Genomic DNA, 72,089 nt, shown 5'->3' on the forward strand with positions numbered 1-72,089 from the left:
TGACTCTGTACCAGTAACCCCTGTATATAGCCTCCACATTGACTCTGTACCGGTACCCCCTGTATATAGCCTCCACATTGACTCTGTACCGGTACCCCCTGTATATAGTCTCCACATTGACTCTGTACCAGTAACCCCTGTATATAGCCTCCACATTGACTCTGTACCGGTACCCCCTGTATATAGCCTCCACATTGACTCTGTACCGGTACCCCCTGTATATAGTCTCCACATTGACTCTGTACCAGTAACCCCTGTATATAGCCTCCACATTGACTCTGTACCGGTACCCCCTGTATATAGCATCCACATTGACTCAGTACCGGTACCCCCTGTATATAGCCTCCACATTGACTCTGTACCAGTAACCCCTGTATATAGCCTCCACATTGACTCTGTATCGGTACCCCCTGTATATAGTCTCCACATTGACTCTGTACCGGTACCCCCTGTATATAGTCTCCACATTGACTCTGTACCGGTACCCCTGTATATAGCCTCCACATTGACTCTGTACCGGTACCCCCTGTATATAGCCTCCACATTGACTCTGTACCGGTACCCCCTGTATATAGCCTCCACATTGACTCTGTACCGTAATACCCTGTATATAGCCTCCACATTGACTCTGTACTGGTACCCCCTGTATATAGCCTCCACATTGACTCTGTACCGGTACCCCCTGTATATAGTCTCCACATTGACTCTGTACCGGTACCCCCTGTATATAGCCTCCACATTGACTCTGTACCGGTTCCCCCTGTATATAGCCTCCACATTGACTCTGTACCGGTACCCCCTGTATATAGCTCCACATTGACTCTGTACCGGTACCCCCTGTATATAGCCTCCACATTGACTCTGTACCGGTACCCCCTGTATATAGCCTCCACAATGACTCTGTACCGGTACCCCCTGTATATAGTCTCCACATTGACTCTGTACCGGTACCCCCTGTATATAGCCTCCACATTGACTCTGTACCGGTACCCCCTGTATATAGCCTCCACATTGACTCTGTACCGGTACCCCCTGTATATAGCCTCCACATTGACTCTGTACCGGTACCCCCTGTATATAGCCTCCACATTGACTCTGTACCGGTACCCCTGTATATAGCCTCCACATTGACTCTGTACCGGTACCCCCTGTATATATCCTCCACATTGACTCTGTACCGGTACCCCCTGTATATAGCCTCCACATTGACTCTGTACCGGTACCCCCTGTATATAGCCTCCACATTGACTCTGTACCGTAATACCCTGTATATAGCCTCCACATTGACTCTGTACTGGTACCCCCTGTATATAGCCTCCACATTGACTCTGTACCGGTACCCCCTGTATATAGTCTCCACATTGACTCTGTACCGGTACCCCCTGTATATAGCCTCCACATTGACTCTGTACCGGTTCCCCCTGTATATAGCCTCCACATTGACTCTGTACCGGTACCCCCTGTATATAGCTCCACCTTGACTCTGTACCGGTACCCCCTGTATATAGCCTCCACATTGACTCTGTACCGGTACCCCCTGTATATAGCCTCCACAATGACTCTGTACCGGTACCCCCTGTATATAGTCTCCACATTGACTCTGTACCGGTTACCCCCTGTATATAGCCTCCACATTGACTCTGTACCGGTACCCCCTGTATATAGCCTCCACATTGACTCTGTACCGGTACCCCCTGTATATAGCCTCCACATTGACTCTGTACCGGTACCCCCTGTATATAGCCTCCACATTGACTCTGTACCGGTACCCCTGTATATAGCCTCCACATTGACTCTGTACCGGTACCCCCTGTATATATCCTCCACATTGACTCTGTACCGGTACCCCCTGTATATAGCCTCCACATTGACTCTGTACCGGTACCCCCTGTATATATCCTCCACATTGACTCTGTACCGGTACCCCCTGTATATAGCCTCCACATTGACTCTGTACTGGTACCCCCTGTATATAGCCTCCACATTGACTCTGTACCGGTACCCCCTGTATATAGCCTCCACATTGACTCTGTACCGGTACCCCCTGTATGTAGCCTCCACATTGACTCTGTACCGGTACCCCCTGTATATAGCCTCCACAATGACTCTGTACCGGTACCCCCTGTATGTAGCCTCCACATTGACTCTGTACCGGTACCCCCTGTATATAGCCTCCACATTGACTCTGTACCAGTACCCCCTGTATGTAGCCTCCACATTGACTCTGTACCGGTACCCACTGTATATAGCCTCCACATTGACTCTGTACTGGTACCCCCTGTATGTAGCCTCCACATTGACTCTGTACCGGTACCCCCTGTATATAGCCTCCACAATGACTCTGTACCGGTACCCCCTGTATGTAGCCTCCACATTGACTCTGTACCGGTACCCCCTGTATATAGCCTCCACATTGACTCTGTACCAGTACCCCCTGTATGTAGCCTCCACATTGACTCTGTACCGGTACCCACTGTATATAGCCTCCACATTGACTCTGTACCGGTACCCCCTGTATATAGCCTCCACAATGACTCTGTACCGGTACCCCCTGTATGTAGCCTCCACATTGACTCTGTACCGGTATCCCCTGTATATAGCCTCCACATTGACTCTGTACCGGTACCCCCTGTATGTAGCCTCCACATTGACTCTGTACCGGTACCCCTGTATATAGCCTCCACATTGACTCTGTACCAGTACCCCCTGTATATAGTCTCCACATTGACTCTGTACCGGTACCCCCTGTATATAGCCTCCACATTGACTCTGTACCGGTACCCCCTGTATGTAGCCTCCACATTGACTCTGTACCGTAATACCCTGTATATAGCCTCCACATTGACTCTGTACCGTAATACCCTGTATATAGCCTCCACATTGACTCTGTACCGTAATACCCTGTATATAGCCTCCACATTGACTCTGTACCGGTACCCCCTGTATATAGCCTCCACATTGACTCTGTACCGGTACCCCCTGTATGTAGCCTCATTATTGTTATTTTATTGTGTAACGTTTTATTCTATTTTTTACTTTAGTTTATTTAGTAAATATTTTCTTAACTCTATTTCTTGACCTGCATTGTTGGTTAAGGGATTGTAAGTGAGCATTTCACTGTAAGGTCTACTACACCTGTTGTATTCAGCATTTCACGGTAAGGTCTACTACACCTGTTGTATTCAGCATTTCACTGTGAGGTCTACTACACCTGTTGTATTCAGCATTTCGCTGTAAGGTCTACTACACCTGTTGTATTCAGCATTTCACTGTGAGGTCTACTACACCTGTTGTATTCAGCATTTCACTGTAAGGTCTACTACACCTGTTGTATTCAGCATTTCACTGTAAGGTCTACTACACCTGTTGTATTCAGCATTTCACTGTGAGGTCTACTACACCTGTTGTATTCAGCATTTCACTGTAAGGTCTACTACACCTGTTGTATTCAGCATTTCACTGTAAGGTCTACTACACCTGTTGTATTCAACATTTCACTGTGAGGTCTACTACACCTGTTGTATTCAGCATTTCACTGTAAGGTCTACTACACCTGTTGTATTCAGCATTTCACTGTAAGGTCTACTACACCTGTTGTATTCAGCATTTCACTGTAAGGTCTACTACACCTGTTGTATTCAGCATTTCACTGTAAGGTCTACTACACCTGTTGTATTCAACATTTCACTGTGAGGTCTACTACACCTGTTGTATTCAGCATTTCACTGTAAAGTCTACTACACCTGTTGTATTCAACATTTCACTGTGAGGTCTACTACACCTGTTGTATTCAACATTTCACTGTAAGGTCTACTACACCTGTTGTATTCAGCATTTCACTGTAAGGTCTACTACACCTGTTGTATTCAACATTTCACTGTAAAGTCTACTACACCTGTTGTATTCAGCATTTCACTGTAAGGTCTACTACACCTGTTGTATTCAGCATTTCACTGTAAGGTCTACTACACCTGTTGTATTCAGCATTTCACTGTAAGGTCTACTACACCTGTTGTATTCAGCATTTCACTGTAAGGTCTACTACACCTGTTGTATTCAACATTTCACTGTGAGGTCTACTACACCTGTTGTATTCAGCATTTCACTGTAAAGTCTACTACACCTGTTGTATTCAACATTTCACTGTGAGGTCTACTACACCTGTTGTATTCAACATTTCACTGTAAGGTCTACTACACCTGTTGTATTCAGCATTTCACTGTAAGGTCTACTACACCTGTTGTATTCAACATTTCACTGTAAAGTCTACTACACCTGTTGTATTCAGCATTTCACTGTAAGGTCTACTACACCTGTTGTATTCAGCATTTCACTGTAAGGTATACTACACCTGTTGTATTCAGCATTTCACTGTAAGGTCTACTACACCTGTTGTATTCAGCATTTCACTGTGAGGTCTACTACACCTGTTGTATTCAACATTTCACTGTGAGGTCTACTACACCTGTTGTATTCAACATTTCACTGTAAGGTCTACTACACCTGTTGTATTCAGCATTTCACTGTGAGGTCTACTACACCTGTTGTATTCAGCATTTCACTGTGAGGTCTACTACACCTGTTGTATTCAGCATTTCACTGTAAGGTCTACTACACCTGTTGTATTCAGCATTTCACTGTGAGGTCTACTACACCTGTTGTATTCAGCATTTCACTGTAAGGTCTACTACACCTGTTGTATTCAGCATTTCACTGTAAGGTCTACAACACCTGTTGTATTCAGCATTTCACTGTGAGGTCTACTACACCTGTTGTATTCAGCATTTCACTGTGAGGTCCACTACACCTGTTGTATTCAGCATTTCACTGTGAGGTCTACTACACCTGTTGTATTCAGCATTTCACTGTGAGGTCTACTACACCTGTTGTATTCAGCATTTCACTGTAAGGTCTACTACACCTGTTGTATTCAGCATTTCACTGTGAGGTCTACTACACCTGTTGTATTCAGCATTTCACTGTGAGGTCCACTACACCTGTTGTATTCAGCATTTCACTGTAAGGTCTACTACACCTGTTGTATTCGGCATTTCACTGCAAGGTCTACTACACCTGTTGTATTCAGCATTTCACTGTGAGGTCCACTACACCTGTTGTATTCAGCATTTCACTGTAAGGTCTACTACACCTGTTGTATTCAGCATTTCACTGTGAGGTCTACTACACCTGTTGTATTCAGCATTTCACTGTGAGGTCTACTACACCTGTTGTATTCGGCATTTCACTGCAAGGTCTACTACACCTGTTGTATTCAGCATTTCACTGTGAGGTCTACTACACCTGTTGTATTCAGCATTTCACTGTGAGGTCTACTACACCTGTTGTATTCAGCATTTCAGAGATACTATATACAGTAGAGAGGCTATATAGAGTAGAGAGGCTATATATAGTAGCGAGGTTATATACAGTAGAGAGGCTATATATAGTAGCGAGGTTATATACAGTAGGGAGGCTATATACAGTAGCGAGGTTATATACAGTAGAGAGGCTTTATACAGTAGGGAGGCTATATATAGTAGAGAGGCTATATATAGTAGAGAGATTATATACAGTAGAGAGGCTATATACAGTAGAGAGGCTATATACAGTAGAGAGGTTATATACAGTAGAGAGGTTATACACTAGAGAGGTTATATACAGTAGAGAGGTTATATACAGTAGAGAGGTTATACACTAGAGAGGTTATATACAGTAGAGAGGTTATATACAGTAGAGAGGTTATATACAGTAGAGAGGTTATATACAGTAGAGGTTATATACAGTAGAGAGGTTATATACAGTAGCGAGGTGAAGATTGTTCTCTACCAGACTATTTATATTGACCCCCTGATTAGTCACCGTTCACTAAGCCTGAAACCACTGTGTTTTGCTGAATGTCCCAGGGCGCAGCTGCTGTTCAAACACACGTAGACTATGTTAGGTAACGATTGTGTCAACAAGTAGGGCTGGATATTGGTCAATTTCTGTCTTTGAAAGAGCAAAGCCAGTTGAGGAGTGAAAAAAAATAAATCATATTGATCTTTAAAGATAACCGAAACATATATTTAATTGATTTGATAGGATTTATTTTCAACATGCAAAATGAAGACTAAGCTATTCAAATCATGAACCTCACACCTTGACACGTTTCCTATTGATTATGATGAATTTAACATAATTTAAAAACAAAACAAAAAAAAAAGCTTTTTTAAATACAACAAAACAGGAAACAAATAGGCAGTAGGGCATGAAGGTATTTACGCACATATGAACACGTCGAAATGTGACCAACAACATCGCAATGATTTGTTGATATTGCATCATCGAAGTTGCGCATCATCATCCGTGCTACGCTCAATGTCATTTAGCGCATTTTGGACCAATTCTAGACGTGCACCACTTAACCTTTACTAATGGCTACTTGGAATAGTTTCACCAAGACAAACGGTGATATGATATAATATATATATATATATATATAAAAAGAAGCGGTCATCTCTTTTGAAGTGCATAGCCAACTCAATCTAAATGAGTTTGTCTGTAGATAGACAGCATCTTGGGGCGGGACAGTGAACCTCAGTAGTTGACGCAGCTGATCTCGTTCACAGCAGCGTTTCTCTCCTGACTGCTGGTTTCCTGTTTCTGGATATTTAAAAAAACAACAACCACGTTATTTTCAAGAGGAGCTCATATTTTTTAAAGGTAATTCGAGTGATATTGTATTCAGCTAAAGTACAAGTTAATTTTTTTTGAGTGATTAGTTAGCTAGCTTGGTGGTAGGAGTTTCTCCGGTTTCCCCGAGCAGCCGGTGGTTAGGTAACGGGAGCCAGCCGGTGTTTTATCACGTAACGTAGTTACAGCTAGCTAGCTAACTGACTAAAGTGGCGTTTGCAATACCATCTGGTTTAGCTAACGAATGTAGCTAGTTAACTAGTTAGCTACATTTATCCAACCCAAAATAAACCATATTTCGTCGATAGCGCACAAACTGATGAAGGTGAGCTAGCAAGTTAGCATGCTAGCAACAGTATCTCAGGTAGCTTCGTCCCACAACTAACGTTAGCTAATATACACGGTCATTTAAAACGGATAACAATTTAGACTTTTTTTTAGACTGTTAATGTTACGGATGGCTAACGTTATCTGTTACAGATGGCAGGAGTCAAAATTATTGTTAATATAATTTATTTAAATTGAAAAATGAAGGACGAAGGTACCGCTCAGGTAATATTCCATGAACTCGGCAGTGACGGATGGTTGGTGAGGAGGGCAGTTAGCTAAATTACATTTGTTTTCATGCTAACTAGCTAGGATTAGCTCTCTCTGTGTCTCTGTCTGTCTCTCTCTCTTGCTCTGTCTCTCATTCTCTCTGTCTCTGTCTGTCTGTCTGTCTCTCTCTGTCTGTCTGTCTCTGTCTGTCTCTCTCTCTGTCTGTCTCTGTCTGTCTGTGTTTGTCTCTGTCTTTCTCTCTCTGTCTGTCAACAGGCTCGACCTGTTTTTAATTTAAATGACAGATGGTTGTTGACAGTGGTTAATTTGTGAATTGGGAGGTGCCGGGAACACACAGTGAGCGCTAGCCCCGGGTGCTCTGAGGTACCGGATTAAACAGCCAAATCACGTATTATCTATGGTGGTGAAATGGACAGCGCTCTCCAAGGTGCTGATGAATCCCATAGCGTTTTAGAAATCACTGCTTTAGAAGCCTCTGATAGGCTAATTGACATCATTTGATACGCATAGCCTATATGCCAACATACTGTAGAATAGAGGTGGGGTTGACACAAGTCCGAACTTCTTTATAGCACATTTTTAAAGCCTCAGTGTACAGCAAAAACATTTTTTTTTAAAAAGTTTACAGCGGACCACCCGGGCATATGCACACATACTCAACTGTGGTGCTTACAAAGCCCGAATTATCATACGATTTAAGACATCGATGTAGCAGTATAACAAATATCCCCATGTTGGAATATATCATTAAAAACATAAGTCGATGTAGGTTACAGCATAACTAGCGCAGGGAGACGAGAGAGGCTGCCGTCTTACCTACAGACTTGAAATCACTGGCCACTTTAATAAATGGAACACTTTAATCATGTTTACATATGTCACATTACTCATCTCATATGTACAGTTGAAGTCAGACGTTTACATATATTTATGTAGGAGTCATTAAAACTCGTTTTTTTTTTCAACCACTCCACAAATTTCTTGTTCACAAACTATAGTTTTGGCAAGTCGGTTAGGACATCGACTTTTGTGCATTGACACAAGTCATTTTTCCAACAATTGTTTACAGACAGATTATTTCACTTATAATTCACTGTATCACAATTCCAGTGGATCAGAAGTTTACATACACTAAGTTGAGTGGGCCTTTAAACAGCAATGGAAAATTCCAGAAGACGATGTCATGGCTTTAGACGCCTCTGATAGGCTAATTGACATAATTTGAGTCAATTGGAGGTGTATCTGTGGATGTTTTTCAAGGCATACCTTCAAACTCAGTGCCTCTTTGGGAAAATCAAAGAAATCAGCCAAGACATCAGAAAAAAAATTGTAGACCTCCACAAGTCTGGTTCGTCCTTGGGAGCAATCTCCAAACGCCTGAAGGTACCACATTAATCTGTACAAACAATAGTACACAAGTATAAACACCATGGGACCACGCAGCCATCATACCGCTCAGGAAGGAGACGCGTTCTGTCTCCTAGAGATGAATGTACTTTGGTGCGAAAAGTGCAAATCAATCCCAGAACAACAGCAAAGGACCTTGTGAAGATGCTGGAGGAAACGGTAGAAAAGGTTCTATATCCACAGTAAAACGAGTCCTATATCGACATAACCTGAAAGGCCGCTCAGCAAGGAAGAAGCCACTGCTCCAAAACCGCCATAAATAAGCCAGACTACGGTTTGCAACTGCACATGGGGACAAAGATCGTACTTTTGGAGAATGTCCTCTGGTCTGATGAGAGCAAAATAGAACTGTTTGGCCATAATGACCATCGTTATGTTTGGAGGAAAAAGGGGGAGGCTTGCAAGCCGAAGAACACCATCCCAACCGTGAAGCACGGGGGTAGCAGCATCATGTTGTGGGGGTGCTTTGCTGCAGGAGGGACTGGTGCACTTCACAAAATAGATGGCATCATGAGGAAGGGGAAATTATGTGGATATATTGAAGCAACATCTCAAGACATCAGTCAGGAGGTTAAAGCTCGGTTGCAAATAGGTCTTCCAAATGGACAATGACACCAAGCATACTTCCAAAGTTGTGGCAAAATGACCTAAAGACAACTAAGTCAAGGTATTGGAGTGGCCATCACAAAGCCCTGACCTCAATCCTATAGAAAATTTGTGGGCAGAACTGAAAAAGCGTGTGCGAGCATGGAGGCCTACAAACCTGACTCAGTTACACCAGCTCTGTCAGGAGGAATGGGCCAAAATACACCCAAATGATTGTGGGAAGCTTGTGAAATAAATCAAATCATTAATATCTCCCATGTTATAGCACTCGGGTAAGGAGCCTTGGGCCAGTAGCCAGTGATGAGACTGATTTGATTTGGTAATTACAGCTTTTCATAAGCTGTGAGGATAGATAATAGCAACATATAGAGGCATAGAAACTGGGCCACGCTGCTGTGGTAGTCAGCCGACCTGAGGGATAGAGGGAGGTGAACTCTCGGTCCTATTCATTAGTGTTTAACTGTAGCAAAAAACATTTTGCAATGGAAAAAATAAAATGAGAGTTTTTTCTTTTCTCCCCCTTATTGGACAAGTTGAGGTAGTGAGTTGAGTCCCTCTCTGTTTTGGTGCCTAGTGAATATGACCGTGAACTCTGGTCTTGTGGTGGTCGGTCACATGGCCTGTGAGTTGGGCCTGTTCTTAATTTAGCTGTGGCTTGTGATGTACAGGGGGTGTGTTTTGGGGAGGTGGTGCCGACCACAACCTATCACCTTCTTCCATGACCAATTTGGACAGGGGGTGTGTTTTTGGGAGGCGGTGCCGACCACAACCTATCACCTTCTTCCATGACCAATTTGGACAGGGGATGTGTTTTTGGGAGGCGGTGCCGACCACAACCTATCACCTTCTTCCATGACCAATTTGGACAGGGGGTTTGTTTTTGGGAGGCGGTGCCGACCACAACCCATCACTTTCTTCCATGACCAATTTGGACAGGGGGTGTGTTTTTGGGGAGGCGGTGCCGACCTCAACCGATCACCTTCTTCCATGACCAATTTGGCAAATCAAACATTGCCCTCGTGGGACAGACATAAACCTTTGTGAGGTCAGGGACTTGACTCCTGACTCACTTAGCTCTCTGGTTAAAGACCATCAACACCACTATGGAGTTAGCATTCTCCCTACTGTTCAATCCACGTGGATTTAGTTGTCCTGCTGATGTGTCCTGTGTTCATTCTATGAAATATGTGATCTTTAAACAAAACAAAAAACTGGAATTGAACTGAAGCGTTAATCTAGTGAACAACAAGCTCTTTAGAATTGGTCAAATGTTAAACTGGTGTTTTTTCATAGGTAAAGTTTAGCCCTATTTCTCAGATAGGAAGTTTTGATAATATCATGAAGAGCCCACCTGTAAAGAGGTGTAACTTACACAGCCCTAAAAAGCCTTTCCAGTGGGCCGGTCATTTAAATGTGTAGTGTCACTTGATCATCTCATCTAGATTAATGAATCAGACTCCAGCCATGTGATTGCCTGTTCTCTTTCAACTGCAGTGTATTATCTCTCCCTTCTATTGCAGCATACCAACTCCGTCTAGCCTGCACTCTTTTCACTAGACTCTTCCTGGGACTCCCTGCGTTGTTTCCATAGCAACAGTGCTGCCAATCAGAGAGAAAAGATCAGGAACAAGTGAACACTTACAAGTTAATTTAAAAGTATGGGGTTTAGTTGATGTGAACCCAGGGCATCCAGAGGTCAGGTTTTTCTATTGTGCCGCTGTGTTTGAAAGAGAAGTGCAACTCGGCATTCCTGCCCGCTGAATACACACTGAGTGGAGGATCACATACTGATGCCAGGCTGGTATATCATTATCACAGAATGTACCCTACCACCCTTGGTGGCCAGGGTTGGATGAGGACAGGTTGTACCCCACCACCCTTGGTGGCCAGGGTTGGATGAGGACAGGTTGTACCCCACCACCCTTTGTGGCCAGGGTTGGATGAGGACAGGTTGTACCCCACCACCCTTTGTGGACAGGGTTGGATGAGGACAGGTTGTACCCCACCACCCTTGGCGGCCAGGGTTGGATGAGGACAGGTTGTACCCCACCACCCTTTGTGGACAGGGTTGGATGAGGACAGGTTGTACCCCACCACCCTTGGCGGCCAGGGTTGGATGAGGACAGGTTGTACCCCACCACCCTTTGTGGACAGGGTTGGATGAGGACAGGTTGTACCCCACCACCCATCCAGGATTGGATGAGGACAGGTTGTACCCCATCACCCTTGGTGGCCAGGGTTGGATGAGGACAGGTTGTACCCCACCACCCATCCAGGATTGGATGAGGACAGGTTGTACCCCACCACCCTTGGTGACCAGGATTGGATGAGGACAGGTTGTACCCCACCACCCTTGGTGACCAGGGTTGGATGAGGACAGGTTGTACCCACCACCCTTTGTGGCCAGGGTTGGATGAGGACAGGTTGTACCCCACCACCCTTGGTGGCCAGGGTTGGATGAGGACAGGTTGTACCCCACCACCCATCCAGGATTGGATGAGGACAGGTTGTACCCCACCACCCTTTGTGACCAGGATTGGATGAGGACAGGTTGTACCCCACCACCCTTGGTGACCAGGGTTGGATGAGGACAGGTTGTACCCACCACCCTTTGTGGCCAGGGTTGGATGAGGACAGGTTGTACCCCACCACCCTTTGTGGTCAGGGTTGGATGAGGACAGGTTGTACCCCACCACCCTTTGTGGTCAGGGTTGGATGAGGACAGGTTGTACCCCACCACCCTTGGTGGCCAGGGTTGGATGAGGACAGGTTGTACCCCACCACCCATCCAGGATTGGATGAGGACAGGTTGTACCCCACCACCCTTGGTGACCAGGATTGGATGAGGACAGGTTGTACCCCACCACCCTTGGTGACCAGGGTTGGATGAGGACAGGTTGTACCCCACCACCCTTTGTGGCCAGGGTTGGATGAGGACAGGTTGTACCCCACCACCCTTTGTGGTCAGGGTTGGATGAGGACAGGTTGTACCCCACCACCCTTGGTGGCCAGGGTTGGATGAGGACAGGTTGTACCCCACCACCCATCCAGGATTGGATGAGGACAGGTTATACCCCACCACCCTTGGTGACCAGGATTGGATGAGGACAGGTTGTACCCACCACCCTTGGTGGCCAGGGTTGGATGAGGACAGGTTGTACCCCACCACCCATCCAGGATTGGATGAGGACAGGTTGTACCCCACCACCCTTGGTGACCAGGATTGGATGAGGACAGGTTGTACCCACCACCCTTGGTGACCAGGGTTGGATGAGGACAGGTTGTACCCCACCACCCTTGGTGGCCAGGGTTGGATGAGGACAGGTTGTACCCCACCACCCTTGGTGGCCAGGGTTGGATGAGGACAGGTTGTACCCCACCACCCATCCAGGATTGGATGAGGACAGGTTGTACCCCACCACCCATCCAGGGTTGGATGAGGACAGGTTGTACCCCACCACCCATCCAGGATTGGATGAGGACAGGTTGTACCCCACCACCCTTTGTGGCCAGGTTTGGATGAGGACAGGTTGTACCCCACCACCCATCCAGGGTTGGATGAGGACAGGTTGTGCCCCATCACCCTTGGTGGCCAGGGTTTGATGAGGACAGGTTGTACCCCACCACCCATCCAGGATTGGATGAGGACAGGTTGTACCCCATCACCCTTGGTGGCCAGGGTTGGATGAGGACAGGTTGTACCCCACCACCCATCCATGGTTGGATGAGGACAGGTTGTACCCTACCACCCTTTGTGGTCAGGGTTGGATGAGGACAGGTTGTACCCCACCACCCTTTGTGGTCAGGGTTGGATGAGGACAGGTTGTACCCCACCACCCTTTGTGGTCAGGGTTGGATGAGCACAGGTTGTACCCCACCACCCATCCAGGGTTGGATGAGGACAGGTTGTACCCCACCACCCTTTGTGGTCAGGGTTGGATGAGGACAGGTTGTACCCCACCACCCTTTGTGGCCAGGGTTGGATGAGGACAGGTTGTACCCCACCACCCTTTGTGGCCAGGGTTGGATGAGGACAGTTTTTAACCCACCACCCTTTGTGGCAAGGTCTGTTTTGTGATTTCACCCCCTGATGACCAGGGTCACATTCGTGATTTCACCCCCTGATGACCAGGGTCTGATTCGTGATTTCACCCCCTGATGACCAGGGTCTGATTCGTGATTTCACCCCCTGATGACCTGGGTCTGATTCGTGATTTCACCCCCTGATGACCAGGGTCTGATTCGTGATTTCACCCCCTGATGACCAGGGTCTGATTCGTGATTTCACCCCCTGATGACCAGGGTCAGATTTGTGATTTCACCCCCTGATGACCAGGGTCTGATTTGTGATTTCACCCCCTGATGACCAGGGTCTGATTTGTGATTTCACCCCCTGATGACCAGGGTCTGATTTGTGATTTCACCCCCTGATGACCAGGGTCTGATTCGTGATTTCACCCCCTGATGACCAGGGTCTGATTCGTGATTTCACCCCCTGATGACCTGGGTCTGATTCGTGATTTCACCCCCTGATGACCAGGGTCTGATTCGTGATTTCACCCCCTGATGACCAGGGTCTGATTCGTGATTTCACCCCCTGATGACCAGGGTCTGATTTGTGATTTCACCCCCTGATGACCAGGATCTGATTCGTGATTTCACCCCTTGATGACCAGGGTCTGATTCATGATTTCACTCCCTGATGACCAGGGTCAAATTCATGATTTCACCCCCGGATGACCAGGGTCTGATTCATGATTTCACCCCCTGATGACCAGGGTCTGATTCATGATTTCACTCCCTGATGACCAGGGTCAAATTCATGATTTCACCCCCGGATGACCAGGGTCTGATTCATGATTTCACCCCCTGATGACCAGGGTCTGATTTATGACCACTGTGACATCAGCTATCAGAAGCTCTGTGACCCATTGCCGTTGTGAGACTTCTGCTTAAGGTTTTATGTTACTCTAGAACCTGGTTGATCTATTGTTATCGTTAACTTGTGGGCTGTGTTCACTAGGAACGAAACGGAATAAAACCGTCTGATGCCGAGTGAAACGGGCAACTTTGTAGACTGTAGCAGACGTTCCAGTGCATTTTCTTCTGTTTGGTGCCTAATGAACTAGGAATGTGACAAATGTAAAACAATTCTTAATATTATTATTATTTTTAATGGTTTTAAATGTTTTTAAAAATGACTTCACAATCCAAATATGGTTCCTTGTATGAACTGCACTGCCCCCTAGCAGTTAGTCTACTCCTGTCCTGCCAACCTACCTACCGGTCCTCACTAGTTACCACAGCCACAAAGTCAGAAAACCTATTTCTACAATTAATGATTTTAAACCTAATCTTAACCACACTGATAACCTTATGCCTCACCTTAAAATAACACCAAAAATATACTTTTTGTTTTCGTGATTTGTTTTTTTTACAATAAAGCCAGTTTTGACTTCTTGGCTGTGGTAACTAGTGGAACCCCTACTGCTGTCCCCACCCACTCAATGGTACTTACTGCTGTCCTCATGGTTTTTCCACATGGCATGTTGTAGTCTGGTTCTAGATATGCCGTTATCCTGTCTAGGCACGGGGTTCCGCTAGCGCCAACAGCCAATGAAATTGCAGGGCACCAAATTCAATCAACAGAACTCTCATAATTCAAATTTCTCAAACATACAAGGATTAGACACCATTTTAAAGATAAAATTCTCGTTAATCCAACGACAGTGTCCGATTTCAAAAAAGCTTTTCGGCAAAAGCAGAACATGTTAGGTCAGCAACTAGTCACAGAAAGCATACAGCGATTTTCCAACCAAAGAGAGGAGTCACAAAAAGCAGAAATGGAGATAAAATGAATCACTAACCTTTGATATTCTTCATCAGATGACACTCCCGGGACAACATGTTACACAATGCATGTCTGTTTTGTTCGATCAAGTTCATATTTATATCCAAAAACCTCAGTTTACATTTGGCTTTGCCTCCAAAAACATCCAGTGAATTTGCACAGAGCCACGTCAATTTACAGAAATACTCATAATAAACATTGATAAACGATACAAGTGTTATTCACAGAATTAAAGAGATACTTCTCCTTAATGCAACCGCTTTGTCAGATTTAAAAAAAACTTTACGGAAAAAGCAAACTGTGCAATAATCTGAGTACGGCGCTCAGAGACCAACACAACCCAAAAAGATATCTGCCATGTTAGAGTCAACAGAAGTCAGAAATAGCATTATAAATATTCACTTACCTTTGATGATCTTCATCCGAATGCACTCCCAGGAATCCCAGGTCAAATCATTCTTTAGAATGTTTTCATCATAAATCTTCAATAATGTTCCAACTGGAGAATTCCTTTGTCTGTAGAAAAGCAATGGAACGCGAGGTAACTTTCACATGACCGTGCGTCACGAGCTCGTGGCTCTCTGCCAGACACCTGACTCATTCCCCTCTCATTCTGCCCCACTTCACAGTAGAAGCCTCAAACAAGGTTCTAAAGACTGTTGACATCTAGTGGAAGCAAAATCACCCAAGATACACTGTGTATTCGATAGGCCAAGAGTTGAAAAACGACAAACCTCAGTTTTCCCACTTCCTGGTTGGATTTTTCTCAGGTTTTCGCCTACCATATGAGTTCTGTTATACTCACAGACATCATTCAGACAGTTTTAGAAACTTCAGAGTGTTTTCTATCCAAATCTACTAATAATATGCATATATTAGCAACTGGGACTGAGTAGCAGGCAGTTTACTCTGGGCACGCTCTTCATCCAAACGTGAAAATGCTGCCCCCTATCCCAAACAGGTTATGGTATTGAAGCAGACATCCTCCACCATTTGACAATTGCTGCATATCAACTCCAATCGTTTCTGTAATCAGCACTGTGATTATCTCCCTCCGTCCCTCATTGCACTGTTGGGTCGTCCCTCATTGCACTGTTGGGTCGGGTCTCACGGTGCCTCCCTTTCGGCAGTGGGTCGGGTCTCACGGTGCCTCCCTTTCGGCAGTGGGTCGGGTCTCACGGTGCCTCCTTTTCGGCAGTGGGTTGGGTCTCACTGTGCCTCCCTTTCGGCAGTGGGTTGGGTCTCACGGTACCTCCCTTTCGGCATTGGACCTGTACTGCCAGTCTAGCTCAATTCCAACTCGCCAAAGTTTGCGTTTCATCACCTTCTCATTTAACTTTCCAAAGTTTGGCCATACAGGACTTCCCTGCTGGCTGTTCCCAGTCTCACTCTCTGACCTATCAGAACCAACAGAACAGATAAGATGTTCTTTCAGAGGCCAAATAAATATCCCGTGGAGTACCGCAGGGATCCATTTTAGGGCCACTCTAATTTCTTATATACGTTAATGATATACCAGATGCAGTGAAGTGCAAACTGTTGCTTTATGCTGAGGATTCAGCCGCATACTGATATCAGGGAAGGATACAGTTCACATAGAGGAGACCCCGAGTAAGGAATTGTAGTTTTGTTTTTAGACTTTGTTGTCAGTCAACCAAATTTTTCACTATATATTTACGAAAAAACGTATCTATTTTCTTTGGAACAGAATGCAGATTGCTTAAAAGTTGACAAAATAAAAGTGAACTGTGCAGGCAAGGAGATTGAATCTAAAACAAGTGTATCTTATCTTGGTATGTCCCTTAGATCCCTTCCTTTCTGGAGACATGATTGCTCCTAAAAAAAATATATTTCTAAAATGACAGAACAAATTGAAAAGTTTTTGTTATCGTAACACTAGATATTTTAACATCCAAAGTTAATCTTACCGAGGTGATCCCTGCACAGGAACACCTCAGCGGAAATTTCAGAGCGCCACCTATAGTACTATAGTATAGTACTCGATAAATCTCAAACTTTCATTAAAACACACATGCAAGGTACTGAATTAAAGCTACACTCGTTGTGAATCTAGCCACCAAGTCAGATTTGTAAAATGCTTTTCGGCGAAAGCATGAGAAGCTATTATCTGATAGCATGCACCCCCCCAAAATACCAGAACGTCACCTAAACAACAGATTTTACGGTAGCCGGCGCTACACAAAACGCAGAAATAAAATATAAAACATTCATTACCTTTGACGAGCTTCTTTGTTGGCACTCCTATATGTCCCATAAACATCACAATTGGGTCTTTTTCCCGATTAAATCCGTCATTGTATACCCAAAATGTCATTTGCTGAAGGCCAGTCATTTCCTGGAAAATGCCCCTTTACAAGACGCAACGTCACTTTTTAAAATTACAAAAGTTGCCTATAAACCTTTACAAATCACTTGAAACTACTTTTCTAAACCAACTTTAGGTATTAATAAACGTTAATAATCTATAAAATTGATCACAGGGCGATCTGTATTCGATAGCAGCAAGTCTGGAAATCATCGGCCATGTTTTCATTTTCACAACATCCTGTGGTGCGCCTCAAGACAGGAAGGGCCTATTCGTGACTTAACCAAGGATAAATTAGGCAGAAATTGACAGCAATGGCGACATCGTGTGGAATCTGTAGGCGTTTACAGGGGATTCGCATATTTTCTGTCGCCTTAAACAATTCATTGAATGGCGGATTAATATTATTTTTGTGTTTTTGGTAAACCGTTTTACCAGGGATTTTTACTCCTAAACACGTTCTGTATAGCCACAGACCCAATTTAACCAGTTTTAGAGACTTCAGAGTGGTTTCTATACACACATACTTATCATATGCATATACTATATTCCTGGCATGAGTAGCAGGACTTTGAAATGTTGCGCGATTTTTAACAAAAAGCTGCGAAAATTCGCAGCATCCTAAAGAGGTTTTAAGAAACTGCTTGTCTCAACCATGATTCGATGTCATTTTGATTATGCCTACTCTGCTTGGTATAGTGGGCTGTCAAAACAACTGAACAAGAGAATCCAGGTCATGAGCATACACCTGATAACATTATTCACAATGTCTCTCTCTCTGTGTCTCTGTCTGTGTGTGTGTCTCTCTCTGTCTCTGTCTGTGTGTGTCTCGGTCTCTCTGTCTCTATCTGTGTGTGTCTTGGTCTCTCTCTCTCTCTGTGCAGACTGTAGAAGACATTAAGATGATTTCCAAACTGAGCCACAGCCTGAGGAGCGCTGCCCCGGCCCTGACCAGAGCTGTCCACTCTGGGACGCGTCCCGCCTCTACCGCTGCCTCCAAACTGAAGATGGACCAACCGCTCACCGCTGAGGAGGTGTATGCCAGAGAGGAGAAGTATGGAGCACACAACTACCACCCACTTCCTGTGGCGCTGGAGAAAGGAAAGGGTGAGTGAGCCCACAGAGATCCTGCTTTGTCGGTGGACTCTGCGTCGGGACGTTGCCGGTAGACTCTGCGTCGGGACGTTGTCGGTAGACTCTGCGTCGGGACGTTGTCGGTAGACTCTGCGTCGGGACGTTGCCGGTGGACTCTGCGTTCTGCGTCGGGATGTTGTCGGTAGACTCTGCGGCGGGACGTTGCCTGTGGACTCTGCGTCGGGACGTTGTCGGTGGACTCTGCGTCGGGACGTTGTCGGTGGACTCTGCGTCGGGACGTTGCCGGTGGACTCTGCGTCGGGACGTTGCCGGTAGACTCTGCGTCGGGACGTTGCCGGTGGACTCTGCGTCGGGACGCTGTCGGTGGACTCTGCATCGGGACGTTGCCGGTGGACTCTGCGTTCTGCGTCGGGACGTTGCCTGTAGACTCTGCGTCGGGACGTTGCCGGTGGACTCTGCGTCGGGACGTTGCCGGTGGACTCTGCGTCGGGACGTTGCCGGTAGACTCTGCGTCGGGACGTTGTCGGTGGACTCTGCGTCGGGACGTTGTCGGTGGACTCTGCGTCGGGACGTTGCCGGTGGACTCTGCGTCGGGACGTTGCCGGTAGACTCTGCGTCGGGACGTTGCCGGTGGACTCTGCGTCGGGACGTTGCCGGTGGACTCTGCGTCGGGACGTTGCCTGTAGACTCTGCGTCGGGACGTTGCCGGTGGACTCTGCGTCGGGACGTTGCCGGTGGACTCTGCATCGGAACGTTGCCGGTGGACTCTGCGTTCTGCGTCGGGACGTTGCCGGTGGACTCTGCGTCGGGACGTTGCCGGTGGACTCTGCGTCGGGACGTTGCCGGTGGACTCTGCGTCGGGACGTTGCCGGTACACTCTGCGTCGGGACGTTGCCGGTGGACTCTGCGTCGGGACGTTGCCGGTGGACTCTGCGTCGGGACGTTGCCGGTACACTCTGCGTCGGGACGTTGCTGGTAGACTCCTGACAGACTAACTAGTGTCCTGTCTACTGTATATCAAGCTGCCTCTGGCTCCTGCCCTATTGGCCGTTCTGGTTTGGGACAAGGCTTGCTTCCAGTACCTGTTCCCAACCCCCCCCCCCCCCCTCTGCTCTGTCTCGTCTCCTCCCCAGGTCTGTATGTGTGGGACGTGGAGGGCAACAGATACTATGACTTCCTGAGCGCCTACAGTGCAGTGAACCAGGGCCACTGTCACCCTAAGATCATCGCTGCTCTGAACGCCCAGGCCTCCAGGCTCACCCTGACCTCCAGAGCCTTCTACAACGACATCCTGGGGGCCTACGAGCAGTACATCACCACCCTGTTTGGATACGACAAAGTACTGCCCATGAACACAGGTTAGGAGGCCTGATATGTATTGCCCATGAACAGGCCTACTGCCCATGAACACAGGTTAGGAGGCCTGATATGTACTGCCCATGAACAGGCCTACTGCCCATGAACACAGGTTAGGAGGCCTGATAAGTACTGCCCATGAACACAGGTTAGGAGGTCTGATATGTACTGCCCATGAACACAGGTTAGGAGGCCTGATATGACCTGCCCATGAACAGGCCTACTGCCCATGAACACAGGTTAGGAGGCCTGATATGACCTGCCCATGAACAGGCCTACTGCCCATGAACACAGGTTAGGAGGCCTGATATGACCTGCCCATGAACACAGGTTAGGAGGCCTGATATGTACTGCCCATGAACACAGGTTAGGAGGCCTGATACAGTATGTACTGCCCATGAACAGGCCTACTGCCCATGGACACAGGTTAGGAGGCCTGATATGCCCGTGAACACAGGTTAGAAGGCCTGATATGACCTGCCCATGAACACAGGTTAGGAGGCCTGATATGCCCGTGAACACAGGTTAGAAGGCCTGATATGACCTGCCCATGAACACAGGTTAGGAGACCTGATATATACTGCCCGTGAACACAGGTTAGGAGGCCTGATATGCCCGTGAACACAGGTTAGGAGGCCTGATATGACCTGCCCATGAACACAGGTTAGGAGGCCTGATATGACCTGCCCTTGAACACAGGTTAGGAGGCCTGATATGACCTGCCCGTGGACACAGGTTAGGAGGCCTGATATGCCCGTGAACACAGGTTAGGAGGCCTAATATTTGCTGCCCATGAACACAGGTTAGGAGGCCTGATATGACCTGCCCATGGACACAGGTTAGGAGGCCTGATATGCCCGTGAACACAGGTTAGAAGGCCTGATATGACCTGCCCATGAACACAGGTTAGGAGACCTGATATATACTGTCCGTGAACACAGGTTAGGAGGCCTGATATGACCTGCCCATGAACACAGGTTAGGAGGCCTGATATGTACTGCCCATCAACACAGGTTAGGAGGCCTGATATGACATGCCCATGAACACAGGTTAGGAGGCCTGATATGACCTGCCCATGAACACAGGTTAGGAGACCTGATATGACCTGCCCATGAACACAGGTTAGGAGGCCTGATATGACCTGCCCGTGAACACAGGTTAGGAGGCCTGATATGACCTGCCCATGAACACAGGTTAGGAGGCCTGATATGACCTGCCCATGAACACAGGTTAGGAGGCCTGATATGACCTGCCCATGAACACAGGTTAGGAGGCCTGATATGACCTGCCCATGAACACAGGTTAGGAGGCCTGATATGACCTGCCCATGAACACAGGTTAGGAGGCCTGATAGGTTAGGAGGCCTGATATGACCTGCCCATGAACACAGGTTAGGAGGCCTGATGGAGCTAGCTGTCTGACATGTCTATCTGCTGGTGGAGGTCCGTGGTACACAACATGTCAATTCTAAAGTATAGCGACATTAATGTTCTTTCCCTCTTTGTGGACCAGGTGTGGAGGGAGGAGAGACGGCCTGTAAGCTGGCCCGTAAGTGGGCCTACACTGTGAAGGGCGTTCCCAAGAATCAGGCCAAAATCATCTTTGCAAGTAAGTCGATACACAGCACCTTTTTTTTGGGGTGGGGGGGGGGGTTTCCCATCATGTCCTGAGATACGGGGCGTTTGTCCCTCCCTGTCTATTCTAGCTGTGCATTCCTGAAATACACCTTTTTATAGTGCAGTACAATCATTGTTACGGTGGTGCCGTAGTGCTTGAACCCCGGCATGGCTGCTTGCAGCTGTATTTGTTACAATGTTATTTTGAATGCCATATTCCTGTAATCGGGTTGCAGTTAATTTAGTTCCCTCACGTGGCAGAATGCATTGGAACTCTGTGCGATGAACACCATAGAAGAAGGATACTACTGTACTGTGGCTAACCTCTCCTCTGTAGATGGTAACTTCTGGGGGAGAACCATGGCAGCCATCTCGAGCTCGACAGATCCTAGCAGTTACGAGGGCTTCGGTCCCTTCATGCCCGGCTTTGGGCTCATCCCCTACAACGACATCGCTGCTCTGGAGGTACGCGCTGACATGACCACATCCTCTATAATACTGAACCTTAATGTTACCTCTCTACAGGCCAGTTTCCTGAACCTCTATAATACTAAACCTTAATGTTACCTCTCTACAGGCCAGTTTCCTGAACCTCTATAATACTGAACCTTAATGTTACCTCTCTACAGGCCAGTTTCCTGTTCCTCTATAATACTGAACCTTAATGTTACCTCTCTACAGGCCAGTTTCCTGAACCTTAATGTTACCTCTCTACAGGCCAGTTTCCTGAACCTTGATGTTACCTCTCTACAGGCCAGTTTCCTGAACCTTGATGTTACCTCTCTACAGGCCAGTTTCCTGAACCTTAATGTTACCTCTCTACAGGCCAGTTTCCTGAACCTTGATGTTACCTCTCTACAGGCCAGTTTCCTGAACCTTGATGTTACCTCTCTACAGGCCAGTTTCCTGTTCCTCTATAATACTGAACCTTAATGTTACCTCTCTACAGGCCAGTTTCCTGAACCTTAATGTTACCTCTCTACAGGCCAGTTTCCTGAACCTTGATGTTACCTCTCTACAGGCCAGTTTCCTGAACCTTGATGTTACCTCTCTACAGGCCAGTTTCCTGAACCTCTATAATACTGAACCTTAATGTTACCTCTCTACAGGCCAGTTTCCTGTTCCTCTATAATACTGAACCTTAATGTTACCTCTCTACAGGCCAGTTTCCTGAACCTTAATGTTACCTCTCTACAGGCCAGTTTCCTGAACCTTGATGTTACCTCTCTACAGGCCAGTTTCCTGGAGCCAGATCAGGCCTAGTCCTGTTTGAGCAATCTTAGTCCAGACGAAGTCTGGGGAAATGGGCCTTTCCTCCATATTGCGTCAGTATACACAGCAAAGGGAGTGTCTCCACCACTGTAAAAACCATTGATGAGATATGATCTGTTATCACTGACTGTGTGCTGATGGTTGTGCCCAGAAAGCTCTCCAGGACCCTAACGTAGCAGCCTTCATGGTGGAGCCCATCCAGGGAGAGGCTGGGGTGGTGGTCCCTGACCCCGGATACCTCACCACTGTCAGACAACTCTGCACTCGGAACAACGTGAGTACGAGACGTTTCGGCGTCGGCACAAAAAAAAGGCCTTGAGAATCATCGGTTGATCTGTTTTGTGTCTTTTGGAAACGGACACTTTTTCCCCCAACACTTTTGGTCCATTTGTCAATGTTTTATTGTTGTAAAATAAATAAATAAATACTGATATAGCTTTTTCCTTGTTACTGTGCTTCCCTGTGCTTGGGTCTAGAGACCAGGTTATAATAAAACACTTTTGTGGCAACTGTTGATTTAAAAAAAAGGCCTTTTTATAAATTAAATGTGATTTGAATATCTCCTTCTGCATGGGGTTTAGGTGCTGTTCATAGCCGATGAGCTGGCTGTAATGTAGAGGCCCGATCAGACATAGACTCTACTGATACCTCTCTGTTCCCATGTTTAGGTGCTGTTCATAGCCGATGAGCTGGCTGTAATGTAGAGGCCCAGTCAGACATAGACTCTACTGATATCTCTCTGTTCCCATGTTTAGGTGCTGTTCATAGCCGACGAGGTGCAGACTGGACTGGCCCGTACGGGCAGACGACTGGCCGTGGACCATGAGGAAGTACGTCCTGACATCGTGATCCTGGGAAAGGCTCTGTCAGGAGGCGTCTACCCTGTGAGTAAACACAACACTGTTACACTACGTTCCCCGCCATGTTGTTGTGCTCCTCATTTTTGATTTACGGAATGAAAATGCTGTCTAATAATTTAGTATGGGATGGGTCTCATTTAATACGTGAATATTCATGGTTTAATTCACTTCCTTTTGTGACTCACTGCTTATTCAGCCTGTTGGGACTGTTGGGACTGGGTCATGTTGGGACTGGGGCCTGTTGGGACTGGGGCATGTTGGGACTGGGGCATGTTGGGACTGGGGCATGTTGGGACTGGGGCATGTTGGGACTGGGGCATGTTGGGACTGGGTCATGTTGGGACTGGGTCATGTTGGGACTGGGTCATGTTGGGACTGGGTCATGTTGTGACTGGGTCATGTTGTGACTGGGTCATGTTGTGACTGGGTCATGTTGGGACTGGGTCATGTTGGGACTGTTGTGACTGGGTCATGTTGGGACTGTTGTGACTGGGTCATGTTGTGACTGGGTCATGTTGGGACTGGGTCATGTTGGGACTGGGTCATGTTGGGACTGGGTCATGTTGGGAGTGGGTCATGTTGGGACTGGGTCATGTGGGGACTGTTGGGACTGGGTCATGTTGGGACTGGGTCATGTTGGGACTGGGTCATGTTGGGACTGGGTTATGTTGGGACTGTTGTGACTGGGTCATGTTGTGACTGGGTCATGTTGGGACTGGGTCATGTTGGGACTGGGTCATGTTGGGACTGTTGTGACTGGGTCATGTTGGGACTGTTGTGACTGGGTCATGTTGTGACTGGGTCATGTTGGGACTGGGTCATGTTGGGACTGGGTCATGTTGGGAGTGGGTCATGTTGGGACTGGGTCATGTGGGGACTGTTGGGACTGGGTCATGTTGTGACTGGGTCATGTTGGGACTGTTGGGACTGGGTCATGTTGTAACTGGGTCATGTTGGGACTGTTTGGACTGGGTCATGTTGGGACTGGGTCATGTTGGGACTGTTTGGACTGGGTCATGTTGGGACTGGGTCATGTTGGGACTGTTTGGACTGGGTCATGTGGGGACTGGGTCATGTTGGGACTGTTGGGACTGGGTCATGTTGGGACTGTTGTGACTGGGTCATGTTGTGACTGGGTCATGTTGGGACTGGGTCATGTTGTGACTGTTGGGACTGGGTAATGTTGGGGCTGGGTCATGTTGGGACTGGGACATGTTGTGACTGGGTCATGTTGGGACTGGGTCATGTTGGGACTGGGTCATGTTGGGACTGTTGTGACTGGGTCATGTTGGGACTGTTGTGACTGGGTCATGTTGTGACTGGGTCATGTTGGGACTGGGTCATGTTGGGACTGGGTCATGTTGGGAGTGGGTCATGTTGGGACTGGGTCATGTGGGGACTGGGTCATGTTGGGACTGGGTCATGTTGGGACTGGGTCATGTTGGGAGTGGGTCATGTTGGGACTGGGTCATGTGGGGACTGTTGGGACTGGGTCATGTTGGGACTGGGTCATGTTGGGACTGGGTCATGTTGGGACTGGGTTATGTTGGGACTGTTGTGACTGGGTCATGTTGTGACTGGGTCATGTTGGGACTGGGTCATGTTGGGACTGGGTCATGTTGGGACTGGGTCATGTTGGGACTGTTGTGACTGGGTCATGTTGGGACTGTTGTGACTGGGTCATGTTGTGACTGGGTCATGTTGGGACTGGGTCATGTTGGGACTGGGTCATGTTGGGAGTGGGTCATGTTGGGACTGGGTCATGTGGGGACTGTTGGGACTGGGTCATGTTGTGACTGGGTCATGTTGGGACTGTTGGGACTGGGTCATGTTGTAACTGGGTCATGTTGGGACTGTTTGGACTGGGTCATGTTGGGACTGGGTCATGTTGGGACTGTTTGGACTGGGTCATGTTGGGACTGGGTCATGTTGGGACTGTTTGGACTGGGTCATGTGGGGACTGGGTCATGTTGGGACTGTTGGGACTGGGTCATGTTGGGACTGTTGTGACTGGGTCATGTTGTGACTGGGTCATGTTGGGACTGGGTCATGTTGTGACTGTTGGGACTGGGTAATGTTGGGCTGGGTCATGTTGGGACTGGGACATGTTGAGTCATGTTGGGACTGGGTCATGTTGGGACTGGGTCATGTTGTGACTGTTGGGACTGGGTCATGTTGGGACTCGGTCATGTTGGGACTGGGACATGTTGAGTCATGTTGGGACTGGGTCATGTTGGGACTGGGTCATGTTGGGACTGGGTCATGTTGGGACTGGGTCATGGTGTGACTGGGTCATGTCAGTCTCTGATATATACCTTGTCCTGCCAGGTGTCTGCGGTGCTGTGTGATGATGAGGTGATGCTGACCATCAAGCCTGGAGAGCACGGCTCTACGTACGGAGGAAACCCTCTGGCCTGTGGCGTTGCCATGGCAGCTCTAGAGGTACGTGGTAGCTAGCTTTTAGTTATTCAGCTAGTTAGTTATTTAGCTATGGACAGATTCAGCTAGTTAGCTAGCTAGTTAGTTATTTAGCTATGGACAGATTCAGCTAGTTAGTTATTTGGCTATGGACAGATTTAGCTAGCTAGTTAGTTATTTAGCTATGGACAGATTCAGCTAGTTAGCTAGCTAGTTAGTTATTTAGCTATGGACAGATTCAGCTAGTTCGTTATTTGGCTATGGACAGATTCCGCTAGCTAGTTAGTTATTTGGCTATGGACAGATTCAGCTAGTTCGTTATTTGACTATGGACAGATTCAGCTAGTTAGCTATTTGGCTATGGACAGATTCAGTTAGTTAGTTATTTGCATTGGACATATTCAGCTAGTTAGTTATTTAGCTATGGACAGATTCAGCTAGTTAGCTAGCTAGTTAGTTATTTAGCTATGGACAGATTCAGGTAGTTAGCTAGCTAGTTAGTTATTTAGCTATGGACATATTCAGCTAGTTAGTTAGTTATTTGGTTATGGACAGATTCAGCTAGCTAGTTAGTTATTTGGCTATGGACAGATTCAGCTAGTTAGTTATTTGGCTATGGACAGATTCAGCTAGTTAGTTATTTGGCTATGGACAGATTCAGCTAATTAGTTATTTGGCTATGGACAGATTCAGCTAGTTAGTTATTTGGCTATGGACAGATTCAGCTAGTTAGTTATTTAGCTATGGACAGATTCAGCTAGTTAGCTAGCTAGTTAGTTATTTGGCTATGGACAGATTCAGCTAGTTAGTTATTTAGCTATGGACAGATTCAGCTAGTTAGTTATTTGGCTATGGACAGATTCAGCTAGTTAGCTAGCTAGTTAGTTATTTAGCTATGGACAGATTCAGCTAGTTAGTTATTTAGCTATGGACAGATTCAGCTAGTTAGCTAGCTAGTTAGTTATTTAGCTATGGACAGATTCAGCTAGTTAGCTAGCTAGTTAGTTATTTGGCTATGGACAGATTCAGCTAGTTAGTGATTTGGCTATGGACAGATTCAGCTAGTTAGTTATTTGGCTATGGACATATTCAGCTAGTTAGCTAGCTAGTTAGTTATTTAGCTATGGACATATTCAGCTAGTTAGTTATTTAGCTATGGACAGATTCAGCTAGTTAGCTAGCTAGTTAGTTATTTAGCTATGGACAGATTCAGCTAGTTAGCTAGCTAGTTAGTTATTTGGCTATGGACAGATTCAGCTAGTTAGTTATTTGGTTATGGACAGATTCAGCTAGTTAGTTATTTGGCTATGGACAGATTCAGCTAGTTAGCTAGCTAGTTAGTTATTTAGCTATGGACAGATTCAGCTAGTTAGTTATTTGGCTATGGACAGATTCAGCTAGTTAGCTAGCTAGTTAGTTATTTAGCTATGGACAGATTCAACTAGTTAGTTATTTAGCTATGGACAGATTCAGCTAGTTAGTTATTTGGCTATGGACAGATTCAGCTAGTTAGTTATTTGGCTATGGACAGATTCAGCTAGTTAGCTAGCTAGTTAGTTATTTAGCTATGGACAGATTCAGCTAGTTAGTTATTTGGCTATGGACAGATTCAGCTAGTTAGCTAGCTAGTTAGTTATTTAGCTATGGACAGATTCAGCTAGTTAGCTAGCTAGTTAGTTATTTGGCTATGGACAGATTCAGCTAGTTAGTTATTTGGCTATGGACAGATTCAGCTAGTTAGTTATTTGGCTATGGACAGATTCAGCTAGTTAGCTAGCTAGTTAGTTATTTAGCTATGGACAGATTCAGCTAGTTAGTTATTTAGCTATGGACAGATTCAGCTAGTTAGCTAGCTAGTTAGTTATTTGGCTATGGACAGATTCAGCTAGTTAGTTATTTGGCTATGGACAGATTCAGCTAGTTAGTTATTTGGCTATGGACAGATTCAGCTAGTTAGCTAGCTAGTTAGTTATTTAGCTATGGACAGATTCAGCTAGTTAGTTATTTGGCTATGGACAGATTTAGCTAGCTAGTTAGTTATTTAGCTATGGACAGATTCAGCTAGTTAGCTAGCTAGTTAGTTATTTAGCTATGGACAGATTCAGCTAGTTCGTTATTTGGCTATGGACAGATTCCGCTAGTTAGTTAGTTATTTGGCTATGGACAGATTCAGCTAGTTAGTTATTTGACTATGGACAGATTCAGCTAGTTAGCTATTTGGCTATGGACAGATTCAGCTAGTTAGTTATTTGGCTATGGACAGATTCAGCTAGTTAGTTATTTGGCTATGGACTGATTCAAACATTAGGAGAGATGGAGACGCCCGCACACTTAAATGTGGACAAATCCAAAACGGAGGTATAGATTCAAACATTGACACATTGAAGAAACAATAGTCCCACTTTAGCTTTGGCTAGGCTGGATGTCTTGGGTGACTCCTACCATTCATCCTTTTAGCTTTGGCTAGGCTGGATGTCTTGGGTGACTCCTTCTACCATTCATCCTTTTAGCTTTGGCTAGGCTGGATGTCTTGGGTGACTCCTTCTACCATTCATCCTTTTAGCTTTGGCTAGGCTTGATGTCTTGGGTGACTCCTTCTACCATTCATCCTTTTAGCTTTGGCTAGGCTGGATGTCTTGGGTGACTCCTTCTACCATTCATCCTTTTAGCTTTGGCTAGGCTTGATGTCTTGGGTGACTCCTTCTACCATTCATCCTTTTAGCTTTGGCTAGGCTGGATGTCTTGGGTGACTCCTCCTACCATTCATCCTTTTAGCTTTGGCTAGGCTGGATGTCTTGGGTGACTCCTTCTACCATTCATCCTTTTAGCTTTGGCTAGGCTGGATGTCTTGGGTGACTCCTCCTACCATTCATCCTTTTAGCTTTGGCTAGGCTGGATGTCTTGGGTGACTCCTTCTACCATTCATCCTTTTAGCTTTGGCTAGGCTGGATGTCTTGGGTGACTCCTACCATTCATCCTTTTAGCTTTGGCTAGGCTGGATGTCTTGGGTGACTCCTTCTACCATTCATCCTTTTAGCTTTGGCTAGGCTGGATGTCTTGGGTGACTCCTCCTACCATTCATCCTTTTAGCTTTGGCTAGGCTGGATGTCTTGGGTGACTCCTTCTACCATTCATCCTTTTAGCTTTGGCTAGGCTGGATGTCTTGGGTGACTCCTTCTACCATTCATCCTTTTAGCTTTGGCTAGGCTGGATGTCTTGGGTGACTCCTTCTACCATTCATCCTTTTAGCTTTGGCTAGGCTGGATGTCTTGGGTGACTCCTTCTACCATTCATCCTTTTAGCTTTGGCTAGGCTGGATGTCTTGGGTGACTCCTCCTACCATTCATCCTTTTAGCTTTGGCTAGGCTGGATGTCTTGGGTGACTCCTCCTACCATTCATCCTTTTAGCTTTGGCTAGGCTGGATGTCTTGGGTGACTCCTTCTACCATTCATCCTTTTAGCTTTGGCTAGGCTTGATGTCTTGGGTGACTCCTTCTACCATTCATCCTTTTAGCTTTGGCTAGGCTGGATGTCTTGGGTGACTCCTCCTACCATTCATCCTTTTAGCTTTGGCTAGGCTGGATGTCTTGGGTGACTCCTTCTACCATTCATCCTTTTAGCTTTGGCTAGGCTGGATGTCTTGGGTGACTCCTTCTACCATTCATCCTTTTAGCTTTGGCTAGGCTGGATGTCTTGGGTGACTCCTCCTACCATTCATCCTTTTAGCTTTGGCTAGGCTGGATGTCTTGGGTGACTCCTCCTACCATTCATCCTTTTAGCTTTGGCTAGGCTGGATGTCTTGGGTGACTCCTCCTACCATTCATCCTTTTAGCTTTGGCTAGGCTGGATGTCTTGGGTGACTCCTCCTACCATTCATCCTTTTAGCTTTGGCTAGGCTGGATGTCTTGGGTGACTCCTCCTACCATTCATCCTTTTAGCTTTGGCTAGGCTGGATGTCTTGGGTGACTCCTCCTACCATTCATCCTTTTAGCTTTGGCTAGGCTGGATGTCTTGGGTGACTCCTCCTACCATTCATCCTTTTAGCTTTGGCTAGGCTGGATGTCTTGGGTGACTCCTCCTACCATTCATCCTTTTAGCTTTGGCTAGGCTGGATGTCTTGGGTGACTCCTCCTACCATTCATCCTTTTAGCTTTGGCTAGGCTGGATGTCTTGGGTGACTCCTACCATTCATCCTTTTAGCTTTGGCTAGGCTGGATGTCTTGGGTGACTCCTTCTACCATTCATCCTTTTAGCTTTGGCTAGGCTGGATGTCTTGGGTGACTCCTCCTACCATTCATCCTTTTAGCTTTGGCTAGGCTGGATGTCTTGGGTGACTCCTCCTACCATTCATCCTTTTAGCTTTGGCTAGGCTGGATGTCTTGGGTGACTCCTCCTACCATTCATCCTTTTAGCTTTGGCTAGGCTGGATGTCTTGGGTGACTCCTCCTACCATTCATCCTTTTAGCTTTGGCTAGGCTGGATGTCTTGGGTGACTCCTCCTACCATTCATCCTTTTAGCTTTGGCTAGGCTGGATGTCTTGGGTGACTCCTCCTACCATTCATCCTTTTAGCTTTGGCTAGGCTGGATGTCTTGGGTGACTCCTCCTACCATTCATCCTTTTAGCTTTGGCTAGGCTGGATGTCTTGGGTGACTCCTCCTACCATTCATCCTTTTAGCTTTGGCTAGGCTGGATGTCTTGGGTGACTCCTCCTACCATTCATCCTTTTAGCTTTGGCTAGGCTGGATGTCTTGGGTGACTCCTCCTACCATTCATCCTTTTAGCTTTGGCTAGGCTGGATGTCTTGGGTGACTCCTACCATTCATCCTTTTAGCTTTGGCTAGGCTGGATGTCTTGGGTGACTCCTTCTACCATTCATCCTTTTAGCTTTGGCTAGGCTGGATGTCTTGGGTGACTCCTCCTACCATTCATCCTTTTAGCTTTGGCTAGGCTTGATGTCTTGGGTGACTCCTTCTACCATTCATCCTTTTAGCTTTGGCTAGGCTGGATGTCTTGGGTGACTCCTTCTACCATTCATCCTTTTAGCTTTGGCTAGGCTGGATGTCTTGGGTGACTCCTTCTACCATTCATCCTTTTAGCTTTGGCTAGGCTGGATGTCTTGGGTGACTCCTTCTACCATTCATCCTTTTAGCTTTGGCTAGGCTGGATGTCTTGGGTGACTCCTCCTACCATTCATCCTTTTAGCTTTGGCTAGGCTGGATGTCTTGGGTGACTCCTCCTACCATTCATCCTTTTAGCTTTGGCTAGGCTGGATGTCTTGGGTGACTCCTCCTACCATTCATCCTTTTAGCTTTGGCTAGGCTGGATGTCTTGGGTGACTCCTCCTACCATTCATCCTTTTAGCTTTGGCTAGGCTGGATGTCTTGGGTGACTCCTCCTACCATTCATCCTTTTAGCTTTGGCTAGGCTGGATGTCTTGGGTGACTCCTCCTACCATTCATCCTTTTAGCTTTGGCTAGGCTGGATGTCTTGGGTGACTCCTCCTACCATTCATCCTTTTAGCTTTGGCTAGGCTGGATGTCTTGGGTGACTCCTCCTACCATTCATCCTTTTAGCTTTGGCTAGGCTGGATGTCTTGGGTGACTCCTTCTACCATTCATCCTTTTAGCTTTGGCTAGGCTGGATGTCTTGGGTGACTCCTTCTACCATTCATCCTTTTAGCTTTGGCTAGGCTGGATGTCTTGGGTGACTCCTCCTACCATTCATCCTTTTAGCTTTGGCTAGGCTGGATGTCTTGGGTGACTCCTTCTACCATTCATCCTTTTAGCTTTGGCTAGGCTGGATGTCTTGGGTGACTCCTCCTACCATTCATCCTTTTAGCTTTGGCTAGGCTTGATGTCTTGGGTGACTCCTCCTACCATTCATCCTTTTAGCTTTGGCTAGGCTTGATGTCTTGGGTGACTCCTCCTACCATTCATCCTTTTAGCTTTGGCTAGGCTGGATGTCTTGGGTGACTCCTTCTACCATTCATCCTTTTAGCTTTGGCTAGGCTGGATGTCTTGGGTGACTCCTTCTTTTTTTTATTTATTTTTATTTCACCTTTATTTAACCAGGTAGGCTAGTTGAGAATACCTTTATTTAACCAGGTAGGCTAGTTGAGAATACCTTTATTTAACCAGGTAGGCTAGTTGAGAACACCTTTATTTAACCAGGTAGGCTAGTTGAGAACACCTTTATTTAACCAGGTAGGCTAGTTGAGAATACCTTTATTTAACCAGGTAGGCTAGTTGAAAACACCTTTATTTAACCAGGTAGGCTAGTTGAGAACACCTTTATTTAACCAGGTAGGCTAGTTGAGAATACCTTTATTTAACCAGGTAGGCTAGTTGAAAACACCTTTATTTAACCAGGTAGGCTAGTTGAGAACACCTTTATTTAACCAGGTAGGCTAGTTGAGAACACCTTTATTTAACCAGGTAGGCTAGTTGAGAATACCTTTATTTAACCAGGTAGGCTAGTTGAAAACACCTTTATTTAACCAGGTAGGCTAGTTGAGAACACCTTTATTTAACCAGGTAGGCTAGTTGAGAACACCTTTATTTAACCAGGTAGGCTAGTTGAAAACACCTTTATTTAACCAGGTAGGCTAGTTGAGAACACCTTTATTTAACCAGGTAGGCTAGTTGAGAATACCTTTATTTAACCAGGTAGGCTAGTTGAAAACACCTTTATTTAACCAGGTAGGCTAGTTGAGAATACCTTTATTTAACCAGGTAGGCTAGTTGAGAATACCTTTATTTAACCAGGTAGGCTAGTTGAGAATACCTTTATTTAACCAGGTAGGCTAGTTGAAAACACCTTTATTTAACCAGGTAGGCTAGTTGAGAATACCTTTATTTAACCAGGTAGGCTAGTTGAGAATACCTTTATTTAACCAGGTAGGCTAGTTGAGAATACCTTTATTTAACCAGGTAGGCTAGTTGAGAATACCTTTATTTAACCAGGTAGACTAGTTGAGAATACCTTTATTTAACCAGGTAGGCTAGTTGAAAACACCTTTATTTAACCAGGTAGGCTAGTTGAGAATACCTTTATTTAACCAGGTAGGCTAGTTGAGAATACCTTTATTTAACCAGGTAGGCTAGTTGAGAATACCTTTATTTAACCAGGTAGGCTAGTTGAGAATACCTTTATTTAACCAGGTAGGCTAGTTGAGAATACCTTTATTTAACCAGGTAGGCTAGTTGAGAATACCTTTATTTAACCAGGTAGGCTAGTTGAAAACACCTTTATTTAACCAGGTAGGCTAGTTGAGAATACCTTTATTTAACCAGGTAGGCTAGTTGAGAACACCTTTATTTAACCAGGTAGGCTAGTTGAGAATACCTTTATTTAACCAGGTAGGCTAGTTGAGAACACCTTTATTTAACCAGGTAGGCTAGTTGAGAACAAGTTCTCATTTGCAACTGCGACCTGGCCAAGATAAGGCATAGCAGTGTGAACAGACAACACAGAGTTACACATGGAGTAAACAATTAACAAGTCAATAACACAGTAGAAAAAAAGGGGAGTCTATATATACATTGTGTGCAAAAGGCATGAGGTAGGCAAATAATTACAATTTAGCAGATTAACACTGGAGTGATAAATGATCAGATGGTTATGTACAGGTAGAGATATTGGTGTGCAAAAGAGCAGAAAAATAAAAATAAATAAATAAAAACAGTATGGGGATGAGGTAGGTGAAAATGGGTGGGCTATTTACCAATAGACTATGTACAGCTGCAGCGATCGGTTAGCTGCTCAGATAGCAGATGTTTGAAGTTGGTGAGGGAGATAAAAGTCTCCAACTTCAGCGATTTTTGCAATTCGTTCCAGTCACAGGCAGCAGAGAACTGGAACGAAAGGCGGCCAAATGAGGTGTTGGCTTTAGGGATGATCAGTGAGATACACCTGCTGGAGCGCGTGCTACGGATGGGTGTTGCCATCGTAACCAGTGAACTGAGATAAGGCGGAGCTTTACCTAGCATGGACTTGTAGATGACCTGGAGCCAGTGGGTCTGGCGACGAATATGTAGCGAGGGCCAGCCGACTAGAGCATACAAGTCGCAGTGGTGGGTGGTATAAGGTGCTTTAGTGACAAAACGGATGGCACTGTGATAGACTGCATCCAGTTTGCTGAGTAGAGTGTTGGAAGCAATTTTGTAGATGACGTCGCCGAAGTCGAGGATCGGTAGGATAGTCAGTTTTACTAGGGTAAGTTTGGCGGCGTGAGTGAAGGAGGCTTTGTTGCGGAATAGAAAGCCGACTCTTGATTTGATTTTCGATTGGAGATGTTTGATATGGGTCTGGAAGGAGAGTTTAGAGTCTAGCCAGACACCTAGGTACTTATAGATGTCCACATATTCAAGGTCGGAACCATCCAGGGTGGTGATGCTGGTCAGGCGTGCGGGTGCAGGCAGCGAACGGTTGAAAAGCATGCATTTGGTTTTACTAGCGTTTAAGAGCAGTTGGAGGCCACGGAAGGAGTGCTGTATGGCATTGAAGCTCGTTTGGAGGTTAGATAGCACAGTGTCCAAGGACGGGCCGGAAGTATATAGAATGGTGTCGTCTGCGTAGAGGTGGATCAGGGAATCGCCCGCAGCATGAGAAACATCATTGATATATACAGAGAAAAGAGTCGGCCCGAGAATTGAACCCTGTGGCACCCCCATAGAGACTGCCAGAGGACCGGACAGCATGCCCTCCGATTTGACACACTGAACTCTGTCTGCAAAGTAATTGGTGAACCAGGCAAGGCAGTCATCCGAAAAACCGAGGCTACTGAGTCTGCCGATAAGAATACGGTGATTGACAGAGTCGAAAGCCTTGGCAAGGTCTATGAAGACGGCTGCACAGTACTGTCTTTTATCGATGGCGGTTATGATATCGTTTAGTACCTTGAGCGTGGCTGAGGTACACCCGTGACCGGCTCGGAAACCAGATTGCACAGCGGAGAAGGTACGGTGGGATTCAAGATGGTCAGTGACCTGTTTGTTGACTTGGCTTTCGAAGACCTTAGATAGGCAGGGCAGGATGGATATAGGTCTGTAACAGTTTGGGTCCAGGGTGTCGCCCCCTTTGAAGAGGGGGATGACTGCGGCAGCTTTCCAATCCTTGGGGATCTCAGACGATATGAAAGAGAGGTTGAACAGGCTGGTAATAGGGGTTGCGACAATGGCGGCGGATAGTTTCAGGAATAGAGGGTCCTTCTACATTCATCCTCTTAGCTTTGGCTAGGCTGGATGTCTTGGGTGACTCCTTCTACATTCATCCTTTTAGCTTTGGCTAGGCTGGATGTCTTGGGTGACTCCTTCTACCATTCATCCTTTTAGCTTTGGCTAGGCTAGATGTCTTAGGTGACTCTTCCTACCGTTCATCCTTTTAGCTTTGGCTAGGCTGGATGTCTTGGGTGACTCCTTCTACCATTCATCCTTTTAGCTTTGGCTAGGCTGGATGTCTTGGGTGACTCCTACCATTCATCCTTTTAGCTTTGGCTAGGCTGGATGTCTTGGGTGACTCCTTCTACCATTCATCCTTTTAGCTTTGGCTAGGCTGGATGTCTTGGGTGATTCCTTCTACCATCCATCAGTCCGGGCAGTCACGTATACTGCCTGGTCAGAAGTATGTGGATGCCCCTTCAAATTAGTGGATTCGGCTATTTCAGCCACAGCCGTTGCTGACAGGTGTATAAAATCTAGCACACTGCCATGTAATCTCCATAGACAAACATTGTCAGTAGAATGGCCTTACTGAAGAGCTCAGTGACTTTCAACGTGGCACTGTCATAGGATGCCACCTTTCCAACAAGTCAGTTCGTAAACTTCCAACATCTAGTGGAAAGCCTTCCCAGAAGAGTGGAGGCTGGTATAGCAGTAATGTTCCAACATCTAGTGGAAAGCCTTCCCAGAAGAGTGGAGGCTGTTATAGCAGCAATGTTCCAACATCTAGTGGAAAGCCTTCCCAGAAGAGTGGAGGCTGTTCTAGCTGCAATGTTCCAACATCTAGTGGAAAGCCTTCCCAGAAGAGTGGAGGCTGTGATAGCAGCAATGTTCCAACATCTAGTGGAAAGTCATCCCAGAAGAGTGGAGGCTGTTATAGCAGCAATGGGGGGACCAACTCCATATTAATGCCCATGATTTTTGTTTGAGATATTGGACCAGCATGTTGTGGCCATGTAGTGTCTCATTCATTCCTTCAAGCAGTCAAGTCATCATATCTGACTAGCTGGTTTAGTAAGACGGGATACTCCCCAGAGCAACATACAGATGAGAGTACTGTGTCTGACTAGCTGGTTTAGTAAGACGGGATACTCCCCAGAGCAACATACAGATGAGAGTACTGTGTCTGACTAGCTGGTTTAGTAAGACGGGATACTCCCCAGAGCAACATACAGATGAGAGTACTGTATCTCACTAGCTGGTTTAGTAAGATGGGATACTCCCCAGATTAACAGACTGCTGAATCTGACTAGCTGGTTGAGTAAGATGGCATACTCCCCAGAGCAACATACAGATGAGAGTACTGTATCTCACTAGCTGGTTTAGTAAGATGGGATACTCCCCAGAGTAACAGACAGATGAGTACTGTATCTGACAAGCTGGTTGAGTAAGATGGGATACTCTCCAGAGTAACAGACAGCTGAATCTGACTAGCTGGTTGAGTAAGATGGCATACTCCCCAGAGTAACAGACTGCTGAATCTGACTAGCTGGTTTAGTAAGATGGGATACTCCCCAGAGTAACAGACAGCTGAATCTGACTAGCTGGTTGAGTAAGATGGGATACTCCCCAGAGTAACAGACTGCTGAATCTGACTAGCTGGTTTAGTAAGATGGGATACTCCCCAGAGCAACATACAGATGAGAGTACTGTGTCTGACTAGCTAGTTTAGTAAGACGGGATACTCCCCAGATTAACAGACAGCTGAATCTGACTAGCTGGTTGAGTAAGATGGGATACTCCCCAGAGTAACAGACAGCTGAATCTGACTAGCTGGTTGAGTAAGATGGGATACTCCCCAGAGTAACAGACAGCTGAATCTGACTAGCTGGTTGAGTAAGATGGGATACTCCCCAGAGCAACAGACTGCTGAATCTGACTAGCTGGTTTAGTAAGATGGCATACTCCCCAGAGCAACAGACTGCTGAATCTGACTAGCTGGTTTAGTAAGATGGCATACTCCCCAGAGTAACAGACAGCTGAATCTGACTAGCTGGTTTAGTAAGATAGCATACTCCCCAGAGCAACATACAGATGAGAGTACTGTGTCTGACTAGCTAGTTTAGTAAGACGGGATACTCCCCAGATTAACAGACAGCTGAATCTGACTAGCTGGTTGAGTAAGATGGGATACTCCCCAGAGTAACAGACAGCTGAATCTGACTAGCTGGTTGAGTAAGATGGGATACTCCCCAGAGTAACAGACAGCTGAATCTGACTAGCTGGTTGAGTAAGATGGGATACTCCCCAGAGTAACAGACAGCTGAATCTGACTAGCTGGTTGAGTAAGATGGGATACTCCCCAGAGTAACAGACAGCTGAATCTGACTAGCTGGTTGAGTAAGATGGGATACTCCCCAGAGTAACAGACAGCTGAATCTGACTAGCTGGTTGAGTAAGATGGGATACCCCCCAGAGTAACAGACTGCTGAATCTGACTAGCTGGTTGAGTAAGATGGGATACTCCCCAGAGTAACAGACTGCTGAATCTGACTAGCTGGTTGAGTAAGACGGGATACTCCCCAGAGTAACAGACAGCTGAATCTGACTAGCTGGTTGAGTAAGATGGCATACTCCCCAGAGTAACAGCCAGATGAGTACTGTATCTGACTAGCTGGTTTAGTAAGATGGGATACTTCCCAGAGCAACAGACTGCTGAATCTGACTAGCTGGTTTAGTAAGATGGGATACTCCCCAGAGTAACAGACTGCTGAATCTGACTAGCTGGTTGAGTAAGATGGCATACTCCCCAGAGTAACAGACAGATGAGTACTGTATCTGACAAGCTGGTTTAGTAAGATGGGATACTCCCCAGAGCAACAGACAGCTGAGTACTGTATCTGACTAGCTGGTTTAGTAAGATGGGATACTCCCCAGAGTAACAGACAGATGAGTACTGTATCTGACTAGCTGGTTTAGTAAGATGGGATACTCCCCAGAGCAACAGACTGCTGAATCTGACTAGCTGGTTGAGTAAGATGGCATACTCCCCAGAGTAACAGACAGATGAGTACTGTATCTGACTAGCTGGTTTAGTAAGATGGGATACTCCCCAGAGCAACAGACTGCTGAATCTGACTAGCTGGTTGAGTAAGATGGCATACTCCCCAGAGTAACAGACTGCTGAATCTGACTAGCTGGTTGAGTAAGATGGCATACTCCCCAGAGCAACAGACAGCTGAATCTGACTAGCTGGTTGAGTAAGATGGGATACTCCCCAGAGTAACAGACAGCTGAATCTGACTAGCTGGTTGAGTAAGACGGGATACTCCCCAGAGTAACAGACAGCTGAATCTGACTAGCTGGTTGAGTAAGATGGGATACTCCCCAGAGTAACAGACAGCTGAATCTGACTAGCTGGTTGAGTAAGACGGGATACTCCCCAGAGTAACAGACAGCTGAATCTGACTAGCTGGTTGAGTAAGATGGGATACTCCCCAGAGTAACAGACAGCTGAATCTGACTAGCTGGTTGAGTAAGATGGGATACTCCCCAGAGTAACAGACAGCTGAATCTGACAGGCTGGTTTAGTAAGATGGGATACTCCCCAGAGTAACAGACAGCTGAATCTGACTAGCTGGTTGAGTAAGACGGGATACTCCCCAGAGCAACAGACGGCTGAATCTGACTAGCTGGTTGAGTAAGATGGGATACTCCCCAGAGTAACAGACTGCTGAATCTGACTAGCTGGTTGAGTAAGATGGCATACTCCCCAGAGTAACAGACAGCTGAATCTGACTAGCTGGTTGAGTAAGATGGCATACTCCCCAGAGTAACAGACTGCTGAATCTGACTAGCTGGTTGAGTAAGATGGGATACTCCCCAGAGCAACATACAGATAAGAGTACTGTATCTCACTAGCTGGTTTAGTAAGATGGGATACTCCCCAGAGTAACAGACTGCTGAATCTGACTAGCTGGTTGAGTAAGATGGGATACTCCCCAGAGTAACAGACTGCTGAATCTGACTAGCTGGTTGAGTAAGATGGGATACTCCCCAGAGTAACAGACTGCTGAATCTGACTAGCTGGTTTAGTAAGACGGGATACTCCCCAGAGTAACAGACAGATGAGAGTACTGTATCTGACAAGCTGGTTTAGTAAGACGGGATACTCCCCAGAGTAACAGACTGCTGAATCTGACTAGCTGGTTGAGTAAGATGGGATACTCCCCAGAGTAACAGACTGCTGAATCTGACTAGCTGGTTGAGTAAGATGGGATACTCCCCAGAGTAACAGACAGCTGAATCTGACTAGCTGGTTGAGTAAGATGGGATACTCCCCAGAGTAACAGACAGCTGAATCTGACAGGCTGGTTTAGTAAGATGGGATACTCCCCAGAGTAACAGACAGCTGAATCTGACTAGCTGGTTGAGTAAGACGGGATACTCCCCAGAGCAACAGACGGCTGAATCTGACTAGCTGGTTGAGTAAGATGGGATACTCCCCAGAGTAACAGACTGCTGAATCTGACTAGCTGGTTGAGTAAGATGGCATACTCCCCAGAGTAACAGACAGCTGAATCTGACTAGCTGGTTGAGTAAGATGGCATACTCCCCAGAGTAACAGACTGCTGAATCTGACTAGCTGGTTGAGTAAGATGGGATACTCCCCAGAGCAACATACAGATAAGAGTACTGTATCTCACTAGCTGGTTTAGTAAGATGGGATACTCCCCAGAGTAACAGACTGCTGAATCTGACTAGCTGGTTGAGTAAGATGGGATACTCCCCAGAGTAACAGACTGCTGAATCTGACTAGCTGGTTGAGTAAGATGGGATACTCCCCAGAGTAACAGACTGCTGAATCTGACTAGCTGGTTTAGTAAGACGGGATACTCCCCAGAGTAACAGACAGATGAGAGTACTATATCTGACAAGCTGGTTTAGTAAGACGGGATACTCCCCAGAGTAACAGACTGCTGAATCTGACTAGCTGGTTGAGTAAGATGGGATACTCCCCAGAGTAACAGACTGCTGAATCTGACTAGCTGGTTGAGTAAGATGGGATACTCTCCAGAGTAACAGACAGACTTCAAAGCAGTGGGTGGGACCATCCTATCTCCTCTGACCACAGAACTTGGGCTCCTATCTCCTCTGACCACAGAACTTGGGCTCCTATCTCCTCTGACCACAGAACTTGGGCTCCTATCTCCTCTGACCACAGAACTTGGGCTCCTATCTCCTCTGACCACAGAACTTGGGCTCCTATCTCCTCTGACCACAGAACTTGGGCTCCTATCTCCTCTGACCACAGAACTTGGGCTCCTATCTCCTCTGACCACAGAACTTGGGCTCCTATCTCCTCTGACCACAGAACTTGGGCTCCTATCTCCTCTGACCACAGAACTTGGGCTCCTATCTCCTCTGACCACAGAACTTGGGCTCCTATCTCCTCTGACCACAGAACTTGGGCTCCTATCTCCTCTGACCACAGAACTTGGGCTCCTATCTCCTCTGACCACAGAACTTGGGCTCCTATCTCCTCTGACCACAGAACTTGGGCTCCTATCTCCTCTGACCACAGAACTTGGGCTCCTATCTCCTCTGACCACAGAACTTGGGCTCCTATCTCCTCTGACCACAGAACTTGGGCTCCTATCTCCTCTGAGTGATTGCTATGTACAGGAGAGGGGCTATATACAGGAGAGGGGCTATATACAGGAGAGGGGCTATAGACAGGAGAGGGGCTATAGACAGGAGAGGGGCTATAGACAGGAGAGGGGCTATAGACAGTAGAGGGGCTATAGACAGTAGAGGGGCTATATACAGCAAGTAGCGAGGCGACATACAGACACCGGTTCGTCAGGCTGATTTGAGGTAGTAACAGGCCTCCTCTAACAGTACGTTGTCCTCCCTGACAGGTTCTGGAGGAAGAGAAGCTGGCGGAGAACGCTGAGAAGATGGGCCAGTTGCTGAGGTCAGAACTGTCAAAGCTTCCTAAAGAGATCGTCCCCATCGTCCGTGGGAAGGGTCTCCTCAACGCCATCGTCATCAAGGAGACTAAAGGTATGGGTGTATCTGATGTGGAATCACACACTATCGTCGTCAAGGAGACTAAAGGTACGGGTGTATCTGATGTGGAATCACTTGGCTGTTAGACACACTATCGTCGTCAAGGAGACTAAAGGTACGGGTGTATCTGATGTGGAATCACTTGGCTGTTAGACACACTATCGTCGTCAAGGAGACTAAAGGTATGGGTGTATCTGATGTGGAATCACTTGGCTGTTAGACACTCCACCAACTCTTCAACAGTTCTGGCCCGTATACTAACACCAACCCTTCAACAGTTCTGGCCCGTATACTAACACCAACCCTTCAACAGTTCTGGCCCGTATACTAACACCAACCCTTCAACAGTTCTGGCCCGTATACTAACACCAACCCTTCAACAGATACCCAAATAATAATGATGTTATTTGTCTGTTGCATGTCTTCACTAACTAACTTAATGCTCTTAAAGAGACGGTGTATCATTTTCTGTCATGCATCTCAATAGGTAGTTATTTTACCCAATGTAAATACCTAATATTCCTAATGACTTTGTCATTTTAATGGCAGGTATTTGGATCAACAGTTTATCGTTTTATACTAAACAAATGTATTTACACAACAAGCTTCTATCTATCTTAAATTTGATGTTGTTGCTCTGTAGGCTGAAGCTTTGACCCCGTGTGTGTGTGTGTGTGTGTGTGTGTGTGCGCTCTCACTTTTCTTCCCCCTCAGACTATGATGCCTGGAGAGTGTGCATGCGTCTCCGTGACAACGGACTGTTGGCCAAGCCCACCCACGGTGACATCATCCGTCTGGCCCCTCCCCTCATCATTAAAGACCACGAGGTCAGAGAGTGTGCCGACATCATCCAGAGAACCATCATGTCCTTCTAGAACCGCCCGGGAACTAATTCTAGAACACTGGAACCAACAGTGACAGCCTTCTAATCTTAACTGATCTGGAAAAACAACAACTATCAATCTGCTGTGAACTATCATCTATTGGAATTTGTTACTAACTCTAAACATTTAGAGAATAAGTGTTATTGTATTGTAAGCAGTACTCTCTTAAGTTAATTTACTATGAGAATGTAAGTGGAGAATTATTTTTTGTGGGTTTTGGTTTTCCACAGTACTGCCATTTTGTCGTAATGTCAATCTAAGCATCATCCAACCTGAGAAGGTTTTTCTCTTCTGAAGTGCTGGGACTGAAATGAGTTTTACAGGGTAACACTGCTGCTCCGAAGCAACTTGGGATGACCTTTAACCCAGGGATGTGTTTAACTCTTGCATCTGCTTAGCTGGAAGACGGTTCAGATACTGATTTTAATTTTGTTGTTAAATCTGGCAACTACTCCCGCAGCAAAATGTTTTTAAAAAAATGTAACGTGCTTAAACAAAAGGTTTTTCACTTTCTAAAACGGAGCAGTGTTTTAAAAACAAAGAAACAGATGTAATTATTTAAAGGTTAAAGTAATTTATTTGCTTGTTGGTGAAATGAGCAGAAATGTTTTACTGTAAGACACCGGTATAACCAATAAGGATGTTTTAAGTATTTAAAGGGGAATATTATAATACCACTATTAAAAACTATGAAAGAATTGAACTGCTGTTCTGTTCTGTTATTCTAACAAACCACAGAAAACCTTTTTAAAAACGGTAGTAGTGCACTACTACCCTATAGGCCTGGTCTAAAGTAGTGCACTACTACCCTATAGGGCCTGGTCTAAAGTAGTGCACTACTACCCTATAGGCCTGGTCTAAAGTAGTGCACTACTACCCTATAGGGCCTGGTCTAAAGTAGTGCACTACTACCCTATTAGGGCCTGGTCTAAAGTAGTGCACTACTACCCTATAGGGCCTGGTCTAAAGTAGTGCACTACTACCCTATAGGGCCTGGTCTAAAGTAGTGCACTACTACCCTATAGGCCTGGTCTAAAGTAGTGCACTACTACCCTATAGGACTTGGTCTAAAGTAGTGCACTACTACCCTATAGGGCCCTGGTCTAAAGTAGTGCACTACTACCCTATAGGGCCTGGTCTAAAGTAGTGCACTACTACCCTATAGGGCCTGGTCTAAAGTAGTGCACTACTACCCTATAGGGCCTGGTCTAAAGTAGTGCACTACTACCCTATAGGCCTGGTCTAAAGTAGTGCACTACTACCCTATAGGGCCTGGTCTAAAGTAGTGCACTACTACCCTATAGGGCCTGGTCTAAAGTAGTGCACTACTACCCTATAGGACTTGGTCTAAAGTAGTGCACTACTACCCTATAGGGCCCTGGTCTAAAGTAGTGCACTACTACCCTATAGGGCCCTGGTCTAAAGTAGTGCACTACTACCCTATAGGGCCTGGTCTAAAGTAGTGCACTACTACCCTATAGGCCTGGTCTAAAGTAGTGCACTACTACCCTATAGACCCTGGTCTAAAGTAGTGCACTACTACCCTATAGGCCTGGTCTAAAGTAGTGCACTACTACCCTATAGACCCTGGTCTAAAGTAGTGCACTACTACCCTATAGGACCTGGTCTAAAGTAGTGCACTACTACCCTATAGGGCCCTGGTCTAAAGTAGTGCACTACTACCCTATAGGGCCTGGTCTAAAGTAGTGCACTACTACCCTATAGACCCTGGTCTAAAGTAGTGCACTACTACCCTATAGGACTTGGTCTAAAGTAGTGCACTACTACCCTATAGGGCCCTGGTCTAAAGTAGTGCACTACTACCCTATAGGGCCTGGTCTAAAGTAGTGCACTACTACCCTATAGGGCCTGGTCTAAAGTAGTGCACTACTACCCTATAGGCCTGGTCTAAAGTAGTGCACTACTACCCTATAGACCCTGGTCTAAAGTAGTGCACTACTACCCTATAGGACCTGGTCTAAAGTAGTGCACTACTACCCTATAGGGCCCTGGTCTAAAGTAGTGCACTACTACCCTATAGGGCCTGGTCTAAAGTAGTGCACTACTACCCTATAGGGCCTGGTCTAAAGTAGTGCACTACTACCCTATAGGCCTGGTCTAAAGTAGTGCACTACTACCCTATAGGGCCTGGTCTAAAGTAGTGCACTACTACCCTATAGGCCTGGTCTAAAGTAGTGCACTACTACCCTATAGGGCCTGGTCTAAAGTAGTGCACTACTACCCTATAGGCCTGGTCTAAAGTAGTGCACTACTACCCTATAGGCCTGGTCTAAAGTAGTGCACTACTACCCTATAGGCCTGGTCTAAAGTAGTGCACTACTACCCTATAGGGCCTGGTCTAAAGTAGTGCACTACTACCCTATAGACCCTGGTATAAAGTAGTGCACTACTAAGGAAATAGGGTGCCGTTTCAGAGACAACCTCTAATTAAGCCATAAGGAATAAGGGGGTTTGGTATATGGCCATTATATCACGGCTAAGGGCTGTTCTTAGGAACGGTGCAACGTGGCCTTTAGCCATGGTATAATGGCCATGTATCACAAACACTCCGAGGTGCCTTATTGCTATATTCTAAACTGGTTACCAACGTAATTAGAACAGTCAAAATGAATGTTTTATCATACCCGTGGTATACGGTCTGATATACCACGGCTTTCAGCCAATCAGCGTTCGAAGGCTCGACCCCATCCAGTTTTATAATTTGCGATATATTGTACTTTCCTCCAGAGACGATGCGTTTATGAGTTGACGTCGTTTAGGAGCCATCTGTTCCTCTGCTGAGGTCCGTTCGGTCGGAGACCTCGTCAGCACCTGATCTGTACGGTCTGTGGGTGCCTCTCAAATGGAGCTCTATGGGAGCCGGTTCAACTATTGCACAATGTAGGAAATACGGGAACCATTTTGAAATGCTCCCAGTGTTTGTTGAAAACTTGCTAAAGAGAAAACGACATTTTAAAACCGACTGGAAACTGTTGCAGGCTGAATGTAATGTTGGGATTCTATTGCGATACTATATTTTAGGTTGTTACATAAAATGTTGATGCTGATAATAAATAGCTTGAATCTTATTCTGATGTCCTGTCAATCTTTAAAAAAATGTTTTTATTCACTTTATCTAGTTGTAGCCATTTTTAATATCTATAAATATTGAAGTAGAAGGTTCCCAGTCTATACAGCTTGATTTGGTTCAAACCTCACACGTTCTCGTTTTACGATGAGATAATGACCATAGGAAACAACAGTTTAATTATTCCCTGTTAAATTCACCCACAGAATCATTAAGAGGACATTTATAAGGCTCTTAAAAAAAACAACATAAACTGGTCTATTACCAGTAATGTAATTACAATGTTCAGTTGTGCATAAATCAAGTTTATGAAAGAGTTTGGAAATCGGTAAATATCAAGTCTGACCACTAGGTGGTGCTGTGTTCTCACTTGTTCCCGTGAAATCACTAAATATCAAGTCTGACCACTAGGTGGTGCTGTGTTCTCACTTGTTCCCGTGATGTGTTTCCATGCTGTGGTCCTCACTAGTTATCACAGCCACAAAGTAATTATGGCTCAACCCTGTCTTCTACAATTTATCTATTTAAAATCTATTTTTAACCCTAACCACACTGCTAATATTATTGCCCAAACTTTTAAGACCAAAACGTTATTATTTTCTTACGTAATTTGAATGGTATATAATCATTTTGACTTGGTGGTTGTGATAACTAGTGACAACCCTGTAGTGTATGTAGTTGATCAGAGCATAGAGTCAGAAATCCCAGACAGAGGGAACGGCACTGTGTAGGCTGGAACATTGTTAACGTGGGAGACGCCCCGTCTACCGAAGGAGACTAATCCGAGCACGAGACAAGTGAAAACATAAGTCCACATGGGCCTGTAACGACCATTACTGTCTCCTACACCCTGTAACGACCATTACTGTCTCCCTACACCCTGTAACGACCATTACTGGCTCCTACACCCTGTAACGACCATCACTGGCTCCTACACCCTGTAACGACCATTACTGGCTCCTACACCCTGTAACGACCATTACTGTCTCCCTACACCCTGTAACGACCATTACTGTCTCCCTACACCCTGTAACGACCATTACTGTCTCCCTACACCCTGTAACGACCATTACTGGCTCCTACACCCTGTAACGACCATCACTGGCTCCTACACCCTGTAACGACCATTACTGTCTCCCTACACCCTGTAACGACCATTACTGTCTCCTACACCCTGTAACGACCATTACTGTCTCCCTACACCCTGTAACGACCATTACTGTCTCCTACACCCTGTAACGACCATTACTGTCTCCCTACACCCTGTAACGACCATTACTGTCTCCCTACACCCTGTAACGACCATTACTGTCTCCCTACACCCTGCAATGACCTTTACTGTCTCCTACACCCTGTAACGACCATTACTGGCTCCTACACCCTGTAACGACCATTACTGTCTCCCTACACCCTGTAACGACCATTACTGTCTCCTACACCCTGTAACGACCATTACTGTCTCCCTACACCCTGTAACGACCATTACTGTCTCCCTACACCCTGTAACGACCATTACTGTCTCCCTACACCCTGTAACGACCTTTACTGTCTCCCTACACCCTGTAACGACCATTACTGTCTCCCTACACCCTGTAACGACCATTACTGTCTCCCTACACTCTGTAACAACCATTACTGTCTCCTACACTCTGTAATGACCATTACTGTCTCCTACACCCTGTGACGACCATTACTGTCTCCCTACACCCTGTAACGACCATTACTGTCTCCTACACCCTGTAACGACCATTACTGTCTCCCTACACCCTGTAACGAGACAGTAATGGTCTCCCTGCTGAGGCCGTGGCCCAATGAGAGCTGGTCTACTGAGACCGTGGCCCAATGAGAGCTGGTCTACTGAGGCCGTGGCCCAATGAGAGCTGGTCTACTGAGACCGTGGCCCAATGAGAGCTGGTCTACTGAGACCGTGGCCCAATGAGAGCTGGTCTACTGAGACCTTGGCCCAATGAGAGCTGATCCACTGAGACTGTGGCCCAATGAGAGCTGATCCACTGAGGCCGTGGCCCAATGAGAGCTGATCCACTGAGACTGTGGCCCAATGAGAGCTGATCCACTGAGGCCGTGGCCCAATGAGAGCTGATCCACTGAGACTGTGGCCCAATGAGAGCTGGTCCTTGGAAGTGGAAACAGTCTGAGCCTGTTTTATAAAAGACTGGGGGGGTGTTAGCCATACGATCACTTTTACTTTATGAATGATACATTCTCTTATAACAGGACAACTTAGTTTTTCCTTCAGTTGTGGTTTTGAAGCTGGGATGCTCGACCTAAACCACAGTCAGCGGGCTGTTTCACGTGTGCCGGTCGGTGCAGCCGGTGGACCGGGTGCATGGAGGCAGAGAGAGAGAGAGAGGAGCAGTGTTTATCTGTGAAATATGAGAGGAATTCTGTCTGGCAAGAGACGTGAGGGTTGTTGGGGTCCTGGAACGACTGAACGTTGGTCACAAATGGCACCATATTCCAGATGTAGTGCACTACTTTTGACCAGAACCCTATGGGGCCCATAGTTCACTACTATAAAGGTAACAGGGGTCCATTTGGACAACAGCCTGACTCAGAGCCTTGTGGTTGTGTCTTCCTGGTCTTTGCACAGAAGCCTGACTCAGAGCCTTGTGGTTGTATCTTCCTGGTCTTTAGACAGCAGCCTGACTCAGAGCCTTGTGGTTGTGTCTTCCTGGTCTTTGGACAGCAGCCTGACTCAGAGCCTTGTGGTTGTGTCTTCCTGGTCTTTGGACAGCAGCCTGACTCAGAGCCTTGTGGTTGTGTCTTCCTGGTCTTTAGACAGCAGCCTGACTCAGAGCCTTGTGGTTGTGTCTTCCTGGTCTTTGGACCAGAACCCTTGAATGAGTAGGTGTGTTAAAACTCTGTATGGTTACATTGCCAAAGCAAAGGGGGAAACAATGAACACAGGTGAAGGAGAACAACGATCAGAAATTAACAGTAAACATTACAAACCCTGACCTCCTCTCTCTCTAAGCTCTCTCTCTCTCTCTAAGCTCTCTCTCTCTCTCTCTCTCTCTCTCTCTCTCTCTCTCTCTCTCTCTCTCTCTCTCTCTCTCCCTTTAGGTAGGTCATATAACCATCATATACCCTTTATCACCAATGGGAATCCTTGGGCCTCTGTCATAACTGAAATTAATGGGCCTTTTTCATTAAGTCTCTACAATTTATGGTGTCTGAGTGGGTTGATTTAAACCCTGGTTGTCGTAAAGGACCCATGACAATAATGTACATCCATCCAAAGACCAGTGTTCATCCATCCAAAGACCAGTGTTCATCCATCCAAAGACCAGTGTTCAGTACATCCATCCAAAGACCAGTGTTCATCCATCCAAAGACCAGTGTTCAGTACATCCATCCAAAGACCAGTGTTCATCCATCCAAAGACCAGTGTTCATCCGTCCAAAGACCAGTGTTCATCCATCCAAAGACCAGTGTTCATCCATCCAAAGACCAGTGTTCATCCATCCAAAGACCAGTGTTCATCCGTCCAAAGACCAGTGTTCATCCATCCAAAGACCAGTGTTCATCCGTCCAAAGACCAGTGTTCATCCATCCAAAGACCAGTGTTCATCCATCCAAAGACCAGTGTTCATCCATCCAAAGACCAGTGTTCATCCATCCAAAGACCAGTGTTCATCCATCCAAAGACCAGTGTTCATCCATCCAAAGACCAGTGTTCATCCATCCAAAGACCAGTGTTCAGTACATCCATCCAAAGACCAGTGTTCATCCATCCAAAGACCAGTGTTCATCCGTCCTGTGTACCATCTCCTCCTCCTCCCTCTTCACCTCCTCTAACAGCAGAGGTGAGATGTATTGATCGTGTCAGTGTGTGTGTGTCAGGTTGTTTGTGTCAGTATGTGTCAGTGTGTGTTTGTCTCACAGGGTCATCAGCAGGACATTGCTCTCTCTCTCTCTCTCTCTCTCTCTCTCTCTCTCTCTCTCTCTCTCTATGTGTGTCAGTGTGTGTGTGTCAGGGTGTTTGTCAGTTTGTGTCAGTGTGTGTTTGTGTGTGTGTGTCACAGGGCCGTCAGCAGGACATTGCTCTGTCTCTCTGTGTGGCGCAGGAGAGTGTGACCTAAGAGCAATCACCTTACCTGTCACAGAGTCCCACCTCTACCAGATGAATCTCTCCCTGGAGTTGAGCTGAACACAAGCTGTGGAGTCTAGGTCCTAGACCGACTAGTCTGGATGGTTCCCTCTCCTCCTCCCCTCCTGCTCCCTCTTCCTCTCCCCTCCTTCTCCTTCTCCCCTCCTGCTCACTCTACTTCTCCCATCCTGCACCCTCTTCCTCTCCCCTCCTGCTCCATCTAAGTCTTCCCTCCTGTTTCCTCTTCCTCCTGTTCCCTCTTCCTCTCCCCTCCCTCTACGTCTCGCCTCCTGCTCCCTCTATTTCTCCCCTCCTGCTCCCTCTACGTCTCCCCTCCTGTTTCCTCTTCCTCGTGTTCCCTCCTCCCCTCCTGCTCCCTCTACGTCTCCCCCTCCTCCTCCCCTCCTGCTCCCTCTACTTCTACCCTCCTGTTTCCTCTTCCTCTCCCCTCCCTCTACGTCTCCCCTCCTTCTCCCCTCCTGCTCTCTCTACGTCTCCCCTCCTCCTCCCCTCCTGCTCCCTCTACGTCTCCCCTCCTTCTCCCCAACGGTTCCTTCTACCTCTCCCTCTTCCCTTCTTCTACCCTCCTGCTCCCTCTACCACAAGCGAGTGTCCTTGTAAACTGGACAAAAAGGACAGTGACTTGTGTGAAGCCTCAGCCTCTGGACTGTCTGGAGTCGTGTTCCCGTTCCTTCCGTCTCCTCTATCATCTAGTTAGAAGGCAAAAGGACATATCTGAGAACGTTCTAGTGTCAAATCCTTCCTACGTCCTTGTTTCCTCCAATTCCTCACCTCCCTCTCAAATATCATTAGAGGAGAGGATTCAAGGTCCCCTCCAATGAGCTTTGAGTAGAACTGACAGCCTCATGACCTGTGAGTGGTCTCAAGTGGTCCTCTTTCCTCTCTTCTCTCCTCTGGTAGAGAGAGACTGGAAATGACAAGGTGACAACACCCTCCCTGGAGGTGAGTGGCCCTGTGTGTGTGAGTGCTGTTGCTCATTTTTACACCGGATGAATTACCTCTACAGACACATCATATAACCCACCACTACAGACACATCATATCACCCACCACTACAGACACATCATATAACCCACCATTACATCACATAACTCTCCACTACAGACACATCATATAACCCACCACTACAGACACATCATATAACCCACCACTACATCATATAACCCACCACTACAGACACATCATATAACCCACCACTACATCATATAACCCACCACTACAGACACATCATATAACCCACCACTACATCATATAACCCACCACTACATCATATAACCCACCACTACATCATATAACCCACCACTACATCATATAACCCACCACTACATCATATAACCCACCACTACAGACACATCATATAACCCACCACTACATCATATAACCCACCACTACATCATATAACCCACCACTACATCATATAACCCACCACTACAGACACATCATATAACCCACCACTACATCATATAACCCACCACTACATCATATAACCCACCACCTCTCTGGCATCATGCCCTTACCTTACTATAGTCCCCCAAAACAAGCCAGCAAACCTTCAGAGATAGTGTTTGTTTTAATCTCCTCCCTGTGTTTTAGATGTTGCTCAGATGACGAAACTAGACCGCAGTTCAACCCTGATATCTCCTCCCTGTGTTTTAGATGTGGCTCAGATGACGGAACTAGACCGCAGTTCAACCCTGATATCTCCTCCCTGTGTTTTAGATGTGGTTCAGATGACGAAACTAGACCGCAGTTCAACCCTGATATCTCCTCCCTGTGTTTTAGATGTGGCTCAGATGACGAAACTAGACCGCAGTTCAACCCTGATATCTCCTCCCTGTGTTTTAGATGTGGCTCAGATGAAGGAACTAGACTGCAGTTCAACCCTGATATCTCCTCCCTGTGTTTTAGATGTGGCTCAGATGAAGTTCCACTTGGCAGGTGTTCAAAACTACACAGTTTCTGGCAAAGTGGGTTTGAGATACCTCATCCTCAATTCATGAGGCTGCATTCCCTTTAGACAAGGAGGCCTGTCTACCGGGTACTAATTCTAATCTAAGGCAAAGCCGTACTGTAAAAGCTAACAGAAATATTGCTAGCGATTGCCAAGAAAATGTATTGCCTTGAAATGGAAATCGGATTCCCTCCCTGCCAGTTGCAATGTGGTTATGGGAAGTGGATAATTGTATCCCGCTGGAGAACATTACTTACAGCTTGAGGAATAAATTAGAGACATTTTACAGGATTTGTCAACCTTTAATTTATGATATGGAGAATCTCCCCCCACATTGATACGGAGAATCTCCCCTCACATTGATATGGAGAATCTCCCCTCACATTGACATGGAGAATCTCCCCCCACATTGATATGGAGAATCTCCCCTCACATTGATACGGAGAATCTCCCCTCACATTGATATGGAGAATCTCCCCTCACATTGACATGGAGAATCTCCCCTCACATTGACATGGAGAATCTCCCCCCACATTGATATGGAGAATCTCCCCTCACATTGATACGGAGAATCTCCCCTCACATTGATATGGAGAATCTCCCCTCACATTGACATGGAGAATCTCCCCCCACATTGATATGGAGAATCTCCCCTCACATTGATACGGAGAATCTCCCATTCACATTGATATGGAGAATCTCCCCCCACATTGATATGGAGAATCTCCCCTCACATTGATACGGAGAATCTCCCCTCACATTGATATGGAGAATCTCCCCTCACATTGATATGGAGAATCTCCCCTCACATTGATATGGAGAATCTCCCCTCACATTGATATATATAGAGAATCTCCCCTCACATTGATATAGAGAATCTCCCCTCACATTGATACGGAGAATCTCCCCTCACATTGATATGGAGAATCTCCCCTCACATTGATATGGAGAATCTCCCCCCACATTGATACGGAGAATCTCCCCCCACATTGATATGGAAAATCTCCCCCCACATACCATTTATATGGAGAATCTCCCCTCACATTTATATGGAGAATCTCCCCTCACATTGATACGGAGAATCTCCCCTCACATTGACATGGAGAATCTCCCCTCACATTGATATGGAGAATCTCCCCTCACATTGATATGGAGAATCTCCCCTCACATTGATATGGAGAATCTCCCCTCACATTGATATGGAGAATCTCCCCCCACATCACATTGATATGGAGAATCTCCCCCCACATCACATTGATATGGAGAATCTCCCCTCACATTGATATGGAGAATCTAACCCCACATCACATTGATATGGAGAATCTCCCCTCACATTGATATGGAGAATCTCCCCTCACATTGATATGGAGAATCTCCCCTCACATTGATATGGAGAATCTCCCCTCACATTGATATAGAGAATCTCCCCTCACATTGATATGGAGAATCTCCCCTCACATTGATATGGAGAATCTCCCCTCACATTGATACGGAGAATCTCCCCTCACATTGATACGGAGAATCTCCCCTCACATTGATATGGAGAATCTCCCCTCACATTGATATATATAGAGAATCTCCCCTCACATTGATATGGAGAATCTCCCCTCACATTTATATGGAGAATCTCCCCTCACATTGATACGGAGAATCTCCCCTCACATTGATACGGAGAATCTCCCCTCACATTGATATGGAGAATCTCCCCTCACATTGATATATATAGAGAATCTCCCCTCACATTGATATATATAGAGAATCTCCCCTCACATTGATATATATAGAGAATCTCCCCTCACATTGATATATATAGAGAATCTCCCCTCACATTGATATATATAGAGAATCTCCCCTCACATTGACATGGAGAATCTCCCCTCACATTGATATGGAGAATCTCCCCTCACGTTGATATGGAGAATCTCCCCTCACATTGATACGGAGAATCTCCCCTCACATTGATACGGAGAATCTCCCCTCACATTGATACGGAGAATCTCCCCTCACATTGATATGGAGAATCTCCCCTCACATTGATATGGAGAATCTCCCCTCACATTGACATGGAGAATCTCCCCTCACATCACATTGATGTGGAGAATCTCCCCTCACATTGATATGGAGAATCTCCCCTCACATCCCATTGATATGGAGAATCTCCCCTCACATTGACATGGAGAATCTCCCCTCACATTGATATGGAGAATCTCCCCTCACATTGATATGGAGAATCTCCCCTCACATTGATATGAATAATCTACCCTCACTTTGATATGGAGAATCTCCCCTCACATTGATATGGAGAGTCTCTCCTCACATTGATATGGATAATCTCCCCTCACATAATATGGAGAATCTCCCCTCACATTGACATGGAGAATCTCCCCTCACATTGATATGGAGAATCTCCCATCACATTGATATGGAGAATCTCCCCCCACATCTCATTGATATGGAGAATCTCCCCTTACTTAATATGGAGAATCTCCCCTCACATTGACATGGAGAATCTCCCCTCACATTGATATGGAGAATCTCCCATCACACTGATATGGAGAATCTCCCCCCACATCTCATTGATATGGAGAATCTCCCCTCACATCACATTGACACGGAGAATCTCCCCTCACATACCATTTATATGGAGAATCTCCCCTCACATTTATATGGAGAATCTCCCCTCACATTTATATGGAGAATCTCCCCTCACATACCATTTATATGGAGAATCTCCCCTCACATTGATATGGAGAATCTAACCCCACATCACATTGATATGGAGAATCTCCCATCACATTGATATGGAGAATCTCCCCTCACATTGATATGGAGAATCTCCCCTCACATTGATATGGAGAATCTCCCCTCACATTGATATAGAGAATCTCCCCTCACATTGATATGGAGAATCTCCCCTCACATTGATATGGAGAATCTCCCCTCACATTGATACGGAGAATCTCCCCTCACCTTGATACGGAGAATCTCCCCTCACATTGATACGGAGAATCTCCCCTCACATTGATATATATAGAGAATCTCCCCTCACATTGATATATATAGAGAATCTCCCCTCACATTGATATATATAGAGTATCTCCCCTCACATTTATATGGAGAATCTCCCCTCACATTGATACGGAGAATCTCCCCTCACATTGATACGGAGAATCTCCCCTCACATTGATATGGAGAATCTCCCCTCACATTGATATGGAGAATCTCCCCTCACATTGATATAGAGAATCTCCCCTCACATTGATATGGAGAATCTCCCCTCACATTGATATGGAGAATCTCCCCTCACATTGATACGGAGAATCTCCCCTCACATTGATACGGAGAATCTCCCCTCACATTGATATGGAGAATCTCCCCTCACATTGATATATATAGAGAATCTCCCCTCACATTGATATATATAGAGAATCTCCCCTCACATTGATATATATAGAGTATCTCCCCTCACATTTATATGGAGAATCTCCCCTCACATTGATACGGAGAATCTCCCCTCAGATTGATACGGAGAATCTCCCCTCACATTGATATGGAGAATCTCCCCTCACATTGATATATATAGAGAATCTCCCCTCACATTGATATATATAGAGAATCTCCCCTCACATTGATATATATAGAGAATCTCCCCTCACATTGATATATATAGAGAATCTCCCCTCACATTGATATATATAGAGAATCTCCCCTTACATTGACATGGAGAATCTCCCCTCACATTGATATGGAGAATCTCCCCTCACGTTGATATGGAGAAACTCCCCCCTCACATTGATACGGAGAATCTCCCCTCACATTGATACGGAGAATCTCCCCTCACATTGATACGGAGAATCTCCCCTCACATTGATATGGAGAATCTCCCCTCACATTGATATGGAGAATCTCCCCTCACATTGACATGGAGAATCTCCCCTCACATCACATTGATGTGGAGAATCTCCCCTCACATTGATATGGAGAATCTCCCCTCACATCCCATTGATATGGAGAATCTCCCCTCACATTGACATGGAGAATCTCCCCTCACATTGATATGGAGAATCTCCCCTCACATTGATATGGAGAATCTCCCCTCACATTGATATGAATAATCTACCCTCACTTTGATATGGAGAATCTCCCCTCACATTGATATGGAGAGTCTCCCCTCACATTGATATGGATAATCTCCCCTCACATAATATGGAGAATCTCCCCTCACATTGACATGGAGAATCTCCCCTCACATTGATATGGAGAATCTCCCATCACATTGATATGGAGAATCTCCCCCCACATCTCATTGATATGGAGAATCTCCCCTCACATAATATGGAGAATCTCCCCTCAAATTGACATGGGGAATCTCCCCTCACATTGATATGGAGAATCTCCCATCACATTGATATGGAGAATCTCCCCCCACATCTCATTGATATGGAGAATCTCCCCTCACATCACATTGACATGGAGAATCTCCCCTCACATACCATTTATATGGAGAATCTCCCCTCACATTTATATGGAGAATCTCCCCTCACATTTATATGGAGAATCTCCCCTCACATACCATTTATATGGAGAATCTCCCCCACATCACATTGACATGGAGAATCTCCCCCCACATCACATTGATATGGAGAATCTCCACTCACATACCATTGATATGGAGAATCTCCCCTCACATTGATATGGAGAGTCTCCCCTCACATCCCATTGATATAGAGAATCTCCCCTCACATTGATATATATAGAGAATCTCCCCTCACATTGATATGGAGAATCTCCCCTCACATCCCATTGATATAGAGAATCTCCCCTCACATTGATATATATAGAGAATCTCCCCTCACATTGATATGAATGGAGAATCTCCCCTCACATTGATATGAATGGAGAATCTCCCCTCACATTGATATATATGGAGAATCTCCCCTCACATTGATATATATAGAGAATCTCCCCTCACATTGATATATATGGAGAATCTCCCCTCACATTGATATGAATGGAGAATCTCCCCTCACATTGATATGAATGGAGAATCTCGCCTCACATTGATATATATAGAGAATCTCCCCTCCCATTGATATATATGGAGAATCTCCCCTCACATTGATATATATAGAGAATCTCCCCTCCCATTGATATATATGGAGAATCTCCCCTCACATTGATATATATAGAGAATCTCCCCTCACATTGATATATTGTTAAATATTTTTGTTGTTGTTGTATTGAATTTACATTCTTGTCTGTTGTCTTTTAAAGGTCACTGTCACTTTGTTATAATGTTGCCTATTATCTTATCATTTTGTTTTGAACATTCTTAATTGGAAAATGCAAAAAAAAAAAAAATATATATATATATATATATATATATATATATATATATATATAGTTGAAGTCAGAAGTTAACATACACTTAGGTTGGAATCATTAAAACTTGTTTTTCAACCACTCCGCAAATGTCTTGTTAACAAACTATAGTTTTGGCAAGTCGGTTAGGACATCTACTTTGTGCATGACACAAGTCATTTTTACAACAATTATTTACAGACAGATTATTTCAATTATACCTTGTCACAACACAACTGATTGGCTCAAACGCATTAAGAAATAAAGAAATTTCTACACTCTAACCACTAGGCTACCCTGCTGCCTCTACACTCTAACCACTACCCTTGTTCTAGCTCCTCATCTGCCAGATGAATAACTAATGAGGTACAGTGTATGTCAACATTAATTTCCCAGAGCCAGGATATAAAGTGCAGGGAAATCGATAGTGAGACAGTAATTACCATCCAGACCAGAGATTGTCTGGGGCCTGTATAAAGTAGTACTTACGAACGGAATCTAGAATGTTTGTACACATAGAAGAAGTGGGATTTATCAAACAGTCCTACGAGCGTCATACTCACACTGGTAGGAGATAACCATTGTTATACAACGGGTGGTTCTAATCCTGAAGGCTGTTTGGTTAAAACCGCATTCCAGCCGGTGTCTATTCCACAAGTTACCGCCGGCTAAGTCTATGACGTTAAAATGCCTATTTACTCTGTTCCACCTGACTACGCCATCCACTGTCTCATCAGCCCTATCCACTGTCTCATCAGCCCAATCCACTGTCTCATCAGCCCAATCCACTGTCTCATCAGCCCAATCCACTGTCTCATCAGCCCAATCCACTGTCTCATCAGCCCTATCCACTGTCTCATCAGCCCAATCCACTGTCTCATCAGCCCTATCCACTGTCTCATCAGCCCTATCCACTGTCTCATCAGCCCAATCCACTGTCTCATCAGCCCAATCCACCATCTCATCAGCCCAATCCACTGTCTCATCAGCCCAATCCACTGTCTCATCAGCCCTATCCACTGTCTCATCAGCCCTATCCACTGTCTCATCAGCCCAATCCACTGTCTCATCAGCCCAATCCACTGTCTCATCAGCCCAATCCACTGTCTCATCAGCCCAATCCACTGTCTCATCAGCCCAATCCACTGTCTCATCAGCCCAATCCACTGTCTCATCAGCCCAATCCACTGTCTCATCAGCCGTATCCACTGTCTCATCAGCCCTATCCACTGTCTCATCAGCCCTATCCACTGTCTCATCAGCCCAATCCACTGTCTCATCAGCCCAATCCACTGTCTCATCAGCCCAATCCACTGTCTCATCAGCCCAATCCACTGTCTCATCAGCCCAATCCACTGTCTCATCAGCCCAATCCACTGTCTCATCAGCCCAATCCACTGTCTCATCAGCCCTATCCACTGTCTCATCAGCCCTATCCACTGTCTCATCAGCCCAATCCACTGTCTCATCAGCCCAATCCACCGTCTCATCAGCCCAATCCACCGTCTCATCAGCCCAATCCACTGTCTCATCAGCCCAATCCACTGTCTCATCAGCACAATCCACCATCTCATCAGCCCAATCCACCGTCTCATCAGCCCAATCCACTGTCTCATCAGCCCAATCCACTGTCTCATCAGCCCTATCCACTGTCTCATCAGCCCAGCCAGGCAATTTATCAACTTGATCTCCACTATAAAAAGCATTTTGACATTATCTCACATTTCTTTTAGAAAAACAATTATTTTTCAACAGCAGAGATTTATATAAACCTTGTCTGTCGTTCTGACATTTGCAACATTGTTTCAATATTCAAATTCAAATTTAATCTCCAGCTGTCCCGTAGTAATGAACATGTTGGGAGTCGGGACGAGACAGACAGACAGGCAGCGTTTCTCAGCCAGTCTAAATCATGAATCAGCTGGCATTTTTATGGATATATAAATAAATGTAAACTGAAAAGGATAAAATGCAGCTAGTTTGCAGTCTTCAAGCTTCAGTTTGAAGTGATTGTGTTAGCTGTGTTGTTGGTTAGCTCCTCTGAACAAAAGTGTCTTGACAAGAGAGCACATTTTCTGCTCCAGGTGGAAATCGGGTCTCATTAGCTCGTTGTTATTGACGTGCCCAAATAAATGTCACTAGAAAACAGCTTAAAACTTCTCTAGGAATTGTCAAATGGTGGAGGATGTCTGCTTCAATACCATAACCTGTTTGGGCTAGGGGGCAGCATTTTCACGTTTGGATGAAAAGCGTGCCCAGAGTAAGTTGCCTCCTACTCAGTCCCAGATGCTAATATATGCATATTATTATTAGTATTGGATAGAAACCACTCTGAAGTTTCTAAAACTGTTTGAATCATGTCTGTGACTATAACATAAGTTATTTGGCAGGCAAAACCCCAAGGACAAACCATTCAGATTTTGTTTTGTTTTGAATCCAGATTTCTAAGGGACCTTCCTGCAGTTCCTATCGCTTCCACTGGATGTCAACAGTCTTTAGAAATTGGTTGAGGTTTTTCCTTTGAGAAATGAAGAAGTAGCACTGTTCAGAATGAGGCACCCGTGAAGTGTACTGTTTGTTAGAGGCGCGTGACCAGAAAGCATGCTACACATTGTTTTCCTCCGGTATTGAACACAGATCATCCCGTCTTCAATTTTATCGATTATTTACGTTAAAAAATACCTAAAGTTGTATTACAAAAGTAGTTTGAAATGCTTGGACAAAGCTTACAGGTAACATTTGAGATATTTTGTTGTCACATTGTGCAAGTTGGAACCAGTGTTTTTCTGGATCAAACGTGCCAAATAAATTGACATTTTGGATATATATCGACGAAATTAATCGAACAAAAGGACCATTTGTGATGTTTATGGGACATATTGGAGTGCCAAAAGAAGCAGCTCGTCAAAGGTAAGGCATGAATTATATCTTTATTTCTGCGTTTTGTGTCGCGCCGGGAGGGTTGAAATATGATGGTCTGTGATTGTTAGCTGGGGTGCTATTCTCAGATAATAGCATTGTTTGCTTTCGCCGTAAAGCATTTTTGAAATCTGACACGTTGGCTGGATTCACAACAAGCTTTAATTTGGTATATTGAATGTGTGATTTCATGAAAGTTTAATGTTTATAGTAATGTATTTGAATTTGACGCTCTGTATTTTCACTGGATGTTGGCCAGGTGGGACGCTACCGTCCCACATATCCCAGAGAGGTACAAACACAAGTTCAGCTACTTTGCAGTTAGTCTGGCTGCACTGTTTGACGTGACCGTAAGTTAGCCGTAGTTGGTTAACTAGCAAGGTAGGGTGACCAGACGTTCCCGTTTTCCGGGGACAGTCCCTGTTTTTGGTGGCCCTTCCCCAGCAATGTTAAAAACAGACCGCAAAGTGAAATAATATTTTACGTAGAAAGATAGGCCGTGCAGCAGAGCCTACTTGTTGACGTCTCAATCTCGTTGTACTTGTTTTGGACAACAGAGGGGGCTGCTCGCTATAGCAGCTTCACTCACTCTTCTTCTTCTACTAACTACTTTCTTGCGTTAGTTTTAGAGAAAACTGCTGTGGAAAATTCAGCCAGAAGCTAGCAAGTGTCAAGTGAATCCACAACATCACCACAAACGTCTTTTCAAACCAGGTAAGTTACTATTGTTTGACATACAAGCTAGTGATGTTGTAATGTCACAATGCATTATACAGATAGATGACCTGCTCTATAAGGTTTTAAGTAGGTTATGCTAACTAAGTTAGCTAGCTAGGTTGGCTAGCTACTGTCAGGGTAGCTAGGTTGGCTAGCTACTGTCAGGGTAGCTAGGTTGGCTAGCTACTGTCAGGGTAGCTAGGTTGGCTAGCTACTGTCAGGGTAGCTAGATTGGCTAGCTACTGTCAGGGTAGCTAGGTTGGCTAGCTACTGTCAGGGTAGCTAGGTTGGCTAGCTACTGTCACGGTAGCTAGGTTGGCTAGCTACTGCCAGGGTAGCTAGGTTGGCTAGCTACTGTCAGGGTAGCTAGGTTGGCTAGCTACTGTCAGGGTAGCTAGGTTGGCTAGCTACTGTCAGGGTAGCTAGGTTGGCTAGCTACTGTCAGGGTAGCTAGGTTAAAAAAACGTTCACGTGTAAACATGCAGTGGACGGGCTATTTTGAAAATATGGATATATTAAATTACTGCACAATTTATGGATTAATGTTCGTGGATAACATTAGCATAATGTTTTCTGTTAGAGAGTGGAGAGGAAGGAGAGGAGGAAGACTGGATAGGAAGGAGAGTGAAGGAGAGGAGGAAGACTGGATAGGAAGGAGAGGAGGAAGACTGGATAGGAAGGAGAGGAGGAAGACTGGATAGGAAGGAGAGGAGGAAGACTGGATAGGAAGGAGAGGAGGAAGACTGGATAGGAAGGAGAGTGAAGGAGAGGAGGAAGACTGGATAGGAAGGAGAGTGAAGGAGAGGAGGAAGACTGGATAGGAAGGAGAGTGAAGGAGAGGAGGAAGACTGGATAGGAAGGAGAGTGAAGGAGAGGAGGAAGACTGGATAGGAAGGAGAGTGAAGGAGAGGAGGAAGACTGGATAGGAAGGAGAGTGAAGGAGAGGAGGAAGACTGGATAGGAAGGAGAGTGAAGGAGAGGAGGAAGACTGGATAGGAAGGAGAGTGAAGGAGAGGAAAGGTAAAGATATGATTACAAAGCCTGCCAATTTATTATTCCAAACAATGTTTTTGAGATAAAATACAAAAAATGAGGCAAGCAATGGGAATCTGTTAACCAAAGAATTTTATCTAATAGTATACTATTTATTATTAAAGCTTGGAGAGATTAGGAGAAGAGTTCGAGAAGGAAAGGAAGAAAGAAGGAAAGGAAGGAAAGAGAAGGAAGACGAGTGAAGAAAAGAGGAGGAGTTAGAAGAGCAGACAGAGGAGGTACACTGGCTCTTTCCAAGAAACGGAAAATGCCATTTTAAAGACAACATGATGAGAGAATGTCCATTTATACGCTCAGGTCAAGCCGATAGAATGGTTCACTGCACCCTTTGTCATTCCTCTCTTTCAATTGGCTGCCGGTGAAGAACGGCAGTGGTGGAACATCAGCAGACGAAAAAGCATAAAGCCTCTCTGATTGGCCGTGTTGGTTTGCCCTCTGTCACCACATTCTGCAAGAAGGTAGAGCCTTCCCAAGAAGAATATGATTTAGCTGTGCAGGAGGGTGTCTTTGCATACCACACGAGGCGACACAATCATAGTTACAGATCTATGGACTGCACAGCACAACTGACACGGAAGCTTTGTGAGCCAAAGTTTACATGTGCTACGACAAAATGTGAAGCCATAGTGAGTAGCGTGTTAGCACCACGTGCTAGGACACCATGTGAAGCCGTAGTGAGTAGCGTGTTAGCACCACGTGCTAGGACACCATGTGAAGCCATAGTGAGTAGTGTGTTAGCACCACATGCTAGGACACAATGTGAAGCCATAGTGAGTAGAGTGTTAGCACCACGTGCTAGGACACAATGTGAAGCCATAGTGAGTAGTGTGTTAGCACCACGTGCTAGGACACAATGTGAAGCCATAGTGAGTAACGTGTTAGCACCACGTGCTAGGACACAATGTGAAGCCATAGTGTATAGCGTGTTAGCACCACGTGCTAGGACACAATGTGAAGCCATAGTGTATAGCGTGTTAGCACCACGTGCTAGGACACAATGTGAAGCCATAGTGAGTAGTGTGTTAGCACCACGTGCTAGGACACAATGTGAAGCCATAGTGAGTAGTGTGTTAGCACCACGTGCTAGGACACAATGTGAAGCCATAGTGAGTAGCATGTTAGCACCACGTGCTAGGACACAATGTGAAGCCATAGTGAGTAGTGTGTTAGCACCACGTGCTAGGACACAATGTGAAGCCATAGTGAGTAACGTGTTAGCACCACGTGCTAGGACACAATGTGAAGCCATAGTGAGTAACGTGTTAGCACCACGTGCTAGGACACAATGTGAAGCCATAGTGAGTAACATGTTAGCACCACGTGCTAGGACACCATGTGAAGCCATAGTGAGTAGTGTGTTAGCACCACGTGCTAGGACACAATGTGAAGCCATAGTGAGTAGCATGTTAGCACCACGTGCTAGAACACAATGTGAAGCCATAGTGAGTAACATGTTAGCACCACGTGCTAGGACACAATGTGAAGCCATAGTGAGTAGCATGTTAGCACCACGTGCTAGGACACAATGTGAAGCCATAGTGAGTAGTGTGTTAGCACCACGTGCTAGGACACAATGTGAAGCCATAGTGAGTAGTGTGTTAGCACCACGTGCTAGGACACAATGTGAAGCCATAGTGAGTAGTGTGTTAGCACCACGTGCTAGGACACAATGTGAAGCCATAGTGAGTAACGTGTTAGCACCACGTGCTAGGACACAATGTGAAGCCATAGTGAGTAACGTGTTAGCACCACGTGCTAGGACACAATGTGAAGCCATAATGAGTAACGTGTTAGCACCACGTGCTAGGACACAATGTGAAGCCATAGTCAGTAGCGTGTTAGCACCACGTGCTAGGACACAATGTGAAGCCATAGTGAGTAACGTGTTAGCACCACGTGCTAGGACACAATGTGAAGCCATAGTGAGTAACGTGTTAGCACCACGTGCTAGGACACAATGTGAAGCCATAGAGAGTAACGTGTTAGCACCACGTGCTAGGACACAATGTGAAGCCATAGTGAGTAACGTGTTAGCACCACGTGCTAGGACACAATGTGAAGCCATAGTGAGTAACGTGTTAGCACCACGTGCTAGGACACAATGTGAAGCCATAGTGAGTAGTGTGTTAGCACCACATGCTAGGACACAATGTGAAGCCATAGTGAGTAACGTGTTAGCACCACGTGCTAGGACACAATGTGAAGCCATAGTGAGTAGCGTGTTAGCACCACGTGCTAGGACACAATGTGAAGCCATAGTGAGTAACGTGTTAGCACCACGTGCTAGGACACCATGTGAAGCCATAGTGAGTAGCGTGTTAGCACCACGTGCTAGGACACCATGTGAAGCCATAGTGAGTAACGTGTTAGCACCACGTGCTAGGACACAATGTGAAGCCATAGTGAGTAGTGTGTTAGCACCACGTGCTAGGACACCATGTGAAGCCATAGTGAGTAGTGTGTTAGCACCACGTGCTAGGACACAATGTGAAGCCATAGTGAGTAACGTGTTAGCACCACGTGCTAGGACACCATGTGAAGCCATAGTGAGTAGCGTGTTAGCACCACGTGCTAGGACACCATGTGAAGCCATAGTGAGTAGCATGTTAGCACCACGTGCTAGGACACCATGTGAAGCCATAGTGAGTAGTGTGTTAGCACCACGTGCTAGGACACAATGTGAAGCCATAGTGAGTAGCATGTTAGCACCACGTGCTAGGACACAATGTGAAGCCATAGTGAGTAGTGTGTTAGCACCATGTGCTAGGACACAATGTGAAGCCATAGTGAGTAACGTGTTAGCACCACGTGCTAGGACACAATGTGAAGCCATAGTGAGTAGCGTGTTAGCATCACGTGCTAGGACACAATGTGAAGCCGTAGTGAGTAACGTGTTAGCACCACGTGCTAGGACACAATGTGAAGCCATAGTGAGTAGTGTGTTAGCACCACGTGCTAGGACACAATGTGAAGCCATAGTGAGTAACGTGTTAGCACCACGTGCTAGGACACAATGTGAAGCCATAGTGAGTAACGTGTTAGCACCACGTGCTAGGACACAATGTGAAGCCATAGTGAGTAACGTGTTAGCACCACGTGCTAGGACACAATGTGAAGCCATAGTGAGTAGTGTGTTAGCACCACATGCTAGGACACAATGTGAAGCCATAGTGAGTAACGTGTTAGCACCACGTGCTAGGACACAATGTGAAGCCATAGTGAGTAGCGTGTTAGCACCACGTGCTAGGACACAATGTGAAGCCATAGTGAGTAACGTGTTAGCACCACGTGCTAGGACACCATGTGAAGCCATAGTGAGTAGCGTGTTAGCACCACGTGCTAGGACACCATGTGAAGCCATAGTGAGTAACGTGTTAGCACCACGTGCTAGGACACAATGTGAAGCCATAGTGAGTAGTGTGTTAGCACCACGTGCTAGGACACCATGTGAAGCCATAGTGAGTAGTGTGTTAGCACCACGTGCTAGGACACAATGTGAAGCCATAGTGAGTAACGTGTTAGCACCACGTGCTAGGACACCATGTGAAGCCATAGTGAGTAGCGTGTTAGCACCACGTGCTAGGACACCATGTGAAGCCATAGTGAGTAGCATGTTAGCACCACGTGCTAGGACACCATGTGAAGCCATAGTGAGTAGTGTGTTAGCACCACGTGCTAGGACACAATGTGAAGCCATAGTGAGTAGCATGTTAGCACCACGTGCTAGGACACAATGTGAAGCCATAGTGAGTAGTGTGTTAGCACCATGTGCTAGGACACAATGTGAAGCCATAGTGAGTAACGTGTTAGCACCACGTGCTAGGACACAATGTGAAGCCATAGTGAGTAGCGTGTTAGCATCACGTGCTAGGACACAATGTGAAGCCGTAGTGAGTAACGTGTTAGCACCACGTGCTAGGACACCATGTGAAGCCATAGTGAGTAGCATGTTAGCACCACGTGCTAGGACACCATGTGAAGCCATAGTGAGTAGCGTAGCGTGTTAGCACCACGTGCTAGGACACCATGTGAAGCCATAGTGAGTAGCGTAGCGTGTTAGCACCACGTGCTAGGACACCATGTGAAGCCATAGTGAGTAGCGTAGCGTGTTAGCATCACGTGCTAGGACACAATGTGAAGCCATAGTGAGTAACGTGTTAGCACCACGTGCTAGGACACCATGTGAAGCCATAGTGAGTAGCATGTTAGCACCACGTGCTAGGACACCATGTGAAGCCATAGTGAGTAGCGTAGCGTGTTAGCACCACGTGCTAGGACACCATGTGAAGCCATAGTGAGTAGTGTGTTAGCACCATGTGCTAGGACACCATGTGAAGCCATAGTGAGTAGTGTGTTAGCACCACGTGCTAGGACACAATGTGAAGCCATAGTGAGTAGTGTGTTAGCACCACGTGCTAGGACACAATGTGAAGCCATAGTGAGTAGTGTGTTAGCACCACGTGCTAGGACACAATGTGAAGCCATAGTGAGTAGTGTGTTAGCACCACGTGCTAGGACACAATGTGAAGCCATAGTGAGTAGCGTAGCGTGTTAGCACCACGTGCTAGGACACAATGTGAAGCCATAGTGAGTAGCGTAGCGTGTTAGCACCATGTGCTAGGACACAATGTGAAGCCATAGTGAGTAGTGTGTTAGCACCACGTGCTAGGACACCATGTGAAGCCATAGTGAGTAGCGTAGCGTGTTAGCACCACGTGCTAGGACACAATGTGAAGCCATAGTGAGTAGTGTGTTAGCACCACATGCTAGGACACAATGTGAAGCCATAGTGAGTAGTGTGTTAGCACCACGTGCTAGGACACCATGTGAAGCCATAGTGAGTAGCGTAGCGTGTTAGCACCACGTGCTAGGACACCATGTGAAGCCATAGTGAGTAGTGTGTTAGCACCACATGCTAGGACACAATGTGAAGCCATAGTGAGTAGTGTGTTAGCACCACGTGCTAGGACACCATGTGAAGCCATAGTGAGTAGCGTAGCGTGTTAGCACCACGTGCTAGGACACCATGTGAAGCCATAGTGAGTAGTGTGTTAGCACCACATGCTAGGACACAATGTGAAGCCATAGTGAGTAGTGTGTTAGCACCACGTGCTAGGACACAATGTGAAGCCATAGTGAGTAGTGTGTTAGCACCACGTGCTAGGACACAATGTGAAGCCATAGTGAGTAGTGTGTTAGCACCACATGCTAGGACACAATGTGAAGCCATAGTGAGTAGTGTGTTAGCACCACGTGCTAGGACACCATGTGAAGCCATAGTGAGTAACGTGTTAGCACCACGTGCTAGGACACAATGTGAAGCCATAGTGAGTAGTGTGTTAGCACCACGTGCTAGGACACAATGTGAAGCCATAGTGAGTAGTGTGTTAGCACCACGTGCTAGGACACCATGTGAAGCCATAGTGAGTAGTGTGTTAGCACCACGTGCTAGGACACAATGTGAAGCCGTAGTGAGTAACGTGTTAGCACCACGTGCTAGGACACAATGTGAAACCATAGTGACTAACGTGTTAGCACCACGTGCTAGGACACCATGTGAAGCCATAGTGAGTAGCGTGTTAGCACCACGTGCTAGGACACAATGTGAAGCCATAGTGAGTAACGTGTTAGCACCACATGCTAGGACACAATGTGAAGCCATAGTGAGTAACGTGTTAGCACCACGTGCTAGGACACAATGTGAAGCCATAGTGAGTAGCGTGTTAGCACCACGTGCTAGGACACCATGTGAAGCCATAGTGAGTAACGTGTTAGCACCACATGCTAGGACACAATGTGAAGCCATAGTGAGTAACGTGTTAGCACCACGTGCTAGGACACCATGTGAAGCCATAGTGAGTAGTGTGTTAGCACCACGTGCTAGGACACCATGTGAAGCCATAGTGAGTAGTGTGTTAGCACCACGTGCTAGGACACCATGTGAAGCCATAGTGAGTAGTGTGTTAGCACCACGTGCTAGGACACAATGTGAAGCCATAGTGAGTAGTGTGTTAGCACCACGTGCTAGGACACAATGTGAAGCCATAGTGAGTAGTGTGTTAGCACCACGTGCTAGGACACAATGTGAAGCCATAGTGAGTAGCATGTTAGCACCACGTGCTAGGACACAATGTGAAGCCATAGTGAGTAACGTGTTAGCACCACGTGCTAGGACACCATGTGAAGCCATAGTGAGTAGTGTGTTAGCACCACGTGCTAGGACACCATGTGAAGCCATAGTGAGTAACGTGTTAGCACCACGTGCTAGGACACCATGTGAAGCCATAGTGAGTAGTGTGTTAGCACCACGTGCTAGGACACAATGTGAAGCCATAGTGAGTAACGTGTTAGCACCACGTGCTAGGACACAATGTGAAGCCATAGTGAGTAGTGTGTTAGCACCACGTGCTAGGACACAATGTGAAGCCATAGTGAGTAACGTGTTAGCACCACGTGCTAGGACACCATGTGAAGCCATAGTGAGTAGTGTGTTAGCACCACGTGCTAGGACACAATGTGAAGCCATAGTGTATAGCGTGTTAGCACCAAATGCTAGGACACCATGTGAAGCCATAGTGAGTAGCGTGTTAGCACCACGTGCTAGGACACAATGTGAAGCCATAGTGTATAGCGTGTTAGCACCACATGCTAGGACACCATGTGAAGCCATAGTGTATAGCGTGTTAGCACCACATGCTAGGACACAATGTGAAGCCATAGTGAGTAGTGTGTTAGCACCACGTGCTAGAACACAATGTGAAGCCATAGTGTATAGCGTGTTAGCACCACGTGCTAGAACACAATGTGAAGCCATAGTGAGTAACGTGTTAGCACCACGTGCTAGGACACCATGTGAAGCCATAGTGAGTAGTGTGTTAGCACCACGTGCTAGGACACAATGTGAAGCCATAGTGAGTAGAGTGTTAGCACCACGTGCTAGGACACAATGTGAAGCCATAGTGAGTAGTGTGTTAGCACCACGTGCTAGGACACCATGTGAAGCCATAGTGAGTAACGTGTTAGCACCACGTGCTAGGACACAATGTGAAGCCATAGTGAGTAGTGTGTTAGCACCACGTGCTAGGACACAATGTGAAGCCATAGTGAGTAACGTGTTAGCACCATGTGCTAGGACACAATGTGAAGCCATAGTGAGTAGTGTGTTAGCACCACGTGCTAGGACACAATGTGAAGCCATAGTGAGTAACGTGTTAGCACCACGTGCTAGGACACCATGTGAAGCCATAGTGAGTAGTGTGTTAGCACCATGTGCTAGGACACAATGTGAAGCCATAGTGAGTAGTGTGTTAGCACCACGTGCTAGGACACAATGTGAAGCCATAGTGAGTAACGTGTTAGCACCACGTGCTAGGACACAATGTGAAGCCATAGTGAGTAACGTGTTAGCACCACGTGCTAGGACACAATGTGAAGCCATAGTGAGTAGTGTGTTAGCACCACGTGCTAGGACACAATGTGAAGCCATAGTGAGTAGTGTGTTAGCACCACGTGCTAGGACACAATGTGAAGCCATAGTGAGTAACGTGTTAGCACCACGGGTAACTACTTTGGTAACACAGGACCTAGACCAGGTTGAATTTGTGTCCCTGTCCATTGATGTGTCCAATCACGGACATGTAAAGCTGTTGCCAATAGTAGTCAGATATTGTCAGATATATGATGGCAGGACATCTGTGGAAACAAAACGCCTTGATTTTATTTTTTGTTGAATTGAAAGGAGAAACGGCAGCTGAGGTCCTGCTGGTCATCCAAAAATGTAACCTGCAAAAACAAAGTCGTGTCATTCTCTGCCGACAACACAAATACCAACCTTGGAGGACTGAATAGGCTGTGGAGGGTCAATGTCCATACCAACCTTGGACTGAATAGGCTGGGGAGGGTCAATGTCCATACCAACCTTGGAGGACTGAATAGGCTGTGGAGGGTCAATGTCCATACCAACCTTGGAGGACTGAATAGGCTGGGGAGGGTCAATGTCCATACCAACCTTGGAGGACTGAATAGGCTGGGGAGGGTCAATGTCCATACCAACCTTGGAGGACTGAATAGGCTGGGGAGGGTCAATGTCCATACCAACCTTGGAGGACTGAATAGGCTGTGGAGGGTCAATGTCCATACCAACCTTGGAGGACTGAATAGGCTGGGGAGGGTCAATGTCCATACCAACCTTGGAGGACTGAATAGGCTGGGGAGGGTCAATGTCCATACCAACCTTGGAGGACTGAATAGGCTGGGGAGGGTCAATGTCCATACCAACCTTGGAGGACTGAATAGGCTGGGGAGGGTCAATGTCCATACCAACCTTGGAGGACTGAATAGGCTGGGGAGGGTCAATGTCCATACCAACCTTGGAGGACTGAATAGGCTGGGGAGGGTCAATGTCCATACCAACCTTGGAGGACTGAATAGGCTGGGGAGGGTCAATGTCCATACCAACCTTGGAGGACTGAATAGGCTGGGGAGGGTCAATGTCCATACCAACCTTGGAGGACTGAATAGGCTGGGGAGGGTCAATGTCCATACCAACCTTGGAGGACTGAATAGGCTGGGGAGGGTCAATGTCCATACCAACCTTGGAGGACTGAATAGGCTGTGGAGGGTCAATGTCCATACCAACCTTGGAGGACTGAATAGGCTGGGGAGGGTCAATGTCCATACCAACCTTGGAGGACTGAATAGGCTGGGGAGGGTCAATGTCCATACCAACCTTGGAGGACTGAATAGGCTGGGGAGGGTCAATGTCCATACCAACCTTGGAGGACTGGATAGGCTGGGGAGGGTCAATGTCCATACCAACCTTGGAGGACTGAATAGGCTGGGGAGGGTCAATGTCCATACCAACCTTGGAGGACTGAATAGGCTGGGGAGGGTCAATGTCCATACCAACCTTGGAGGACTGAATAGGCTGGGGAGGGTCAATGTCCATACCAACCTTGGAGGACTGAATAGGCTGGGGAGGGTCAATGTCCATACCAACCTTGGAGGACTGAATAGGCTGGGGAGGGTCAATGTCCATACCAACCTTGGAGGACTGAATAGGCTGGGGAGGGTCAATGTCCATACCAACCTTGGAGGACTGAATAGGCTGGGGAGGGTCAATGTCCATACCAACCTTGGAGGACTGAATAGGCTGGGGAGGGTCAATGTCCATACCAACCTTGGAGGACTGAATAGGCTGGGGAGGGTCAATGTCCATACCAACCTTGGAGGACTGAATAGGCTGGGGAGGGTCAATGTCCATACCAACGTTAAAAATGCTCTGCAGCGGGAGGTGATTGGCTTAGGTTGTCCAGCCCGCATCATTCATAACACGGCCAGAACAGCTTTGGATATGATTCCCCTTGATGTTGAGTACCTGCTCACAAAGATATTTTCATATTTTCACCGTCAGAGTAGAAAGACTGAAGGGCTTTTGTGAGTTTGTTGGCCTGGAGTACCATAACATTTTAGGACACATCAATGTTCGCTGGCTGTCCCTGCTCTAGAAAGAGTGCTGAAAATGTGCCATTGAAATCCTTTTTTCTTTCTGAAGACAAATGCCCTGTTGTCCTGCGAACAATGTTCGAAGATCCACTGACTGAACTTTGGCTGGACTTTGTCCCGGGAAACTTGACCGTATTCAGTGACACGATCAAGATGCTCGGAGGCCAGGACCACTGTGCTGTGGACCCCGCTGCAATTCTGAGAAACGTTGAGAAACGTTGAGGTAAAATTGACTGCAAGACGTGACGACAACTTGATTCTGTTTTTTTTGGTCAGAGGACTTCTGAGAGAACTAGAGGACAATGGAGACATGTCTAAAGAGAGCTTTCTCAAAACATCCCGATCGTTCTTCACTACGGCTGTGAACTACTTGCAGGCATTGGGGAAAGCACACAGACAATCTAAAATATTCACATGGTCTCCTGTTTAAAAAGACAACCTCAGCGTGAAGAGATCTGGGAAGGCAGCCACACTGCAGGAAACAATGCCCCAATGTGACCATCAATGAGGATGCATTGTGTGACGACGTTACTGGCCTGCAAGAGTTCCTAAAGGGGGAAAAATCGCTTGAAGAATGGAAAACATCTGAGACACCGTTTAGTCAGAGATGGAGCACGGTGGTTACCCACTTCAAAGAGAACGACATCCCACACACTCTAACCTGGCTAGATTAGCGTCTGTTGTCGTGTGCTTGCCTGGAAGTAATGCACCAGTGGAGAGAGTCCCAAATGAATTATCCGACCTGTCTCTAATTCCAAAGGCTGCAAGTTTGAATCCAGTAATATAAAGTTGTTTATTTACAGTGCCTTGCGAAAGTATTCGGGCCCCCTTGAACTTTGCGACCTTTTGCCACATTTCAGGCTTCAAACATAAAGATATAAAACTGTATTTTTTGTGAAGAATCAACAACAAGTGGGACACAATCATGAAGTGGAACGACATTTATTGGATATTTCAAACTTTTTTAACAAATCAAAAACTGAAAAATTGGGCGTGCAAAATTATTCAGCCCCTTTACTTTCAGTGCAGCAAACTCTCTCCAGAAGTTGTCTGGGCTGTCAGTCATCTCTATCTGTTGTCTGGGCTGTCAGTCATCTCTGTCTGTTGTTTGGGTTGTCAGTCATCTCTGTCTGTTGTCTGGGCTGTCAGTCATCTCTGTCTGTTTTTTGGGCTGTCAGTCATCTCTGTCTGTTTTTTGGGCTTTCAGTCAT

General features: G+C 46.1%; 1 protein-coding gene across 7 annotated transcripts; it reads left to right on the plus strand.

Moving 5' to 3' along the window:
* The first annotated feature begins 6,673 nt into the window (after positions 1 to 6,673).
* Positions 6,674 to 42,856, plus strand: LOC110516215 (ornithine aminotransferase, mitochondrial). Of its 7 annotated transcripts, none has more exons than XM_090217828.1 (10): positions 6,674 to 6,702; positions 18,305 to 18,527; positions 19,649 to 20,019; positions 21,384 to 21,479; positions 21,825 to 21,952; positions 22,911 to 23,033; positions 23,515 to 23,643; positions 25,948 to 26,061; positions 41,119 to 41,263; positions 41,984 to 42,856. In XM_090217828.1, exons 3-10 carry the CDS (start codon positions 20,010 to 20,012, stop codon positions 42,142 to 42,144), a joined length of 906 nt encoding a protein of 301 aa, XP_090073954.1. In that variant the 5' UTR covers positions 6,674 to 6,702; positions 18,305 to 18,527; positions 19,649 to 20,009; the 3' UTR covers positions 42,145 to 42,856. The 7 variants fall into 7 exon arrangements, with proteins under 7 accessions (XP_090073954.1, XP_090073952.1, XP_090073951.1 ...); XM_090217826.1 differs by having other exon boundaries at positions 19,649 to 19,873; XM_090217825.1 differs by lacking the exon at positions 6,674 to 6,702 and adding an exon at positions 7,484 to 7,657 and having other exon boundaries at positions 19,649 to 19,873.
* The last annotated feature ends 29,233 nt before the right edge of the window (positions 42,857 to 72,089 follow it).

This window comes from Oncorhynchus mykiss, chromosome 23, assembly GCF_057628025.1.
Source record: "Oncorhynchus mykiss isolate SJ-2025 chromosome 23, ASM5762802v1, whole genome shotgun sequence".
NCBI classification, from domain to species: Eukaryota; Metazoa; Chordata; class Actinopteri; order Salmoniformes; family Salmonidae; genus Oncorhynchus; species Oncorhynchus mykiss.

What these genes read in the sequence shown, in the direction of transcription:
- LOC110516215 (XM_090217825.1), top strand. Translation starts at nt 7,628, where the DNA reads ATGGTGGTGAAATGGACAGCGCTCTCCAAG. An exon ending in AATGGACAGCGCTCTCCAAG is followed by an intron (nt 7,658 to 18,304) that starts GTGCTGATGAAT and finishes CTCTCTGTGCAG; the next exon opens with ACTGTAGAAGACATTAAGAT. An exon ending in GGCGCTGGAGAAAGGAAAGG is followed by an intron (nt 18,528 to 19,648) that starts GTGAGTGAGCCC and finishes TCTCCTCCCCAG; the next exon opens with GTCTGTATGTGTGGGACGTG.